Source organism: Watersipora subatra, chromosome 2, assembly GCF_963576615.1.
Source record: "Watersipora subatra chromosome 2, tzWatSuba1.1, whole genome shotgun sequence".
NCBI lineage: Eukaryota > Metazoa > Bryozoa > Gymnolaemata > Cheilostomatida > Watersiporidae > Watersipora > Watersipora subatra.
This window is the reverse complement of record NC_088709.1, coordinates 31153760-31225848: the sequence shown is the minus strand read 5'-3', so window position 1 is coordinate 31225848 and position 72089 is coordinate 31153760. Positions and strand designations below refer to the sequence as shown.

The 72089-nt window shown below is 36.5% G+C and overlaps 2 protein-coding genes across 2 annotated transcripts; both read right to left on the bottom strand.

The window, feature by feature from the left end:
• Window positions 1–13680: 13680 nt before the first annotated feature.
• On the bottom strand, window positions 13681–26027 carry LOC137388123 (non-structural maintenance of chromosomes element 3 homolog). Its single transcript, XM_068074635.1, has 6 exons — window positions 26016–26027; window positions 23796–24004; window positions 19683–19765; window positions 17506–17548; window positions 16108–16288; window positions 13681–13821 (listed from the first exon to the last, which is right to left on the bottom strand). Exons 1-6 carry the CDS (start codon window positions 26025–26027, stop codon window positions 13687–13689), a joined length of 663 nt encoding a protein of 220 aa, XP_067930736.1. The 3' UTR covers window positions 13681–13686.
• A 28184-nt stretch (window positions 26028–54211) lies between these two features.
• Window positions 54212–60317, bottom strand: LOC137388122 (non-structural maintenance of chromosomes element 3 homolog). Its single transcript, XM_068074634.1, has 5 exons — window positions 60313–60317; window positions 60062–60144; window positions 57524–57566; window positions 56129–56309; window positions 54212–54426 (listed from the first exon to the last, which is right to left on the bottom strand). The coding sequence occupies exons 1-5, from the start codon at window positions 60315–60317 to the stop codon at window positions 54292–54294; spliced, it is 447 nt and encodes a 148-aa protein (XP_067930735.1). The 3' UTR covers window positions 54212–54291.
• Window positions 60318–72089: the final 11772 nt, after the last annotated feature.

The window sequence follows — 72089 nt, the reverse complement described above, 5'->3', positions numbered from 1 at the left end:
TCAATAGACCTATATCTATATATTTTTCAATAGACCCTATATCTATATATTTTTCAATAGACCTATATCTATATATTTTTCAATAGACCTATATCTATATATTTTTCAATAGACCTATATCTATATATTTTTCAATAGACCTATATCTATATATTTTTCAATAGACCTATATCTATATATTTTTCAATAGACCTATATCTATATATTTTTCAATAGACCTATATCTATATATTTTTCAATAGACCTATATCTATATATTTTCCAATAGACCTATATCTATATATTTTTCAATAGACCTATATCTATATATTTTTCAATAGACCTATATCTATATATTTTTCAATAGACCTATATCTATATATTTTTCAATAGACCTATATCTATATATTTTTCAATAGACCTATATCTATATATTTTTCAATAGACCTATATCTATATATTTTCAATAGACCTATATCTATATATTTTTCAATAGACCTATATCTATATATTTTTCAATAGACCTATATCTATATATTTTTCAATAGACCTATATCTATATATTTTTCAATAGACCTATATCTATATATTTTTCAATAGACCTATATCTATATATTTTTCAATAGACCTATATCTATATATTTTTCAATAGACCTATATCTATATATTTTTCAATAGACCTATATCTATATATTTTCAATAGACCTATATCTATATATTTTCAATAGACCTATATCTATATATTTTTCAATAGACCTATATCTATATATTTTTCCAATAGACCTATATCTATATATTTTCCAATAGACCTATATCTATATATTTTCCAATAGACCTATATCTATATATTTTTCAATAGACCTATATCTATATATTTTCAATAGACCTATATCTATATATTTTCAATAGACCTATATCTATATATTTTTCAATAGACCTATATCTATATATTTTTCAATAGACCTATATCTATATATTTTTCAATAGACCTATATCTATATATTTTCCAATAGACCTATATCTATATATTTTTCAATAGACCTATATCTATATATTTTTCAATAGACCTATATCTATATATTTTTCAATAGACCTATATCTATATATTTTTCAATAGACCTATATCTATATATTTTTCAATAGACCTATATCTATATATTTTTCAATAGACCTATATCTATATATTTTTCAATAGACCTATATCTATATATTTTTCAATAGACCTATATCTATATATTTTTCAATAGACCTATATCTATATATTTTTCAATAGACCTATATCTATATATTTTTCAATAGACCTATATCTATATATTTTTCAATAGACCTATATCTATATATTTTTCAATAGACCTATATCTATATATTTTTCAATAGACCTATATCTATATATTTTTCAATAGACCTATATCTATATATTTTTCAATAGACCTATATCTATATATTTTTCAATAGACCTATATCTATATATTTTTCAATAGACCTATATCTATATATTTTTCAATAGACCTATATCTATATATTTTTCAATAGACCTATATCTATATATTTTTCAATAGACCTATATCTATATATTTTTCAATAGACCTATATCTATATATTTTTCAATAGACCTATATCTATATATTTTTCAATAGACCTATATCTATATATTTTTCAATAGACCTATATCTATATATTTTTCAATAGACCTATATCTATATATTTTCCAATAGACCTATATCTATATATTTTTCAATAGACCTATATCTACATATTTTTCAATAGACCTATATCTATATATTTTTCAATAGACCTATATCTATATATTTTTCAATAGACCTATATCTATATATTTTTCAATAGACCTATATCTATATATTTTTCAATAGACCTATATCTATATATTTTCCAATAGACCTATATCTATATATTTTTCAATAGACCTATATCTATATATTTTATCTATCTATATAAATCCCAGTCTCAATCTGTCCACTTACAGTTATTAAAAACTACCAATGAAAAATCCAGTTCACCGAAGATTTGAATTCAGAACTTCCAGCTCTGGAGGCATCACACTTATCCATTAGACTGTGGCATTTTACTGCACCTATAGCAATCAGTAATAGTGAAGATATTTATTACATTGATTAAAAGACTTAGTGAAGTTGTGTCACATGTAATGATTAGCAGCTGGTTTCACTAGGCTAATGCCAGTCATTACACAGGTAATGAGATAGTTGCAGCTTATAAATAGGTAATGCAGGTGATGTAGTGTAAAGGTAATGCATAAGCTAAGCTGGTGTATTGTTTATAAACAGTTTGTTTTCCTTGCTAAACGCAAGGTTTTCATCTAGTATAGCTATGATAATGTATATTTAAATTTTTATATTATTGCTAGAAATGATAGTTTCACAAAGAATGAAAAAGAAAAACACTCCATTCATGATGTGCAGAGTGAACTCCAGTATAATTTATAATATGGACAGTACTTAGCTGTTGGTTAGTCGCGCCAGATCTGTTTTAACCAGACATAGGCATCATCTCATCAGGTGAGAAAAGTGGATTACCATATAGATGCTAGTGAGTGTGAGAATGGCTCGTCAAACACATTGATTGCTCAATGCCATCAACTTTTGAGAACTGCGGAAGCAGTTCCCTCCTTGAAATGGCTGAGCAGATTACTTGTAGCAAGCCTGCATGATAATGCAAATTCATTTCTCTCATTTAATCTGCATTGGTCTGGTTGTAAAAAACCATGAAAATTTAAAGTTGTCAAATTTGGCATTTTTGCTTGTATTTGAGTAGACATTAGATTGTCTAACTTTCTTCTATTTAACAGTGTTCGCTAACACTTAGTTTTTCAATTTCTCAACATATTTGCTATAATCAGTCTGGTTATTTATTTGCTTGGTTAGATGATGCTTTGTAGTAGTTGCGCTTAGCTTTAAAGTCAGTTGCACAAAATCCTACCCACGTTCTATTTGTGTCTTTGTCTGTTCTAGTTACTGTGGCTTAGTACACTTTGCTCTTTGCCTTGCCATTGTCATTAAGCAGGCATCTATTTGTCTACCATTGCAAGTTTTCCCGGTTGCAGTTGTCTTGTGTTTGCATTATTTGAGAATGCTTTCACTGGGTGCATCGATCTTGGCTTTCATGTTTGGCATGCAAAATTTGCTGTTTTAAAGTGTGTTTGGTGTGTGATGTTTTGTTTGTGGTTTGCGGTGCGTGGGGTGCAGCGTGCGGCATGCAGTATACAGCTTACCATGCACAGCGTGCGGCATGTAGTGTGTGGTCTGAGGTTTAAGTTGTGGGATATGTGGTGTAAGTTGTGGGATGTATGCTGTCTGGTGCATGGTGCCTGGTGCATGATGTGCGGCGTGTGGTGTGGGATTTGTCGTGTGTGATGTGTGGTGTGTACTGTGTGGAGTGTGTGTGGGGTGTATGGTGTGCATGTGTAGTGTGCGGTGTATGGTGTGGGGTGTGTGATTTGTGTGGTGTGTGATTCGTGTGGTGCGTGATTTGTGTGGTGTGTGTGTGTGGTGGTGGTGTGCGTGTGTGTGCGTGTGTGTGTGTGTGTGCATGCATGCATGCGTGGGTGTGTGTATGTGCGGTGTGTGTGGTGTGTGTGGTGTGTGTGGTGTGTGTGGTGTGTGTGGTGTGTGTGGTGTGTGTAGTGTGTGTGGTGTGTGTGGTGTGTGTGGTGTGTGTGGTGTGCGTGGTGTGCGTGGTGTGTGTGGTGTGTGGGGTGTGTGGGGTGTGTAGTGTGTGTGAAGTTTTGTTGCTTAAATGTTTTTTAGGTGTTGTGGTTCTTAGCAAATCACTGTTTAATAGTGTTGATAAATCTCCTGCCAACATTGGTTTTCACTTTTGCACTGCAGGGCTGATATCACCAAATTCTCTGTCTGTGTTTGTTTGGCTTTTTAGTTTGTAGTCAAGTTGATAATTGCAGCCACTATCTTTAGTACTTTTTGATATAGTTATTTTGCCTGCTCATTTTGCTCTTTATTGGAAATTGTGCCCTCAGTCTTTTGTTTAGATTTTTGGGTATGTTTTCAGTGTTTTGGATTGGTGGTTGCTTTTGTTATGAACATATAGTATGCTGTTGTCCGGCTTCTTATATGGTTGGTAGTCACCAGTTTTGAGGTCAAAGGTTACATCTAACAAAAGAATAGTTTTTTTGTATTCTTCATTGGTCACCTTTGTAATTTGCTTTATAAATAATGAGCATATTTATTTTTCAGTTTTTTCCAATTACTTTTGGCCTTGCTTTGTATGCTGCTATTTTATCATCTCTGTAAAGTCCAGTGATGTGTTTAAATTTTTGGCGTGTATATTTTTATATGTTTTACGGCAGACCATCATGGCCAGAGCATGAGGGGCCAATCTGACAAGCGCACCCCACAGTGGAGCCGAGTCTCCCTAGCACGACCAAAAACTCAGCCACTGGTGAGCAGGGTCTGGTAAGCCAAGAAGAAAAATACATGCATCGCGGATAAAAATAATAAAGAGGTGGAGGCTCTGAACTGATGAACTGATGAACTGAAATGAAATGAACTGATGTCATTATGGCAGTGTAGTATGCGCGCACTCTCTGCATGCTTGTGAATGGATTTTTGCTATTGTATTCATGTAACTTGAGATATAGTTGAGAAAATAATTACGTTATAGTGGCTAAACATACGGTGTGTTTATTTCTGTCGTGTGGAGAGTAAAGTAGCGGACAGATTTCTTTACACATATATATATATATATTTATATATAACATTCAATGTAACTGTTTATTGTAACAAATTGTAACCACAATCGTTCCTTATAATATTTTACAAAACATCACAAAAACGTATGAAATGATACTTACTCTTCAAGAGAATGAATCTGATTTTTACATTTTAAACTAAATATTAATTTCTTTGCTTTTTTTACATAATCAGGATTAAGAAATGCATAGAGCCCAATGTTACCAACACTGTAGAGTGACTGTAGCCAGAGCATGACTTGTACAAACGCATATTTCATTGTTTCCTGATTATAAGAGGAAAGAAAGTAAACAAGCGTTCCAATGCAAATAGGAATCACAGTGATGTAAAACATTGCAATGGTTCCAATAACATAATGAGATGTTGTTATCAGAATTTTGTCTTCCGGGAGCACGGATCTTTCTTTCATTCTTTTAAGTTCTTTGAACACTGCAGTGAGACACAGTGTAGTTACAAGTAAAGATCCACAAACATTCAGAATTGCAAAAACTATTGCAGCAATTCCTTCAGATGTTGGAGAGCCGGGATAATTTTTGCCATTTACAAAACATACCATACCTGGAGACAATGAAAGCGCTAATGAAAAAAACACTTCAGCCATCCAAATAATCCCTGAGACTATCTCAATGTTGCCTAGCAGCTTTGAATCACCGTACTGAAATGGTTTGCAAAGAGCATAGTACCTGTCAAAGCTAGCAAGCGCCAGCAAGTTGTAGCGACACTGGGCAGCTGCAAATCCAATTTCTTGCGTAAAAATAAAAATGATATCAAACGCTAACATATGTAAACTTGGTAGAAGTGGGCTGTAGTAAATTATGTAATGAAAATTGACAATGATATCACTTATGGTAAGGTTTAAAAGAACAATAAAGTAACTTCGTTTAAGTTGTTTTGAAGTAGTACTCAGGATGTACAGGTGTAATAGATTTAATAGGATGAATATGGCATTGGTCCAAATTGTTATGAAACCATATACAATGTTATGCTCCGCAACACACGATCTCAACAATGTAAATGCATTGTCTAGAGAATTGTTGTTTTGAGGGTTCATGTTTTGGGTTGGTCTTCCAGAATGTAGATTGAAACAGAAGTAAGCCTTGTTGAAACTTTCTGAAAAGCATAATATAGAAAAATAAAACATTTCCTAAGTATATACAATAAGAAAAGCAACCCAAATTAAATTCACAAAATAATTTTCTGTCTAATCATACTATTTTAAAATTGTCATACTGAAAGACCAGTTTGAATAAAGTAAGACGACACTAGTATTGTGGTAAAAGCTAGCCAGATAAACCGAGTGGGTTCACCTACAATTAGTAAGCCAGATAAACTATTACTAATAAGTTGCATGTACAACTAGCCCAGTGAGAAACAATTAACCAGGTGAACACAGCTATTTAGGCTAACTCACAGTTATCATGTAAGCCTAATCAGCCCAGTTTGAAAAAAATCAAAGCTTATCTCTGGGCCAAAGACATAAAAAGAATGCGCACTGATCATCAAATTCAAAATAGCAATGCTTTTGGCTTACACTTGCACTGCTTTATAATATATTTGTGTCCGAGTGTATGTGACCTATTTATGTTATGACCAATTTTTTATTTCAAGCACTTATAGAGCAAGCGGCAATAAATAAAGTGCTTAGATATCTGACTAGAGTAAATTGGAAAGTACCTGTATGGTTTGTTTTTTACACCGATGGTCGCAGTGGGATCACAGAGCCTTGCTCTCACACCACTGCAAACGGCACTTTGGACGAATCTTTTTTTCTCCTGTAAAATTAGCAGCAGGAAGAAAACTCAAAGTGCTGAAGATATGAATCACTTAAGTAAATCACTCAAAATAAATAATAGGATTTTGGTTTTGTGTCATGTCTAACCCTAACTCTAAAAGAGCCATGTTCTACCCTTTAAATGAAATCGCTCGCCACTTTTCAATTCTTGTTTCGTAGCTAATCAAACAGTTTTATTTGCTGAAGAGCAAGCGGCTCAAGCCTAAGAAGGCCACATCAGCCAAGCCTAATTTGTGTTGAGGCTATGGAAGTCAAGAGAGTGTTTGCCTAAACCAGATTAATGAAGACTGACCAAAACACTATTGTTGACTTTCGGTTACACTGAGGCCTCCACCAGTCCTAACCTCAACCAAAGATTTTTCGGCTAGATGACCCAGCCGATAGAGTCAGGAGGAACTCCAGCATAAAAAGCTTCTAGGGACAATGGAGAGGTAAAGTGCAGGCCATCTACTATAGCCAAACACAATAAAAAGTAAAAAGGAGACCATCCACCATAGTCAACTAGGACGAGGAGATGATGTGTAGACCTTCTACCAAAGCCACCTAAAACTTTTGGGCACCTTTTAAAAAGTTGGAGTTCAAATCCCTAGACCCTACCACGAATGAGAAAAAAGATGAGCAGCTGAAGCAAGGACAAAGAGACCATCTGCTCCCATCACAATATCAAGCAGACACACCAGAAGTCTAACATAGCAATAGCACGCTAAAGAGTATGCAAGCCAGCTTCCACTTTTTTTTTAAACAAAGATGAAGCCAAGCCAATCAGGGCATAGGCGCTGGATCAACCTCATTTAATTAACTATTCTCTCGAGTAAGATAAAGGGGCAATCCAGTCAGTTTTAGATTGACACCAGATGCACCAAAAGTTTGCTGAGTTAGAACATGTTTGACAAGCTTATCCATGATGTAGGACTTGTTCTGAGAGAGTGACAGCTATGACTTAATGGCCGACAGGACACCGCTGCTAAGCTACAGAGTCATATAGTTGCCAATACGGCTTCGGGAATTGAGGCTGAGGAGCTTTTTGTGGTGACACACATCAGCAAAGATTATATTTTGGGGATGCTATTTCTGGTAGCCTGCCAGTGTGCTAGGAAGCTCTATTAACCAATAGCTTATTTGAAGGAACTGTGGACAAGTACGAACAGCAACTTGGTCTGTTACTGAGCAAGATGCAAGTTGTGAGAGACATAGCTATACAGGCTCGGACCCAGATGGCTGGTCTTTGCCGAGTCACCACCAAAAAATTCCTGCTTGTTGAGATTGTTAGAGAGGTTTTCAGAAGTTTTCTTTTTTGGGTATGACTTTGAACTGGCTTGGGCTGATGGAAAGCATAGTTATGTGCTGTCTGAACTTCACCAAGCAACTTTTGACACACCGAGTCAGCCCCTCGGGTTCAAAAGGAATAAAAAAAAAAATTTGCTGTAATTATAATGCTAAACACACTATGTGTATAGCAGATATAGTATACTAGAAAATAAAAAGAACACTTCGCTGTAAGTCAACCGTTACAGCTTTTTACACAGATAGATATCTACTGTTATTAACTGATGACCTCAGAAATTGTGATTGTTGTAACTCATTATTTTCACTGCTTAAAGACAGTTGTAATCTGAAAACACAGCAGTTGGTTCCCTCAAGTGAGGAAAATTAAAGGGTTAAATCAGATACTTTACACAGCTAACACTTGCTTTAGTCTAGTACACTTTTAGGCGGAACCATTTTTATGGCAGTCCGACTAGAGGGCTGTGATGGACGCCGAGCCATGACGTTACATTTCTTATTTCATTGTATGTCTTGTCCTTTTTATTTTATCATTTTTTTACTCGTTATGCTATCGCTTATCATCACTTAAATTGTTGTCATACTAACGCACTAGCGATCCTGTTTATTCACCTTGTTAGCCGGTATTCTTACCGTTTGCCGTTTGCCGTTTGCCGGAACGAGTGATGTTATTACATAAAAAAGAGCGCGCTCACTTAGTTAAGCAGAGCAAATGGCCGTAGGCTCCTCAGCTCGTGGATTTCCTTTGCTAATAAAACATTGAACGAAACCACGCGCAATTTATTTTTGTATGAAATAGTCTAGATCATGCCAAGTAAAGGCCGGCAAATTCCCTTACATGGCTTCTCTGTAGCTTCTAAACATGAGTATGATGTTTGTCTAGCACTTTAACTTGTCATAACTCTAGCCCGCACAGCTGAACTTATTTCATAAACCACACCAATCTGAATATAACCATCAGATATGCAATTACATTTTTAAAAGTTGATTTTATCATATAAAGTTAGGTGAAATATAACTTCAAATCATTTTTTTTAAACGAAACTTACCTAAAAAACACAGTCTAAAAGCTTGTTGAAAACAATTTTGCTGGCATCAGAAGAAGGCGCAGAATCTCAGTTCAACTCTAAAAGGCAAAGAAATCAAAATAGTCAGCTCTCCTGCTTCACATTGTTGTTCAGTAAATGTGGATAGCGTTGGTTGTTGTGGCAAAAATCAATTTTTGTTATTAGTTGTCCAGTGTCTTAAAAGATGAACTGCATTGGGTGTCAGGAAATAATTGAACTTTTAAGTTATTCTTTCAATAAGATCTTACATAGTAATAGCATCATAGAGCGATTTCAGGCTTTTCAATAAATGATTGGTGCAGTATTAAGATAGTTTCAATGCAGAAGGCAACATGAAGGATAACTATTTCAGCTTGATTGAAAGATTTTAATAGTTTGATAATGCTCTAGCTGGTTCATCCAACAGTTTTGAGTTTTCTTAGAAGTAGAATCAATGTGGCTGATGAGATTTTAGACATGAGAAGTTTTTTGACAGTTTTACATGCAAATGATGAGAGGAAATATTAGATTAGTCCTGAAAATTACATTATTTAATTTGAACATTATAAGTTAGCCTTAGCCATCAACTGTTAGTAACAACATAGCACATGCTTTCTGATGGCTATTTAAAAAGCCTTGTTCAAACTACACATTAGGACCTCCGACCGTTATACAAATTTGAAAATTATCATGCAAGTTAATATGATTCACCTACCTAAGTTTGGATAAGTAAATTTGAATGCCTCTAAAATTGTTATTTAGGTTTATATGATTCACCTACCTAAATTTGGATAAGTAATTTTGTAGGGCTTTTAAATGTTTAATTGTTTAAAATAAGTGTTGGTAAAATATTGAAGACCACTTAAGCTAAAGCGAAGTAATTGATCCTTTTAATATCATGCTAAAACACTATAATAGTGAGATATTGCTATACTGTGTAGTTGTAAAGTGACAAAGTCAAACTGTGAGGCACGAAAAACGTTTTTGGAGAATCAATGAAAAACTATCCCACTGTGTGTTATAACAAAATGCATGAAATGTGGCAAAGATGAGGATAAGTGAAAAACATATTTAATTTAAATATTTCAAGTAGACACGCTAAACAAAACACTTATAAATTACTTGCAAAAAGAGCATCAAGTACATGCAATAATACTACTAGAGGAAAAAACAACACTAAAAGAACATTAGTGAAATATTATGAGTTAAGTGGAAAACAAGGGAAATCTACGAGCCTAACAAGGCAAAGACAACTTGATCATAACAATAACAATAATTTATTTGATAACATAATAGCTACAAAAAAGCACAAGTTAACATTGAATATCTATATACACTGTTAATATGTACAAGTTTGTTTATACACTACATATAAATATAAACTCTGTATAGATATACCATGTATATAAATATAATATAATGCATAATAATATAATAATGTATATAGACTGTATATAAATATCACCTGTATATATATACATATATATATATATATATATATATATATATATATATATATATACAGTGAAACATGGATAACTCGCGCTCGGATATTGCGAACACATGGTTAACTCGACTGGATTTGCTTGGTCCGTTCCCACGCAATGATAAATGGCTCTATATAACTCGAACTCAACACTGTTAATTCGAACTGTTTTTTGCCCAACGGCTACCGAAACGGTTGCTATTGCTTTGGAATATCACTTTATTCCAAGCCATAGGGGTAAACCTCAACTTTTCGTAATCCATAAGCATCGTTACTACCTCCATCGGCAAAATATTTTTGTCAACGACTGTTCTAAAGGTTTGGTGAAATTTGATTTAAACTGCTATACGATGAATAGCACGGGCTAGCCGGGTCACGGGCGCAAGGATTTTCGCCACGCACATACAAAACAAAAACAGCATGTTGTTTTTGTTTTGTATTTGCGTGGCGAAAATCCTTGAGTGCGTGACCCAGCTAGCCCGTGATGAATAGTTTTCCGACGTTGATTCCGTGTTGAATCAACGTCGGAATGTTGAATGTTTAAAACGTCTTAAAAATTGTTGTAATTAAACGTATACGTTGTCTTAGCTAAAAAAAACTATTCATCGTTTGACTTAAACACAGAATATGTGTGTACATTCAATAAGTATCCATTCAAAAAACGTCAGTGATATACAATGTACCGTAAAACCTCGTAAAACTTTTAATTGAACTGCCTCGGAGTGTTGCTCTTAACGAATGCCAGGTAAAGTAAGGTAATCTTTGCATAAACTTCAAGAAATATTGGCAAAATTGATCGTGGGTAAAACGCTCAAAAGAAAAAAGATGTCTTTTCTTTTGAGCATTTCAGCAACGATCAAGTTTTGCCAATGTCAATGTAAAAAACGTCCTGGCAATAACATCACCTCAAACAACAAACCAATCTCAAGTGATAGAAAAATCTCTATACTTTTTGATAAAAACGTTTTAAACTTTACATTAGAAGCATTTAATTTGAAACAAGCCATTTGTGCTTTTGATTTATATTATAGTTTGTATATGTTCATGTATCTACTAATAAATAAGTAAATACATGAACTTGTGACAGTGCTCTGATAACTTGAACACTCTGATAATTCGAACACTTTTGCTCGGTAACTTGAAGTTTGAGTTATCCGAGTTTCACTGTATATATATATACCTACAAGTGTACACTGTATTTAAATATACACTGTATATGAAGATACACTGTATATAAATATATGGTGTATATAAATATACAATATATATAAATATATACTGTTAATATATATAATCTGTGTGCATATATGGATTGTTGTAGCATATATTTATATTTTAGTAGATGTACATGTATAAGTCTCAATGTATGTCTGTCATCGTTTGTTGTCTGTTCAGTTAAACTGGTTAACATCTAGAAATTTTAACTCACGAAGATTGCAACAGCAAGTTTGTAAATAAGCGCACCTAACCACAACTGGCTAACCCGATATGAAGTTTGAAAATTACAGTTGTTTGACAAAGTTTGAATACTTTTACAGGTTTTTTTATTTTCTCTGTTAGTTTATTTTGACTACACAAAACACTTCCATCATGATGGGTAGTTTGAAAGTTAGAATGGCAAATTTTGTTATATTATATATTGAATGCAAGTAAATTTTCTGTCCAAAGACTTTGTTATTACCTGGACAACACAGCTAGTCTAAGCATAATTGCCCACATAGTTACTGTAAATAAACATGATGACCTCTCAAGATGCTCAAGATTGCCAGTGTACATATAAAAATGGAACAAAGCTAGTCATGGTTAGTTGCTCTGCAATTGATTGTAGGCTGCAATTGTTAACGGTGAAGCAATATGCTAAGCAAGTTGTGCAGCTAAAAGGGCAGCGATGTGCTCAGTAAATAATAGCAATTGTCAACTGGCATATTGTTAGGCCATTGTATGCTTAGTTAGAAACGCCATTCAGTCAAGTCCCAACATAACAATAATAGTTAATTTTATCCCATAGTTCTTCATTCAAACAACACTTTCTGTTAATCCAAATGCATGTTTACAAATAAATGCCCCACATTTGAGCATATCCCAAACAATCGACGATGCATTTCCCTACCAAATAAATGATTAAATTGACAAGAACTGTCTACTCTTTGAAGCTGAGACTCAGAAATTTCTGTACATTTAAATTTCTCTTAAAGATAAAGAAACGATTACAAATACATGTGGTGGCTGACATTCACTGTAAATTAGAAGGCTGGTTTGACCAAGGCGCAGCTATTTTTGCAAATCGTATTTTCAGTCTGTGTCAAATTCTTTATATGAAAATGGTTGATAAACTGCCATGAAGCACGTGCTAAATAATTACTTTTTATAAAATACTATAAACGTAGCACACAAATCTATAAATCTATGTATAAGACCTTCAAAGGTCGCCGACTGAACCAGCAAGCTACTGATATTGTTCTCTTACAGTAAACTGGCAGAATAAAAACTAGGACTAAAGCAACAATTTCAATCACTCCAATGGCTGTACCAACACCAACATGCCAAGAACAATCAGGCTGTTTTCATTTTCCACAACAGTGAGACAACTTCTGATACCAATGTTAAATGCCACCAGAATCAATGCTTATATCATTATAATAGTCATTCCTTTCCAATTATCACAGCAGTTAGATGATTAGAATGCTAAACCATGAAAGTATCAATATTTGCCTTTGCAGAAAGTTTTCTCAGATTGCTAGTAACCTATTATGCAGCAATACTTTATATTATATACTCTTGTCCATAATACTCGATTGAGTCACATGTAACGATTTGACAATAGCCATCTGAAGAATTCCAGTAAAGGAAATTTGCAAAAAACTAAACTGCCAAATATAGATCATCTTCAGCTCGACATGAATAATTCTTTTAAAAAAGCTTTAAAAAAACTACCTATTTATGAACGTTTTGAAAGCACAATACAAGTTCAATCTAAAACCTCTTTAGATGACTATAACGGAATAAGAAGCAGAACAAGGGGAGAACAAGCAACAGACCACAAGAATCTCCACACATTAGCTATGCATCCTCAACCTTTGTAGATGCTGAAAAAACTCAAGGAATGAGGTATACCAATAAGATACGCTGATGCACAGTGATAATGAAATTAAAGCAATTTCAGATATTGAAAAACTTAACTGTATTAATCTAGCTGTAATGCACATACATGTATTTACAGATACATATACACTATTTACAGTAGATAATATACAAGACTGATAATAACTAGCAGTTGGATGAAAAAATTGAAGTTTGTAACAAAAAATAGAGTCAGCAGGATATGGTGGGACAAAGTAGAGCATTGCATCATTAAACCTAGTCTGTCTCCATAGATGATTCTTGTGACTGTGAAGCACTAGGATAGGCTGCCTTAGCTGCGGCAGCAGCACCCTCCCCGTGTATTGCGTCATATTGTATCGGCCATTCAAACATCTCCATTTGATCGTATATCTGAATGATCAAAGGCGACGATTATTACCTATGGAATTAATAATGAGGTCATACATACGCCACTGTGACCAGTAATAATTCCTATCAAATGAATAAAATATTTCCTTTCGTAAATTCGGATGCGACATAGAGCAAAAGATAGAAGGAGTGACAGATAAAACGGGTGGGAGGGAGAAAGGGAGAGAGAGAAATAAAAAAGACCTAAAAGGAGAGAGGTAGAAAAGAAGAGAGAAAGAAAGGAACAGAGAGAAATGGAAAAAAGAGAAAGGGAGGGATAGAAAGGGAGGAGGGAGAGAAAGGGAAGGAGAGAGAGAGAAAAAAAGGGGGAGAAAGAAAGGGAGAGAAAATGGGGAGAGAAAGAAAGGGGGTGAAAGAGGGGAGAGAAAGAGATAGAGAGGGGTAGAAAAAGGGGGGAAAGAGAGAGGGGGAAGAGAGAAGGGGAGAGAGAGTAGGGATAAGAGAATGGAAGAGAAAGTGGGGGAAGGGAGAGTAGGGAAAAGAGAGGGAGAGAGATAGAGAGGGAGAGAGCCAGAGAGAAGGGGAAAGAAAAGGGGGAGAGAAAGGGGAGAGAGAGAGAGGGGAAAAGGAGAGAAAGGGAGAAAAGATAGAGAAAGAGAGGAGGAGAGAGGAGGAGAGAAAAGGGAGAGCAATAGGGGGAGAGAGATAGGGGCAGAAATATAAGGGCAGAGAGAGAGGGAGAGAGAGAGGGGAAAAGAGAAGAGGAGGGAGAGAAAGGGGGAAAGAGAGAGAGAGGGGGAGAGAGAGGAAGGGGAGAGAGAGGAGGGCGAAAAGAGAGAGAAAAAGAGGAGGAGAGAACGGGGAGAGATAAAGAGAGCGAGAGAGAGGGGAGAGAGAGAGAAGGGGAGAGAGAGGAGAGAGGGGGAGAGAGAGAGAGAGGGGGAGAGAAAGAGCAGGGAGAAAGATAGGGGCAGAGAGAGACATGAGGAGAGAAACATGGGCAGAGAGGGGGGAGAGAGAGAGTGGAGAGAGAGGGGACAGAGAGAGAGGAGGAAAGAGGGAAGGAAAGAGAGGGGAAAAGGGGAAGAGAGGGGGAGAGAGAAGGGGAGAGAGAGGGAGATAAAGAGAGGGGGAGAGAGAGAGGGGGAGAGAGAGAGATGGGAGAAAGAGAGGGGGAGAAAGAGAGGTTGAGAGAGGGGGAGAGAGAGAAATGGGGAGAAAGAGAGGGGTAGAAAGAGAGGGGGAGAAAGAGAGGGGGAGAAAGAGAGAGGGAGAAAGAGAGGGGGAGAAAGAGAGGGAGAGAAAACAGTGAGTTAGGAATGAGATAATGCTCTCCAGACCTTGTTCATACACAAACATCCAAATACGTCACTTGCTACATCTGCAATGGGGTATGGGGTACATTTATCTCATATAGAATAAGAACGGCTGACATAAAATATCTGAGACAGCAAAGTTTTTACTGGCAGCATAGGTGACAGGAAAATTCGCAGCTGGGTAATAGCAACAGCCATATTAATAAAATGAATCATCCCTCCAACATTTCCAGTTTATAGGAAACACAAAATCTTGGCTTTTATTGAAAATTAACTTGTCATTCAAAAGTCATATATAGCAATTACAGGCAATATTTATATTTATGAAGATGCAATTATTTTCAGACCAATATATATGTATGTGTAGAATTCATATGTGTTCATAGGCTGAATTATAAATTCTGACTGCTGAAAATGATTTAACAATATGCATGGTTAAAAACATCATGTTCGAAAATATTAACACCCTTTTTGTTTTATAATTAAAAATTGTGCAAAATATGCTCCTCCTTTGTAATAGTTCATGACTACTTAGCGCTCATTAAAGGCTTTTAATTTCTTTTGTTCTCTTGCACAATGTTGAAAATTTGTTTAAAGATCAAAATTTCTCTCTCAGGTGGTTTGGAATAAAATTGTGGCTAAAAGATCAAATAAGAAGATTTAGTGAAATTTACTAAAAACTAACTCGACAATGAAAATGAGAGAAGTACTTAAAATTTTTATGAAATTATCATATTGAAAAGAATAGAGTCTCAGCTTCAATTTGATACATGAAGTGTTGGGTTCATCAAAAATATTAGACTTATGATTTAGTAATAATCCTCTTATTTGAACTATTCAATTATACCAAGACTTTTAATATTTATGAATACGACTGTAATTTGTAATGATGGTGTTTTGTGTATCAGCAACTATGGCCTAGCAGCGAAAGAAGTTTGCTTGATTACTAGATCACACTAAAACAAATAAGTTTGCTCTAAATCTACCTCAAACAATTTCTAAATATATTTACCTGACAGACGAAGCTAAGCACATCATCCTTAGTGGTGAGAAGCTGGGCACGGGTGCCCCACTTGAATTCATATTTGGCGGGGTCAGTTTCAGGCAGCTTGCTATAAACAATGTAGCCTTGCTGCACGAACTCCTGCGTCACCAGCTTCTTCACATCTCCGAACACCTCATTGTCTGGTTTTCTAAAAAATATTTTCCAATATCGCATTGATGCCGTGATCAATGGGATTTGAAAGATGAAAGGAGAACAAGTATAAACATCTCACAAACAAAATGTGAAAATACCGGTAAAGAGGGTGCTGCTACAAAATGCAGCATTGTGTGTCCATCACAATCACAGGGCCAGCTTCTTTCTGATCCAGCCTCATGCTGAAGCACAGAGCTGGACCAGACAGACACTCATACAGTAGACCCCTTACAAAATTAATCTGTCTTGAAAGCCGTTTTGTGAGTAGAGAGTTTTGTAGGTAGGAATGAATGTCACCATGTAAAAGCTCCAATCCATTCCAAAACCCTCACATAACATGGAGATAACATTTGTATAAATTATAAATAGTAGTTAAAACCTGTAACAAATACATGTTAGAATTATATTACTACATAATACACAGAAAAAGTAAGCATGCAAAAAAGAACAGAGAAGTAACGAATGGAAACTACAGATAGGTTGGTTGTTTATCTTTGACGTTGGCCGTCTGAACGTGGCTAAGCAAAAACCGTGAGATGTCGGAGGACGGCAATCAAAGGTGTGAGTTGCATCACTGTCTTCATTCTGTCCAGAATAAATGTTTCAAGAACTGAAGTAGAAAGATTTACTTACAGCGGCACGGATTAAAAAATTATGTCATCATTCAGAAAACACAGACCTTGATTAACTAGAAACTAAAGTCGTCCTACTCTTTCTGTGATACACGATGTGATAACTCCAAATAATAAACAATGGGAAGAGCTACCAGACGGTTGACAGCTCAGAGAATACATAATGTAGAAAAATAACCGTTTAAAACAAAAGAACCAACACACATTTCTTTCTTTGATACCTACAATCATCTTTTGTATGTTGGAGCAATATTTCTACAAAAAGACATCTCGTAACTCAGAAATTTCGAATGTAAAGTTTTTCATTACGCAGAAGTTTTACTGTGTATACAAATGAAACCTCATCAATAAAGTACTACTCAAAGGGGTTATAGAAATGGTTGCTACTAATGGCTGCAGGTATAGAATATGTCAACAGATGGATTTTTATCAAAAACCCTAGGACAAAAACAAAAAAAGGCAACTGAAACCTTTATACATAATTTTGTTCTACTTGTGTGGACTACCGATATATAAAAGGAAGAGCTTTCTGAAGTCTGATTGCTCAGCAGGAAGTAGACTAGAGGTTTTGCTTACTTACTCATAGTCGAGTCCTAAATGCTTGAGAGCTTTCCACAAATCATCTACAACAATAAATGGTAAGTTTATTACAAAACACGGTTTTAAATCTTCTATTAGCAGAAGTGAAAATAGATAAAGGATGTACAGTCAAACCTCAACATATAAATTCTCTATAGTTTGATGTAAAATTTGAGCAAAGAGATGATAACTCCATACCAGAAGAAGTTTCTATCAAAGAACTTCCAAATTTTCTTGAAACATTACATTTTCGTAAGTGAGAGTGAAAAGGCTGGTAAAATTGAAAGTAAATAATAAAACAAAACAAATAATATTTATATTAAAAAATCCAACTCTGCCACCGTGTGTCTGTCTGTTAGTCTGCACAAACATCGTGTTTCCACTTTTTTGGCTGGTTTTATTCATACTTCACACGCACTTGCTCCATGCCTACCTCCAAGTCTCAAAAATATTTATTTTCAAAACTCCATTTGCTTCCTGAGACCTAGTATCTTAACACCTATCCAATCAGAAACTCAAATATGCCCCTTTGCATGCATTTAAAAAATTGCCCTCAATGAATGTGTTTATAGATTGTTGTCATGAAAGTAGTGTAGCAATTTGGATTGAAAATCTGCACGCAAGCTGTGATCTATCTGATTAAAAACAAGAAAAACCCGGACAGCGTCGGGCTTCATGACAGTAGAAATTACGTTAGTTCAGACATGATAAAGTTTAGGTTTTAGTAGACTACACTGGACTCCCTTATCCCCATCTCTACCTCCGAGCTGCTTATCACTAAGGTTGCACTTCCTTCCCCCTACCTCAGGTAGAGTAATAAAAACCCTTTTATAGATTATTACTTTTTTAGCTTAAATGTAATAATACATATAGTTTAATATAATTTACTCGCCTTATTGCTAATTATAATCACCGATGAGAGATGATGATGAGATAGAACTGGTGCAATACATTAGAAGGGAGAACTAGTGCAATGCATTAGTTAGAGAAAAGAACTCGTGCAATACATTAGTTAGAGGAGATAACTAGTGCAATACATTAGTTAGAGAAGAGAACCAGTGCAATACATTAGTAGGAGGAGAAAAATCATGCAATAAATTAGTTAGAGGATATAAATAGTGCAATACATCAGTTAGAGGATATAACTAGTGCAATACATTAGTTAGAGGAAATAACTAGTGCAATACATTAGTTAGAAATGAGAACTAGTGCAATACATTAGTTAGAGAAGAGAACTAGTGCAATACATTTGTTAGAGGAGATAACTAATGCAATACGTTAGTTAGAGAGGAGAACTAGTGCAATACATCAGTTAGAGGATATAACTAGTGCAATACATTAGTTAGAGGAGATAACTAGTGCAATATATTAGTTAAAAATGGGAACTAGTGCAATACATTAGTTAGAAAAGAGAACTCGTGCAATACATTAGCTAAAGGAGATAAATAGTGCAATACATTAGTTGGAGAGGAGAACTAGTGCAATACATTAGTTAGAGGAGAGAACTAGTGCAATACATTAGTTAGAGGAGATAACTAGTGCAATACATTAGTTAAAGAAGAGAAATCATGCAATACATCAGATAGGATCGAGAACTTGTGCAATACATTAGTTAGAGGAGATAACTAGTGCAATATATTAGTTAAAAATGGGAACTAGTGCAATACATTAGTTAGAAAAGAGAACTCGTGCAATACATTAGCTAAAGGAGATAAATAGTGCAATACATTAGTTGGAGAGGAGAACTAGTGCAATACATTAGTTAGAGGAGAGAACTAGTGCAATACATTAGTTAGAGGAGATAACTAGTGCAATACATTAGTTAAAGAAGAGAAATCATGCAATACATCAGATAGGATCGAGAACTTGTGCAATACATTAGTTAGAGGAAAGAACTAGTGCAATACATTAGGTACGGGACCCATGCAATATATTAGTTAGAGGAGAGAACTAGTGCAATACATTAGAAGATGCAATACATTAGTTAAAAAGAGAATTATGCCAAATGAAAACTGTTTGCAAGTAAATGCTGACTTATATTTTACTTGAGATGCTGTTGATAAATTTCTAAACAGCAGTGTTAACCCGCTAACACTCATCATTTTATGTGTTACTGGTTGTTTGAAGAAAAAACAGCAATAACTAAAGTATTTATGTATTATTGGGTGGTCAACTCACCATCCCCTATTACATCCCCAGCCATCAGTATAATACTGAGTATGATCATGAGAAGGGCTGCATGCTGATTATCGGTGTCACCCCTGTAATGCGAATCATCTTAGTCTGAGATATGCCTTCGCATGCGCATTTAGTCTACTACTAGCTAATCGATGTACAAAGAAACTTTGACCTATAAAACATATAACACTTTCTTCGTATGGCAAAACTGTCACAGTAAGAACTATTATTTTAAAAAAGAACACACCGTATGTCATATTATATATTTCAAACAATTATAAATAGCATTGAAACTGATAGATTATACAAACAATGAAAAAAACTGGAGACAGAATATTTCATTATACTAACTAGAGATTTCCCTGTCATAGTTGTTACACAGTTTTTGAAAATCAGAACAATCTAAAGGCTGAAAATGAGAAATTTGATGGAGGGGGCAGCATTGGGAGGAGCAATACTGTTGTGTGCATTATTTGGTGCAATATTTTCATGGTCAATAATGTCCATAAAATCATGTTCATTATCTAGAAACAAAGAGGCTGCCTAGTCCATGTCATTTACATCGCCTACAACATCTACTAAACAATTCTCTGAAACAATTCAAAAGGTCAATTATGCAAAACAAAATGTTGTATAAAAATCAGACCTAATATACTACTATCTCAAACCTACGTTTTACAACAATACAATAAATATTAATTATAGCTGTAGGCCTAACCTACTGCAATGTATATAAGTTAACTAACAACAGGAATAATGAAATGTGTTTATTATATCTCTGCACTGCAATAGGAGAACTGCAACCCAACTGCAATGATAGCTGTAGGCCTACTCTACTGGATGTTATGTAACAAACAGCAATAATGAAAGGAAAAGAGGATTTGTTTATATCTCTCCACTGCAATAGGAGAAATGCAATATTAGCAGTCAAATGGCACTGCAGTGCAATAGGAGAATTGCAATGGTAGCTGTAATGTACTGAGTATTATTATGTAAAACAAACAGCAACAATGAAAGGAAAAAATTATATGTTTATATCTCTCCCATGCAATAGTAGAAATGCAATATTACAAGTAAAATGGCAAACTGCTGTGTAATATACAGTTTAAAAGTTGGTTGTGCTGAATGTAGAATGATTTTGACAGCGATCTGTAACAGAAAGCAAGCATTAGCATTCACGTGTGTCTGGATGTTTTCTGCAAACTGGAACAAATTAAAGAAATGTTCTTGTCATGAAGGGATATTGTAGTTTGGCTCTAGCTTGAACATAAGATAGAACTAAATTTGGCTGATGCTCTAGATAATTTAATAAAAACTTTGGTAATTGGACAAAAAAGCGTAGGCTGATAAACTGTGAACCACATTTTCGTACCTGTAAATCGGTCTTTGGTCTACACCTCAAACGGTCTACGTTTATTACAGAAACATTCGGCAATTGGAAAATGCCATAGACTGGTAAAAGTTGCACGTTTTTATCGTGAAATGCGCACGGCTTAATGGTTCTACTATCTGTGGCACAGCTCTATGGGCAGTTTTTTGGCCGGTCTTAATTTTGATTAAACAGGCTTGTCAGGTTTTAAGGGCGAATTTAGACCAAACTAATCTTTCTAGTTATGTATCATCCGATCAGATGGGTAAGTTTTAGGATATTGTCAAGAAAGTTCAAAGACTAGGTAACATATTTAAATAGGTTTATATGTTTTGTATCATTATTATACTTAAATGACTCCACAGAAAAATTATTAAACTTTTTGGTGGGACTTGGGTACAAGGGTTTGGGTATGGCCATTGGTGGATACTTTTTGGGAGTTGTGTGCACATATTTATCATAAAGCTCCTAAACACTCGCTTTGCTCGTGTTTGGTCGTTGGATTAAATTTTTTCTGTGTTTTATACTGTTACTTTATAGAGCAGCAATATGTAGGTTCAGAGGTAAGTGGGTTGATGTAGATACGTGAAATGGGAATCTAAACTAACAACTAATATAAATATATATTATTAAGTGTTAGGTAAAATATTAGAAAAACCAAGGTGAGATATTACTTGCTTTAGTTTAATTTTTAAATCTTACCAGCGTTTTTAAATGCAAACCTACAATAATTTAATAGGCTTTGAATGAAGAATGCTGGAAACTACTAAGGATGTAGAAGCAAATAGTTGTTCAATTTTATGTCAAACATCTAAAATCTTGCATGTTAAGATAATCATAGATCAATGCTTGGCTGTATTTTAAGACTCGCTGAACGATTAATTAACAACAAAGGCCATAGCCTAAAGACAGGTTTACAGCGATTTGCCTTCTGCCTTTATATTCTTTTACCTTCATCATTGGAATGATACAATGGTGAACAGAACATTGTACATAGCAAGCTATACGCTGAAAGCTTAGAGGAGCAATTACACAAATATTTAGGCAGATAACATGTTTGTATTTATACATGGCTACAATCCTCCATTTCAGTGTAGATAGCATAAAATCATAAGGCAAAGTGAAACAAACGTAGAAAAGCTGAACAAGCTCATAAAAGAGGCAGGGTCAGACTGTGACCTCAAATACAGTCTGATCTGCAACTGTATCTAAGTCAGACTGTGACCTCAAATACAGTCTGATCTGCAAGTGTATCCAAGTCAGACTGTGACCTCAAATACATTCTGATCTAATATCTCACACTATGAAGGTCATTTATGTCAACAAAAAACATTTACAAATCATTTCTAACTTTTTAATTTGTCAATTAAAAATAAAAACATTTTAGGTTTTAATGCGCAATTTTTTCTAGTTTTTGATAGTAACTAAAGATTCTTGGTACAGAAGTAAAGCAACAGAATATTTTTAAACAATCAGGTGAGCACTACTATCAAGGAGAATGAAGAGAATCCATGATACTATGGCAACATTAGAAGAAGAGGCTAAACAGACACATAAAATAACATTTTATGTGTCTGTTTACGTTTGAGTTTGAGTGAGCCTAAACAAACTTAACTACAGACAACAAAATAAAACTCAAAAAAATAACACAATATTATTTGACTCTTCCTTTTTATTGAAATGGCTCTCACTGGTTAAAACCGTTCCTTCTACAAAACTGTTTTTACCATTTGGAATGCTCTAAGAAATGATTTTAAATGTGATAGATCATTAAGCTATTGCTCAATTAGCAGTTGTCGGCACTCTCTCATAGGTAGCACAATTCCTTTTTTCCACACCGTTCAGCTATGAGTTGTCAAGGTCTCCACTTCAGAGCAATTACAACACATTCAAATTAAATATATAACAAAAAGCAGCTGTGTTTATCGATGGGGACTATTGAGTAAGTTACACGTGTTTGACTCTATGTAAGCAATTATAATGTAGTTACCTGTTAGAGATCATTGCTGATATACATGCATGACAATAAATAACATGTTACACATTTTTGTTTATGTCTATTTGACAGCAGACATTTAATTCTGGATTAAAAATAAAAAAATCAATCAATTTCTACTTATAACAATAATACTGACAACAATTGACAGTTTTCCTACTGTTTTTAACATAAACGTGCATTCAGTCCACGTTTCTTACAAGAATTTTTTTGGTACATATTATTAGCAACTGAACATATTAGTAGAACGGAATAATTGAATTGAACAGATTAATGAGTCCAAAATAAACAGTTAATTTTGTGAGCAAAAATAGAAATAGTGTGAAAGTAAAAGAGACTAATAATGATGAGAAACAAAGCATACTCTTACACACACATGCACACACAGACGCGTGCACGCACACTCACATACTGTCACAAACACACACTGTCACACACTGTCACACTCACACATGCACGAGCGCGCACACACACGCACACACGCACGCACACACACGCACGCACATACACACATACACACACGCACAACGTCTTGTAAACGCATGCAATAACACACACTGTCACACTCACACATGCACGAGCGCGCACACACACGCACACACGCATGCACACACACGCACGCACATACACACATACACACACGCACGCACACACGCGCGCACGCACACGCATTGACACACACTGTCTCACACACACGCATGCAAACACACACACTGTCAGACACACACTGTCAGACACACACACACACTGTCGCACACTGTCGCACACTGTCGCACAATGTCGCACACTGTCACACACTGTCGCACACTGGCGCACACTGTCGCACACTGTCACACACTGTCGCACACTGTCGCACACTGTCGCACAATGTCGCACAATGTCGCACAATGTCGCACACTGTCGCACACTGTCGCACACTGGCGCACACTGTCGCACACTGTCGCACACGTTCGGACACTGTGGCACACTGTCACACTATGTCGCACACTGTCGCACACTGTTGCACACTGTCACACACCGTCGCACGCTGTCGCACACTGCCGCACACTGTCGCACACTGTCACACACTGTCACACACTGTTACACACTGTTACACACACGCACGCATGTGTGCGTGCAACATGTTGCAACATATTGCACCATGTTGCACATGTTGCAATCATGTTGAATTTTTGTTGGGCATACATGCAATATATTTTGTGTTGAAATAATGGATTTGGTATTATGATACATAAGAAAATTTTTGTCATTTTACTTATAACAGTATTATTATTGTTATTGTTACTAGTGCATTAACGGAAAAGATCATTGCTATAATCTTTAAACACGTGTAACAAATTTTGATGTGGTTTAATAACCCAGCACACAAACACTGACTAACTCTTTTTAATATTATGGTGAGGCACTCAGCGTAAAATTGCAGCCCCTCAAAAACTATGTTCATTCTATAGCAGTTACGAGGAAATGAAACTTTATAGCAAGTTTTGTTCAAATTATTTTGTGTATTTGTTTATTGTCGTATAAGCAGATTTTTGGTAATCAAAAACCAGAGGCGATTGTGTAGCTCAAAACTTGTCTATAGTTTTTATTATCTCGTTCATGTTTAATTTCCGCTCTCATAAAACTGTTTACACCGATTTATGTTAGCCTACATTTTTGATCACAGCAAATGTATTTATTTGTAGCATTATATTTTGGTTGGTCCATACCTTTGAGCGTCTTAAAAAATTATTGTTTTTTTCAAATTTGTCTCATGATTTTTTTTAACACTGATGTGTTTAATATGTTGAAAACATGCTGTAAAATATTTCTGAAGATCGTCCAGATATACATTTGGTTTCCTCACACCACTCCACAAATGTTCTTATCTTTGGGAATAGAGTATACTGAAAGATGGGTGCATTGCAGTATTACAAACATCTAAAATGGCCTTTGATTATAATTTTCTCTCTCAGTTTAAGTTACTAGTCTATATGACATTCAGCTTGTACTGTTTTGCTGTGCAAAAGAAAAATATAAAAATGAAAACACCAAACCATTCAGCCTTTATATAAATTTGGCAAAATAATGTGTAGCTTGCCAGAGCAATGTTTCCAAAATTTAAACTCAAATATATCTGCACTGTGAGAGACCTTCATTGGATATATTGGACAATGTCAAACACCAAACCACTATTAGCCTTTGTGCAAAGCTCATCACTTTTGTGATTTGAGCACTCTGGTGCCAGCACATTGACTTTCTTAAAGTCTGTGAGGCAACCTAGTTGTTTCATGGCAGGAAGTCAACTCTCATTGGTAATGGGATTTGTTTCCCTTGCCTAAGCTCTGAGCTGCACTGATGAGGCTTCAATAGTCGAAACAGTACTGTCTGTAGCATGAGTATATATATATATATATATATATATATATATATATATATATATATATATATATAATCTATCCATATAAATTTAAGTCTCAATCTGTTCACTTACAGTGATTTAAATCTACCTATGAAAAATCCAGTTCACAGAAGATTTGAATTCAGAACTTCCATTATCCATTAGCCTATAGCATTCAACTGCGCTTAGCAATCAGTAATTGTGAAGATCATAGATATAGTAAATCCTAGATTGGCGAATAGTTATCATTGCAATGGAGCAAAAGTGAGGCCTATAATTGGCTGTTATTCTCAAGACATTAAGTCGCAGCGATGTGCATTACAGCAACAGACCTTTCTATTCAGCTGAGCAATGAGTTTAGTAGTGAAAGCATGCTTGTCCTACTAGTTTGTAAGTCATAAACATTACGATAAAACCAAATTCTTGGTGAAATGTCATCAGAGGAAACTACAACACCCAAGGAATGTGAACCCACAATAAAAATTCTAAATACATGGTAAACCTAACCTTTGCACGTGTACTGTATCATTGGTTCACGTTGTAAGAAACTACTGGAAACAAACTGAATACCAACTTAACTGAACTTACTTGTCTTATCATGGTCTCATAACAACGAACATACCTTTCTATGATTATTCTGAATTGAAAGTGAAGTGAATGAATGCTTGGGGCTATCAAAAGAAAGAGTGTCTAGACTGATTACAACAACACATATTACCAACTTGTGTCTCAGCTGATAGGGTTGTAATCTAGCTTGGCATGATTGATTAAATGCCTCTTTTGTCTCATCCCAAGTAATGTAATGATATTCATTCTACTACATGTATGTATTGTTAATGTTTAGGCTAAGAAAAAGGCAAGCCGCAGCGGGCGCTGTGGTATGGATGTTCAAGCGATCCTGAGAAATGCCAAGATCTGGTGTTTCACTGTTTTCCAAATGAGAAATGAGCTGAAACCCGTAATGCTTGGGTGAAGGCGGTGCGAAGACAGGATTGGACTTCAACATCAAGCTCTGTATTATGCAGTGGACATTTTCAGAAAGACTGCTACAAGGCTCCACAAGGTATTGGAAGAAAACTAATGCTAAAATCTGACGCAATACCTACAATATTTACAGCTTATTCAACCTACCTTCAACCAAAAACTGGGAAAAAACGGACACCAACCATAAGAACAGAAAGCTTGCCGAAACGTCGAAGAACATCTCAGGCAGCAGCCAGCACCATAATACCTGACCCATATCTGTCTCGAAAACAACACATTCGGCAGAACAAGCTCCGCCCATAGATATGTCACGTCTACTAGTTTTGTAGGAACAGAAATTGGAGATGTTTAGTCCAATTTAGAATGATAAAGATAGGTGTCTTAAAACCTATTATTATCTAAATTCAGCCTTGAAAATAATCTTAGCCTTTTATGAAAGGTAAACTATTAAAAATGGCTAATGGCTTGTTACAGGATGTTTAATTGGCTGGACGCCAAAAAAATGAGCTCAAAAAAGGGCAATACCAACACTAGTTTGTGCTTTTCTCGGCATTCAGCCTATAAACATCCTGTAACAAGTTACAAGCAACTTTAAATGACCTTTCCTGAATTTAAATTGTCCTGAGATGATATTTCAAATGTTAAATGTCTTCTCAGTCCTTTCATAAAGGACTGAGAAGATTTTGATGGCTGAATTTAGATAATAATGGGTTTTGAGACACCCATCTCTATCATTCTGAATTGGACTAAACATCCCCAACTTCTGCTCCTAAACTGCAGCTAGCATACGTCACATATCTATATGGGCGGAGCTTGCTGCACCGATTGAGTTGTTTTCGAGACCGAAATTAAAACCCTGTAAAAAGCTTTCATAACTTTGAAAGTTAGTGAACCAATTTTTGTTTTGAGTATAAAATCGGAATCAGCAAGCCTGATTTATCAGGAAAATACAATAAAAGTTGTATGTGACAGTTATGGTTCAATACAGTGGTCCAACCTAACTGCTGCTAAATCTTATTTGATTCATTAGTTTGCAACTAGTTTAATTTTTATTTGGCCACTTTTAGTATTATCAATGCTATAGAAGCTTCTAAATCATTGGTATTATCTATTACCGTGTGTCTAAGATCTCTGCCTTTCTCATCCAAAGTCAGTTTTACCACGACCAAAAACGAGCGAAGTGATTGGTTGAGAGATTTATGATAAATGAATATGTGCACACAACTCATAAAAATTATTCATTAACGGCCGTTACAAACCCTTGTACCGAAATCTCATCAACAAACTTAACCATTTTTCGATAGAGTTGTGTAAGTATAATGTTGATAAAAAAACACAAATAAACTTATTTACTGTAAATATGTTACCAAGTCTTTGAAAGGTTACCGCAATATCATAAAACTAACCTATCTGATCGAATGACCCTACAGAATGAATTTATTCGCGGAGTTAATTTTCGTGAAAATAGCCTTTTCATGCATATTCGCGGATTAATTTATTCGCAGCTGAACACTGTCACTCTCTATGAAGAGTTAATTCTATTGCAGCTAGCAATAGAGTTAACCCTATGCATGCGCACACCGCGTGTTACGGTGTGCGCATTCTCCAAAACGCGATGTACACCACAGCTTGCAACTACGAGTCGATCATGCTAAGCTATAAATTTTTTGCTGAGTTCAGAGGTTTTCACGGATATTCATAGATTTGGAGGCCTTTGATGAACCAGCAACTTGTGGTAAGTAATGAGTTCTTTCAAAAACATTTACTAAATTAGTTGAATTTTATTTTGTTTCTTCGGTAAAACGCAATATTTATTTTTTCCATCCCTACCGCTTCGCTATCTGTTTTGGTGTGAGAGACAGATTTTTCATCATTCACGTATGCACAATGACTGCAAGGGTGGTGGATGTCATTTTTAGAAGATCACCAATCATTCAGGAAGATCTCGAAATTGAAGTAGAAGTGACTGCAGCTGCTAACATGAAGAATATATGTTTCAAAAAAGGAAAAAACGCCTTTAGCGAGCACAAATTTTTGGCCAACCGGCAGAACTTTGCAATAATAAGCCACAAAGAGAGTTCTGATGAAAACTTCCTTACCAGTCATGTAGTAGCGAGAGAATCACTTTTAACATTTACCCAAGACAGTGACAGCGACAGAGCTGCTATTACCAATATAACTAGTCAGCACCATTACACGCTAGTATTCACTTATCAAGAGTACCAGTTTAATTTTATTGCTAGACAACCGCCATATGGACTAAACTGTTTATATTTACTCCATTCATTGTTTGTAAAATTTTATTTGTATTTGGAATATTTTATTTGTACTCTTAAGTTTGAAAGTTTGTAATAAAGTATTATATATCTATACATGTAATAAAATATATAATATACTCACGTTTGCTGCAGCGATATCAAGGAGTTGTTGTCGATGAAGGTGTCTAGGTTGACTGGTAATATCCCTGCCTTGATGAATATTACTACTTGTTTCTAGTTTTCGTGATCGAAGTAGTTTGTTTCATTCTCAATCTGAAGTAAACACAAAAAAGAAAACATATTAATAAGTGCAAAAACGTGCGGTGGTGCAGAAGTGCAAAAACAATAGCTGAAGTATTTAATGAAAGCGATCAGTTTTTAAACAAAAGAATTAACTAATGCAGTGAATTATGGAAAAATGTATCTGCACTGCAGATCAAATACGTACCATAATGTCTAGATAAGGATCATGATCGTCCTCAACTTCGGTATTAGAGATTGATGGAGTTGATTTCAACGTAAAAAGACTAGGAGAGATTTTTTGCGATGACGAAGCCATGCAGAATAACTTGTGAAAACTTTGAATAATTTTGTAAAGTTTCATGCAATGGCTATAAAACTCGAAGCCCTGGTGATGATTTTAAAGAAGTTTTGGAACTTGGCTACAATTAGTACTTCTGCCTTGCGGCTATTTTTGCGATGACGCCGTTCTGCATCTCTTGTGACAACGTTGAATAATTTTGTAAAGAAATGTGATGCATTGGCAATGGTGTTAGCTCAGAGCCCAGAATATGATTTTAAAGATGTTTTGGAACTCAGCTACGTTTAGTATTTATGCCTAGTGGCTAGTTTTTAATTTGATGCAGTAGTTATTCTCTCTTGTGATTAAAATAGAACTAATTATTCACGGAATTTAACTCGTAGATTTGATTGTTCGCGAAATCGCGAATTTTTATAACCAACGAGTATTTTCATCCTGTAGGGTATACATAAATAGACAGATTAATTTGGCCAAAAACTGTGATAAAAACTTGAAAAGCTTTGTCTAATCCAAATTAAGACCAGCCAACGAAACGCCAATAAGGCTGTGCGACAAATAGTAGAACTATTAATTTGTGCGCGTTTCATGAGAAAAACGTGCACATTTCACTAGTCTATAGCATTGTCTAATTGCCGAAGGTTTCTGTAATTAAGGTAAAAGTACTGAAAAGTTATCATTTTTGGCGATTCTACGGGGCTCTGATATTTTGGATACTTATAACGAGTACTTTTGGTATTCCAACTGATGTTCAAAGCAGTGAAAGTAAAGGAAATGACGATATTTTTTTGACGATTCTTACAAGTTAAAAATTCTTACCTATAAAATTATTACAATATTCAATTGTAAGAATAATCATTCAAATTTACAAGATCGCAATATACACTATATACTATATAGTGATCGATGGTGTGAAATATGTTACTGTTATTATTTTATATATATATATACACATATATATATATATATATATAAGAATGCCAAATGGTACCATCAAAGATATAGAAGAAGGGTACAAGTACTTGGAGATTATGCAAAGCAACATCAACCACGAAGCCGAGGTACGTCACAAAGCCATTACCGAATACAAGAAACGCCTTCGGTCTTACGGAGCCAGCTCAATGCCAAGAACCAAATCATGGCAATAAATACCTACGCACTGCCAGTAATAAGATATCTAGCAGGCATAATAAAGTGGACTGAGGAAGCCCTCAAAGAAACAGATAGAGCAACTCGTAAACTGCTGACCATGCATGGAGCACTCCACCCAAAATCTGATACTATTAGATTGTATCTTGATAGGAAAGATGGCGGTAGGGGACTCAAAAGTGTACAGCAGACAGTGAAAGAGGAGGAGCAAAGCATCAAAACATATGCAGCCTCCATGGCCATTTCAGATAAATTGCTAGCTGAATTTCAATCGGCTGCTCTCACAACGGACCTACGCCCTGATGATGAGGAAACTGACTGGCATACGAAACCTCTTCATGGTGCTTACCACCAACAAATATCTAAGGTTGGCGATCTTCACCAGACATATATGTGGCTGAACAAAGGAAACCTAACGGCCAATACAGAGTCGCTAATCATGGCAGCCCAGGAGCAAGTGCTCCCAACAAGGCAACTCCAAACGAAAATCTATCACACTAGAGACGATCCTAGATGCAGACTGAGCAAAGATGCACCTGAGACCATCCAACACATCATCAGTGGATGCAGACAGCTAGCAGGGAACGCATACACTGAGCGGCATAATCATGTCGCAGGTATTGTGTATAGAAGTCTATGTGATGAGTATGGCCTTAATAAACCACAACACTGGTGGGAAGCTCCTGGTAAGGTCAATGAAAATGACCGCGCTAAGATCCTCTGGGACTTCTACATCCAAACTGACAAGCATGTCCTAGCAAACCAACCAGATATAGTGGTGGTAGACAAGGAGAACAAGAGGGCTACTATAATAGATATAGCAGTACCCAATGACTACAATATAGCCAGCAAAGAAAAAGAAAAGGTAGAAAAATATCTCCCTCTTGGAGAAGAAATTGAAAAATGCTGGAATGTAAGAACAACCGTAATCCCAGTAGTGATTGGGGCACTGGGCGCAATAACACCGGCGCATAAAATGTGGCTTGCCCAAATACCAACAACAATCAACTCAGGTGAGTTGCAGAAAAGTGCGCTATTGGGAACAGCTAAGATCTTGAGACGAGTGCTCAAACTCCCAGGTCTCTGGTAGGAGACCCGAGTTAGAGCAGAATTTACCACCCATACGGGGTATCCGGGGTGAGGAAACAATTTTTATATATATATATAACTATGTGTACTAAAAAAACTACAAGTTTAATTAAAACATTTTATTACTTAAAGTTTGGCCAAGTTTCGAGTGGTAGGCTTGCACTCACTGGTATAACCCGCCATATAGTATGAATGTTGCCTCCAACATAGGAAAGCAATTTCTGAACATCTTAAGAACAGAATTTCCACCTGGTCATAAACTGCATAAAGTATTTAATGCCAACACTATCAAACTTAGCTACAGGTGCATGTCTAATATTAAAAGCCATATCAACGCTCACAATAAAGCTTTGTTATTGCCCACTCGTGGTGATAACTCAAGGACATGTAACTGTAGAAATAGAGCCAGCTGCCCTATGGATGGCAAGTGCCTAACAGAGAACGCTGTTTACCAAGCATCAGTCACCACCAACAACGGAACAGAGGAGACATATGTCGGCTTGACTCAAAATACTTTCAAAACTAGATACACCAACCATAAGGCTTCATTCAACCATACATCAAAAAGGAATGCCACTGAGCTAAGCAAATATATATGGCAACTAAAGGATAGCGGATTAGACTACAACATCAAATGGTCAATCTTAAAAACTGCTAGACCTTATAGCCCTATCACTAAGAGATGCGAGCTCTGTATATGGGAGAAGTATTATATAATATGCAAGCCTCAATTAGCCACCTTGAATAAGCGCAACGAAATTTTATCCAGTTGCCGTCATGCCAATTAATTTCTGCTAAGAAACAGTGTCACTTTAGACTCTAGCTTTTAGCGCTTATACAGCTTTACTGCTAGTAGAATATTTTCTTTGACATTTTATCTGAAGAGTGCAAGCCTACCGCACGAAACTTTAAGTAATAAAATGTTTTAATTAAACTTGTAGTTTTTTAGTACACATAGTTATATATATATATATGTAAAAAAAAACTTTATATATATATATATAAAGTTTTTTAAATAATATATTAATACCTTTTTATAATATTAATATATATTAATACCTTTTTAAATATAAAGGTATTAATATATATATATATGTATATATATATTAATACCTGACAAGCATATATATATATATATATATATATATATATATATATATATATATATATATATATATATATTAATTACCTTATATATATATATATATATATATATATATATATATATATATTAATTACCTTTATATATATATATATATATATATATATATATATAGGTATACATATCATAGGTATATATATCTATGGGTTTACTATATCTATGGTGAAGATACTCATTACATTGATAAAAATATATAGTGACATTGCACCACATGTAATGATTAGCAGCTGGTTTCACTAGGCTAATGCCAGTCATTACACAGGGAATAAGATAGTTGCAGCTTATAAATAGTTGCAGGTGATGTAGCGTAAATGTAATGCAATAGCTAAGATGATGTATTGTTTATAAACAGTTTGTTTTTTTGCTAAATGCAATGTCTTCATCTGGTATAGCTATGATAATGAATATTTAAATTTTTTATATTGTTGCTAGAAATGATAGTTTCACAAAGAATAAAAAAGAAAAGAGCTCCATACATGATGTTCAGAGTGAACTGTAGTATAACGTATAGTATGGAGAGTACTTAGCTGTTGGTTAGTCCCACCAGATCTGTTTTAACCGGACATAAGCATACTCACATCAGGTGAGAAAGGTGATGTCACTAGCATCCAACCAGATAGATGCTAGTGTGAGAATGGCTCGTCAAACACATCTGATTGATCAATGCCATCACCCTTTGAGAACCGCGAAAGCGGTTCCCTCTTTGAAAAGGCTGAGAAGATTACATGTAGCAAGCCTGCATGATGATGCGAATTTATTTCTCTCATTTAATCTGCATTGGTCTGGTTGTAGATAACCATGAAACTTTAAAATTGTCAAATGTGGCATTTTTGCTTGTATTTGAGTAGACATTAGATTGTCTAACTTTCTTCTATTTAACAGTGTCCACTACTACATAGTTTGTCAGTTTTTCAACATATTTGCTATAATCAGTCTGGCTTTTTATTTGCATGGTTAGATGATGCTTTGTAGTACTTGCACTTAGCTACTTAGCTTTATAGTCAGTGGCACAAAATGTGCATGTGCGTGTGTATGTGTATGTGGTGTGTGCGGTGTGTGTGGTGTTTGTGGTGAGTAAGGTGTGTGGGGTGTGTGTGGTGAGTAAGGTGTGTGTGGTGTGTGTGGTGAGTAAGGTGTGTGTGGTGTGTGTGGTGAGTAAGGTGTGTGGGGTATGTTGTCTGTGTGAAGTTTTGTTGCTTAAATGTTTTGTAGATTTTGTGGCGCTTAGCAAATCATTGTTTAATGGTGCTGATAAAGCTCCTGCCAACATTGGTGTTCACTTTTGCACTGAAGGGCTGATATCACCAATTTCTCTGTCTGTGTTTGTTTGGTTTTTTAGTTTCTAGTCAAGTTGATAATTGCAGCCACTATCTTTAGTACTTTTTGATAATGTTGTTTTGCCTTCTCATTTTGCTCTTTATTGTAAATTGTGCTCTCAGTCTTTTGTTTAGATTTTGAAGTATGGTTTTCAGTATTTTGGATTGGTGGTTGATTTTGTTATGAACATATAGCATGATGTTATCCGGCTTCTTATATGGTTGTTAGTCACCAGTCCTGAGGTCAAAGGTTACATCTAACAAAAGAATAGTTTTTTTTGTTTTCTTCGATGGTCACCTTTATACTTTGCTTTTTAAATAATGAGCATATTTATTTTTCAGTTTTTTTATAATTACTTTTGGCCTTGCATTGTATGCTGCTAATTTATCATCTCTGTAAAGTCCAATGATGTGTTCAAATTTTTTTGGCATATCCATTTTTATAGGTGTTACGGCAAACCATCATGGCCAGAGCATGAGTGGCCAATCTGACAAGCGCCTCCCAGTGGAGCCGACTCTCCCTAGCACAACCAATGACTCAGCCACTGGTGAGCAGGGTCAGCAAGCCAAGATGAAAAAAACATGCATAGCGGGTGAAAATGATAAAGAGGTGGAGGCTATCACAAGGGAATGATACAGAAAAAATGAACTGATATCATTTTGGCAGTGTAGTATGCGCGCACTCTCTGCATGCTGGTGAATTGATTTTTGCTATTTTATTGATGTAACTTGATAAATATCTGAGAAAATAATTAAATTTTAGTTGCTAAACATACGATGTGTTCATTTACCTTGTGTGGAGAGTAAAGTAACGGACAAATTTCTTTACATATATATATTTATATACAACATTTAATGTAACTGTTTATTATGACAAATTGTAACCACAATCGTTCTCTATAATATTTTACAAAACATCACAAAAATGTATGATATAATACTTACTCTTCAAGAGAATGAATCTGATTTTTACATTTTAATCTAAATATTAATTTCTTTATTTTTTTTACATAATCAGGATTGAGAAATGCATACAGACCAATATTACCAACACTGTAGAGTGACTGTAGCCAGAGCATGACTTGTACAAACGCATATTTCATTGTTTCCTGATTATAAGGGAAAAAAAAGTAGACAACCATTCCAATGCAAATAGGAATCACAGTGATGTAAAACATTGCAATGGTTCCAATAACATAGTGAGATGTTTTTATCAGAACTTTGTCTTCCGGTAGCACAGATCTTTCTTTCATTTTTTTAAGTTCTTTGAACACTGCAGTGAGGCACAGCGTAGTTATAAGTAAAGATCCACAAACATTCAGAATTCCAATAACTATTGCAGCAATTCCTTGAGAGTTCAGAGAGTCAGGATGCTCTTTACCATTTATAAAACATACTATATCTGGGGAAAATGATAGAGCTAATGAAAAAAACAGTTCAGCTACACAAATAATCACAGATACTTTACCGATGTTGTTTAGCAGCTTTGAATCATCGTACTGAAATGGTTTACGAAGAGCGTAGTACCTGTCAAAACTAGCAAGTGCCAGCAAGTTGTAGCGACACTGGGCAGCTGCAAATCCAATTTCTTGCGTAAAAATAAAAATGATGTCAAACGCTAACATACGTAAACTTGGTAGCAGTGGGCTGTAGTAAATTATGTAATGAGAATTGACAATAATATCACATATGGTAAAGTTTAAAAGAACAATAAAGTAACTCTGTTTAAGTTGTTTAGCAGTAGTACTCAGGATGTACAGGTGTAATAGATTTAACAGGATAAATATGGCATTGGTTAAAATTGCCATAGAACTATATACAACGTTGTGTTCTGCAACACACCATCTCAGCCATGTAAGTGTATTATCTAGAGAGTGGTTATTTTGATGGTTCATGTATCGGGTTAGTCTTCCAGAATGCTGATTGAAACAGAGGTAAACCTTGTTGAAACTGTTCTGAAAAACATAATATAGAAAAATCAAACATTGCTTAAGTATATAAAATAAGAAAAGCAAACCAAATTAAATTTACTGAATAGTTTTCTGTTCAATCCTATTATTTCGAAATTGTCATACTAAAAGACGAGTTTGAATAAAGTAAGACGACACTAGTATTTTGATGAAAGCTAGCCAGATAAACCAAGTGGGCTCACCTACAATTAGTAAGCCAGATAAACTATTACTAACCAGTTGCATGCAGCCAGCTCCAGCCCAGCAAGAATCAATCAACCAGATGAGCGCATCTATTTAGGCTAACTCACAGTTTTTACGTATGCCCAGTCAGCCCTGTTTGAAGAAGAGCAAAGCTTATCTTAGGGCCAAAGACATAAAAAGAGTGCGCACTGATCATCAAATTCAAAATAGCAATGATTTTGGCTTACACTTGCTTTGTGTTATAATATATTTGTGTGCAAAAGCATGTGTACTATTGATGGTATGACCAAGTTTTATTGCTAGAGCTAGCTCTTAGAGCTATTTAGAGCTATTGTTAGCTCTTAGAGCTAGCGGCAATAAATAAAGTGCTTAGATATCTGACTTGACTAAGTTGGAAATTATATGTACATTTGTTTTACACTTATGGCCGCAGTGGGATTACAGAGTCTGGCTCTCACACCACTGTAAACGGCACTTTGAATGTATCTTCTTTTTCTCCTTTAAAACTAGCACCAGGTAGAAAACCCAGAGAGCTAAAAATAAGAATCCCTTAAGTAACGGCATTAATTTAGAGACTCAAAGTAAATAATAGGATTTTGGTTTTGTGTCACATCTAACACTAATATTTGTGAAAAGTCTAGTTTTTGGGAACATTGAAGAAATAAAGGGAATCTGAATTTGTGTCATGTTGAATCCTAACTATTTGGAAAAACCAAACATTAAGGAAACGAAGTAACCCGAGGCAAGTCAAGATGCAGACATGTAGAAGCAAAGCTGCCTTATAAGTGGCTGCCCAACTCTAAACATGATAAAGGTCCTTTTCTAAGCCAAAGGTGGTGCAATGAGATAACGATCCTTTTGCTGACATGTTTGAAAAGCTGCTAATAGTTCACACTAGTGCTGGGCACAAGTACTTCTGGGTCAACGGGTTTAAACCCGCCCCCTTCTGTTCGGGTTTTTCAAGTATCGGGTAGCTAGTAGTGCTAGGCTCGGGTATTTCTTTGCCTACAGGTTTTTCGGGTATTGAGTTTGATGATATGAATTATATGTTTAGATTTTCTAAGCAGATATCTTCAAATTTACAAAGCAATTATATTTCTGTTCAATTTATTTATCATTTTTCACGGTTTTTATCGACTGAAATTCGTCATCGCAGCGTTAACAGGCGGATTGTTAAACAGTCTTGATAGTCTAGGCCACAGGGAATTTTTGTGTCAACAGGTGGCAGAAGATAGGTCTATGGTAGCTTAATACTTAAGCATGTTCTATGGACCTCTCTGATTTTTTGTAGATGGTGCTCCAAATCTCATAAAAACTTTACATTATCGGCTTTTTCCGTTAGTAAGGCTTGTTGGCTTTAGTAGAGCAAGAGGGCATCAAAAAGCTGTCAAAAAAGTGATTTATTCCTTTTGGAGGTGGGCTATGTGATAAGAGTGGCATCTAGATCAGAATTTTGAGCTGATTTCAAATATCTGGTTTCTACACCTCTCAGATTGTTCATATTTGAGCAATATAATTAATATATTATTTTAATTAAATAAATGTATGTAATGTTTCATGTGTTTCTATCAACAATGTAATAATGAAAATGGCATATAGATACTAAATAATTAGCAATAACCTAAGTTGGAATTAATTCTGATAACATTCAAATATTTATTCTTCAAATATTATAATATTAGAATTGTATTATATAATATTATGTATTCCCAGTTTGGTTGATATTGTGGCAGCTTTACAGTTTGTCCTTGTTATTGCGCAACTCATATATCATTACAGATCTGCAAAACAAAATGAAAAGTATTTTTAAAGACTCAGACCATGTATATATAATATTTTAGTATACATATATTCATCCTTAATGCTTATTATGTTGAGCCATTTACTTTATTAAGCAAGTGAAATCGCAATTAGTCAATCTTTTATACGGTGTGACACATAATTATGTATTCTAATCAAACATGAAGTGCACCTTTGGTTACAATACCACTCGAATATTAACCTTCTAATTCACAGTCATCTGAGTCTTCATCACTACTTTCATCTCCATCCTCTTTATTTCTATTGCTACAGCAGCTGCTTCTGCACATGTCCGTACACTTGAGATCTGTATTGTTGCACTGACAGCGACGAGACTGGCACCCAGTATTGCATTGACAAAACATGTCCACGAGCACATCAGGAGGTGCTGGTTGTTGTGTTATCCATCTAGCTTTAAACTCTTCATCTTCCATAAACCTTCCATGTTGCTGGGGGATGGGGCATTGATGATGATTTGCTTGGCTCTTCTCTATATCGCGGCCTGGTAGGCAGCCTTAGATATATGAAGATTTAACTCATCTAGTGTGGGTGGTAGGTTTGGTTGTGATGTGCGAGACGGTGAGCAGAAGATCTTATACCTTGCTTCATTGATGGAATTCGTCTTTTCACCATATAACCTTCATATGAATGTCTCAATAGATTATCTTATTGCACCATCAACTTCAAAATCTGTTCCCAATGACTTCAGTGTATTACAGAATTTAAGATTGTTCTTTAGCAGCTTGAAGAAAGTTATCTTCCCATTAAAATAGAATGCACTTACACTGTCGCATCCACTTAGAGCATGGAGCCCGAGCAGTGCTTTGCATCGTTCGGGTGTGAGGACAGTAGACAGACAGCTTGTTTACATATCTCAACGGCTTCTTACCACAGCAGTAAATGAGTTTTTGTGATGGCAGCTCATCCACTAGAGATAGACAGCTAAGGAAAACATCTGTGTCCTGGCACTTGACTAGAACTTTTGAGCTGGGTTTGTCTTCCATTATCTTTGCGATATGTGATAACACGCACGTATCTGCTTCCTCGTGGTCTGGTGTCAAACTATCTATTTGGCTTACAGCGATTGATCCATCAAGGTCATAGCTGATCATGTAGCATTTTTGAGAAAAAGCTGCTACAAGATCTAGTTTCTGCTTCACAGTTGACTTCATCCATGTATCCTTTAAAAATTTTACTAAAGCAGTCTTGTTTGAGCCATCTGCTAAACATTCAAATCTTTTTAGCACTGATTAGTTCAGACTAAACACAGCAACCATCTGCCTTCCTTTCACACTTTCTGACTTCTCTTACCTCCTTTAATGCTGATATCAGGGTATGTGTCACAAACAGAATCCACACAACATGAGTGATATACGTTTGCAGTACTAACTATTCGTTGCAAAAGCTGACTTGCAGCCATGCCAAAAGTTGGAGGAGCTTTCAGTGTCTGAATTTCGGCCATAGCATCAACCACAACAGCGTCAAGACTGGTAGCTGTTCCTGGTTAACATAAATTGATGGTTGATCATCAACATCTTCCTAAACAGCAGCCATCAGAGCTGACTGGCAGTCTTCAATATAGAGCCATCAGAGTTAGCAAGAGACCAGCTGATGTTGCCAGGAAAGAATGATAACATTTTTCTCAAATCCAAGTTACGCTGTTGGCTGATCACTAACAAATTTTCAAACAGTCTGTGCGAACACTCTAAGACTTTTTCTTTTGATTTTTTCTTAACTGATGGTAATGTGGGGAAGGTTTTGAGCTTGTCTGACTTGATGGATGCATTGAGATTATTCTCTTGGGTGCTTAACCTTCTCTGGACAAATTCTGAAAGCTGTTTCTCTCCTATCGCATTTGCCATTTCAAGATCCTGCTTTACTTCAATGGAGGCTTTTGCACCACTGGTAATATGTACTAGCTTGGTGGTTTGAAACGCAAACAGATTTATTCTTGCTGTTATGAGTATTTCATGACTTCCCTGATTTCCTCATCAGCCTTCCATGCCTTTTCACGCATCTTATAACTTGCTGCATCCGAATCACCAGGCACTAGCATCTTCTTCATCTCTGTATGTACAGCTGTTCGTTCTGGGTGAGATAAAGTCCAGCATTGAGAGGCCGATGATCCCTGGTAAACCCTATGATTCCACCATGAGACTTTGAGTCTCTTTTAACTGTTTGCTCAATAGATTGATCACAAGCAATAGAGCTGAATGAACAGTATGTCGTGATTAATAAGTAAAATACCCCTTCTTCATAAGAGCCAACCTCATACACCTTGCTACGCTATACTTTAAGATTAGTCATCTCTGCATAGTACAGCATGCCATATCTAGTGTAGTTTGTGTGGTCATATGCAAAAGACCAAGGAAGGATCATACATGTAATTTATCTAAAAATTTATGTCCAAATTGTAGGCTATAACACGTCATGTAAACTGCAAAGAGTTAGTTTTGCTGCTCACAAAATGTGCAAACAAAAATGAAAATGTTTTCTTTTTCTCCCACCAAAGTACCATCATTATGGAGTAATCATCATAAATTTGTAAAGTTATAAATATCTAATCTCTCCTCTTCTGCTGTATCACATTCTTTCTGTCTCTTCTCATGTTTTTTCTCAGCTCTTTCCATAATGAGTTTGTTACAATACTTTTTATAACAGGCATAATGACAACAAGTCTGAACTCTCATCGAAGTTCTCAATGCTTAGCACTTTTTGAGCAATTTCACATTGAATGCTCTCTTCTTCTAATATGAACCTTCTGTTTGAATACTGTTTGGCGGTCTCATATTGAAGTCAAGTCACTCTGACTAGGGTTTCATTCACAGACTAATCAAGACAGTGAAACAAGCGGTCTTGGCACATCCTTGGCATGGGTTAAGGAATGCTGAGAATTGACTCACTTAATCTCAAATAAAAGCATTTATTAATTTTTGAGATTATAAAATAGTTTTCTTTGTCCGATATGTAAGGTTTTCCAAACAAACTTGGAGTTGCCCCCTCCCATTTTGAAAGTGCTCAGAAATGTGCTCTAGCTCAGAAATGTGCTAACACATAGGTGTAGAAACATTATAATTGAATTCAGCATAAATTTCTGACTATAAAACATTTTAGTTTGAGTAGCCCACCCTCCGAAGGAAAAGGCTGAAACATAAGTTTATGTTCCTGCTCTACTACTTAGTTAAACTTGGTTATAATGAATTATGCAATCCAAAAACCGTAGCTGTGGTAATCAATTTAAATAGAGTTATTAAATTTTCACTGCTACTACCAACGCTGATAGCAGTTTCTAACAAGGCAATAACGAAAACAGACTAAGGACCTATGTGTTATCGGTGAAAGCAAACACCGCCGTATTAAAAAAGGCATATAGACTTGTTTACGAAGCCGATTTGGCTAATTGCGCAAATAAAATTTGATTTAAGTATTTCTACTCACTTTTTAATGACAAGTAATCACTGCTTGACTACAAGATCTCCGATAGGTATGGTAAATAAAGTATGAAATGCTTTATTCAATCTATTAAATTAAACACTCGTATAATTATACTCCCCATTGTCGTGCCTTCTTAGCAAAATGACACAGAAATGCCCTGTGGCCCCAGACTAAGAGCGCAGGATGCAATAGACCAAGTTTTTGTTTACATTACCTGATGGATCCGTGTACCAAAACCCAAACTCGAAAGTCAAAACCCGAACCCGAAGGACCGGAATACCCGAAATCTCTATTACCCGATACTCGAGAGAAGATAAACCCGCGAGTTCAACGAGTATTACTACCCGTGCCCAGCACTAGTTCACACATAGTTACATATGAACTGGGTACACAGAATATTTTATAAATTTCTTGCAAGAGATAGGTGGGAACCAACTTGTAGACGGAGACTGTTTAAGTGGTCTCTAACAATCTGTCGATTGCCTTCCAAGTCAACGTAGCAACCGAAAGGTTTGGAAACCTGCTGATCAAACCGGAACATGAACGAACCCACGTGCTGTTTATTTTCTCACGTTGATTGACTCAGTATCTATTTACTATTTACTTAATATCTATCAACTAGCTATCAGGAAGAGCCATATTCTACCCTTTAACTGAAACCGTTCGCCACTTTGCAATTTTGTGTCGTAGCTAATCGAGCAGTTTTTTCCACTGAAAAGCAAACAGCTCTAGCCCAAGAAAGCCTAATCAGCCAAGCCAAACTTGTGTTGAGGCTACAAAAGTCAAAGGAATGTTCGCCTAAACCAGATTACCGAAAACCGACCAAAACACAGTAGTTGACTTTCGGTTACACTGAAGCCTCCACTAGTCACCAAGGTTTCTTGGCTAGATGACCAAGCAAATAGAGCCAGAAGGAACTCTAGCAAGAAAATCTTCTAAAGATTATGGAGAGATAAATTGCAGGTCATCTACGATAGCCAAACGCAAGAAAAAGTGACAAGGAGGCCATCTACCATAGCCAACTACGATGAGGAGATGATGTGTAGACCTTCCACCAAAGCCACATAGAACCTTTGTTCGGCTTTTAAAAAGTTGGAATTTAAATCTCTAGACCCCCACTACGAATGACAAAAATGAGCAGCTGAAGCAAAGACTAGGAGATCAGCTGCTCCCATCTCAATATCAAACAGACACCCCAAACGTCTAACATGGCAATAACAGGCTCAAGAGTGTCCAAGCCAGCCTCCATAGCTTTTCGAAACAAAGATGATGCCAGGCCAATCAGGGCATAGGCCCTGGATCAACCTCATTTGATTAATTATTCTTTCAAAGTAAGCTAGAGGGGCAATCCAACCAATTTTAGATTGACACCAGATGCACCAAAAGATTTCTAAGTTAGCAAGCGTTTGAAGGGCTTAGCCATTGTGTAGGACTTGTTCTGAGACAGTGACAGCTCTGGCTTGATGGCCGAAAGGACACAGCTGCTAATCAACAGAGTCATATGGTTACCGATACGGCTCACGGAATTAAATCCGAAGAGCTTTTAGTGATGACACACATAAGCAAAGATTACATTTTAGGGATACTATTGTGGTGGTCGCCCGGCCGATACTTTAAACTTCTTGTAAATATTTTATTATATGTTTGTATATATTTTATATGTCTGTAAATATTTTATTATTTGTGTTGACTTTTTTTATTATAGCCTTGTTACTCGTTATGCTATCAATTATCGTCGTATATGTTATCACATCAACGAACTAGAGGACCTAATTAATCACATTGTTAGCCAGTGTTTTTACTCGGTCCAGTTAGTTGGAACAGGCAATTTTATTGTATATAAGGGAGCAACGCTCACTTAGTAGAGCAGAGCAAATGGTCGTACGCTCCTCAGCTAGTGAGTTTCCTTTGCTAATGAAACATTGAACGAATTCACACGCAATTTATTTCTATAGAAAATAGACTAGATCGTGCCAAGTAAAGGCCGACAAATTCCTTTACACTGGTGGCAACAGTGGATTTGCGCCGAACCCGGCAGGCACCATCTAAAAATTTGGAAGTCAAACTCCGGTATACCTCCTGCCCTGCTTGCAAAAGCAGCCTCAGTAGAGGAAACCGGAGTGATTCGGCAAACAACGAGGGTTTTAAATCTGGCCAAAATAGCTGTACGGCTATCCCCCACATTTTTAGAGTAACCTGATGTTTTAGAATTAGCAAGTTATCCAGCACTCCAGAGAAGGGTTGATGACTGGCACTACGCCAACCACCCCCACTCTGTAAGGCGCTCGATACTTCCAAAAAAGCTTAAACACTCAAATTCAGGCCACGATCGTTTATAACAGTCCCCCTCACTAAAAGAGAAGCTCAAGTCATGTCTTAAAGCACAACATTGGGCAACATCAAATTAAGTGGAATCCCAGAACCGGCCTCCCAGTTCAAAACACCCGAGTATAATGGCGTCAGAGACCCAGAATATTTTACTACCAGATTTAGAGAAATTACAGCTGCAAATAGTTGGGCCAAGGAGGCCAGCACATTGCACCTCAGAGAGGCTTTGAAAGAAGAGGCAGAGTCCTGCGGAAGGGCGGTCGGAGTGGCAGCCATCTTTGAAGCCATCCAAGCCCGATTTGGACTATCTCCCCAACAAGCCCAGAGCAGAGTTGAGAAGTTTAAAAAAGAAACTCAAACCTCTCTGGAGGAACACTCAACGGAAGTTGAACGGCTAGTCCAAATAGCCTACGCTGAACGGCCCAAACCATTCAGAAGTAACATGGCAAAGGAGCACTTCTCAAACTCCCTAAACCATCCCATCCCACAGCATCACCTTGTAGCAATACCCACGGAGACTCTCGAAGATGCAATATGAGCTGGAGGAGAATTTCTCCAGATCAAGTCTACAGAAACGAGTCTGGGCAGAGCCATCCAAGCTGTAGAAAACTTAGAAGCGAATACATGACAGCGTGCGGTACACAGTGCCAAACAAGACACCTTGAATGTACTGCTATCTACAGTAAAGCAGCTGGCGGAACAAGTCAAACAGCTGCAAAACAAGCCAACAGAGCCTCCAGAAAAGAAGCCTGCCATTTGTTAGCGATGTGGAGGCACGGGACATCTTTGAAAGGGGTGCCCCAATCAGTGGAAAAAGGAGTCGAGAAACAGAAGAAAGCCGCAGCAGTAGCACCCACTACTAGCTGCAATAAGGTCCCTGTGGAAACCAGGAATACCGATTCAGCCAAGGCCTCACTCAGATTTGTCTATCCAAAAAAATCAGGCCGACTCAGAACTCCAACCCAAGCCACCCCCACAGCTACCCAGAACACGCTCCAAACACCACACAAGAAGAGTCAAGCATGAGTCCTTCCGAAGTAATCGCTATGCCTTCCTCTCAAGTACCTTGTTTCTCAGTCTCACAGAAGACAGCCTCCCGCCATCCAAAGAGACTTGCCTAGGCACGTTCTGCATGAACAGAGCAGCCTCAGGCATTCCACTTTGAACACAGGGAACCTGCGCAAGCACGCCTGCTGAGGCACCCACACTCTACCAGTTACTTCCTTCCGGGTAAACTCGAAGGTCGAGCAGTGCACTTCCTGTTTTATACCGGATGCACCACAAACCTGCTAGGGAAACAGGTGTTTGATCGACTTCCTCATTGTAAAAGAGAACGATTGGAGGAGAGTGACACTCATGGGCTGCTCACTGATAGGATAAGGTTACCCTTTTACGGTGTAATCCGGCTCCCAGTAAGGCTCCGCAAAGTGAAGACCGAAGAAGTCTTCATAGTCAGTCAGATTAGTGAAAACGCAATTCTTGGCATACCCTTCTTTATGGCACACCAATGCCCGATGGAGTTTGCACAACCTGTGGTGAAAGTAGATGGGAAGCCATTGACTTGTATCGACCGTGGGAAAGCTATTCCAGAACAAAGTTCAGGTAATTAGGGACTTGGTTGTGCAGGCTAGAAAAGAGGTTGCAGTCAGGTGTATGTTGACCACACAAAATTTCTGTCAAGTCGGAATAATAGAAGGGCATCGTGAAGGCCCGCCTCTAGCTACAAACCTGAACGAGCCCGGAGCAGATGGAAAAGTGTTGGTTAGGTGTCTCAATCCAAATCCCCAATCCCTGACCATTCGTTCGAGAACCACCGTAGGCACTTAGTTTAGTGTGAAAGCATCTCCTCCCATCGCCGGCACCCCTCCCCTCAAGGGAGGCCCTGCTGTGCTGATCACCCGAGTTGAAGCTGAGCAACAGATCCCCCAGCATTTTCAGGAATTGTACCAGGCTGCCAGACTCTTGTGCCAAAATGCAGAACAAGCTAGAAAGTTGACCACTCTACTGACCAAGTATGGGTCAGTGTTTAGCACTGGAGATGACGATATGGGTAGAACGTCGCTCGTTTAGCACTATATACTTGTGAAAGACGGGACCCGACCTATTCGTCATCTTCCTCGCCGCTTAGGGCCTAAAAAGGAAGCGGAGGCCAAAAAACAGATACAAAACCTGCTGTCCAGAGGGCTGATTGAGCTGGCTAGAGAAGCATGGGGCTTACCTATTGTGTTAGTAAAGAATTAGGATGGAAAATGGCGGCTCGGTGTGGATTACCGAAGGCTCAATGCAGTAACAGATCAAGACGCCTATCCCTTTCCCCGAATAAACAAAAGTTTGGATGCCTCGGCAGGAAACAGATATTTTGGTACCCTCGATCTCGTCAGCGGATACTGGCAGGTTCTGCTGGACGAAGATGCCAGGGAGAAGTCAGCCTTCATCACTCGTCAGTATTGTGGAAATGGAGAGTCCTTCCTTTTCGACTGACTTCTACCCCAGCCAACTTCCAGCGATTGATGGAGAGGGTGTTGCATGGGCTCTACTGGCAAACCTTACTATTATACCTGGATGACGTGATTGTTATTGCACCTAATTTTGAGACCCACCTCTGGCGGCTGGAGGAAGTATTCAAGCGGCTGCAGCAAGCCGGACTCAAGCTCAAACCGACAAAATGTGAACTTCTAGAGTTTCAAGTGCGGCACTTGGGCCGCATAGTAAGTAGCGAAAGGGTTGCCACGGACCCAGCCAAAGTGGAGGTAGTGGAACAGTGGCCAATTCCGCGTGGTGTCCGAGAACTGCATGGGTTCCTGGGTACTGTTGAGTACTACCGGCAGTACACCCCTAAGTTTTCCACCTTTGCGAAACCCCTCCACAGGCTAGTGGGGAAGGAAGAGCCCTGGCAATGGACAGGCGAGGAGCAGGCAGCGTTTGACACCCTGCACCACAGCCTCACCACAGCACCGGTGTTGGGGAATCCGGATCAGGAAAATAATTATATCCTGGACACAGATGCCAGCGGGTGTGGTGTAGAAGCTGTGCTGTTACAACAGTATCGCGACCAGGAACGAGTAAATGCTTACTACAGCAAAACACTCACTTCCTGAGAGCGAAATTACTGCATGACACACAGAGAGCTGTTGGCAGTGGTCAAAGCAGTAAAACACTTCCGCCCATACTTATAGGGGCAGGAGTTTCGGCTTCGCACGGACCAAGCCTCCCTGCGATGGCTCTGCTGCGGGAAGGAGCCCTCTCACCAGGTGGCACGGTGGCTAGAGGTGCTAACCGAGTTCAAGTATAAGCTGGAACACTGCGCAGGATTAAAGCCCAGCAACGCTGATGGCTTAAGTGTGCAGACCTGCGAAGACTGCCAACAGTGCGCCAAGTTAGAGTACCGCGAAGGGGGTCCAACCCGACTGGAGTTGGACCAAGAAGACCAAGATGAGGCTAGTGTTATCGGGAAAAACCATGTTCTGTCAGGGATTGCCAGGCCCGCGCGCGAAGCGGTCGGTCTATGGGTGCGACCCCCTGTTTCCACCGAAACAGCAAAGGTCAACCCGGGACCGGTCGAGGTCATCCTGGGATCTCCTGACATAAAGCGGGTGATGATTCGAGGTACTAATATTCGCCACCAGGAACCACATAAGAGCTGGGCAGAGCTGGGCTGGCCAGGACCGCACGCGAAATGGCCGGCCATATGGGCCAAACCTTGCCCCCACGGGAGCACGGGCCAGCTCAAGGTCAGTCGAGGCTACCCTTGAACCTGAGACATTGGCTCAGCTAACTAGCCAGACTCAGTTGGCTCGGCTGCAGAGCGAGGGCAAGAATGCCGTAGCCCTAATGTACCGAGCACTTCGGAGCCACACTAAAGTGCCTTCGGAACAGTTGGAGTTGGAGAGCCAGGAGCTTAGGGTTCTGCATAGCAGAAGAGAATCTCTAAGAATCAGGCAGGATGGCGTGCTGGAAGCCAGAGTGGCCCCTCATGGTCAAATCTGGTGGTGTGCTGTGTGCCCTCCGGCAATGAGGGAGCCAGTTATCTGGCAGACACATACCATAACCCACTCTGAAAGTGGGGAGGATTGTAAGCCGCCTTCAGCTTACATGGTACTGGCACGGGCTGACAGCCGCTCTCCGCAGGTTAGTACAACGCTACGAGGTATGCCAGGCCACCAAGTACGGGGGTACCAAGCTTGCAGGAAGCCGGCAGCGATTATATGCTGGCCGACCCTGGCAGAAGGTCGCCATACACCTGGTAGGCCCCCTTCCCACCATTCCGAGGGGCAATAGGTGGATCTTAGTGCTCTCGGACCACTTTATCCGGCGGCAGGATGCTATTGCCATTCCGGAGGCCACGCCTTCAGTGGTCGCCGGTGCCCTCAATGAAAGAGTGTTCAGCTACATGGGGCTTCCATAGCAAATCCATACAAACCAAGGCGCTCAATTTGAGAGCCAATTGAAGGAGGAGCTCTGCCAGCTCTGAAAGGTGAACAAGACACGGAGTACTCCTTACCAACCCCAGGACAATGGGATTGTAGAGAGGAATAATAAAGGCCTGGGTGACTCTCTGAGGACCATGTTGTTGGAACGAAGCCAAGAGGAATGGGATGAGCTTTTGCCCCAGCTCATGCGGGTGTGTCGAGGCACCCCCACACCGTGACAGGCGAGATGGCCAACTTCGTGATTTTTGGCAGAGATTTGCATCTGCCTGACCATTTAGAATGTCACCCCCTTCCCACAGAGATGCAATCAGCCAGCGACTACATGCTTTGGAGGCAAAAGAGGTTGAAAGAAGCGCATGAAGCCTTCAGGGAGGTGCAGATAGAGACTAGACAGGCAGATCAAGAAGAGCCACTGCTCTTCACACCTCGGGATCGGGTGTGGTTAGTAAACAGGTGGCGGCGAAGGAGGCAAACGCTAAACTAGAAGCTAAGTTTGTGGGCCCTTAACAAGTTATAACCGCCTGGCCCAACTACCCCTGGGAAACACAGGGCCAAACCTCGACTCAACACGAGTCCAAGTTGAAACCCTATCATGCCTGCCCAGGGAGCTCTGACCGTGCTCCGGCAACGCTTGAGCCTTGAAGGGGGCCAAATCTAAAAGGAGCCAGGAGGACTCGGCCCCCACGAAGAAGTTGCCTGCAACCTGATGAAGAATTAATGGAGTTCCCTTTCCAAATAGGTCCAGCTGGTAAGCTTGACGAAATGGGAAAGCCGACTCTACAGACCAATGCCGAAAGAGAAAACTTACACGAGGGTCCAAACTCCGGACCTCCCGCAGCACCTCCCCAAAACGAAGTTAGAGAGGAGATAAACCCTCCCCTTCTAGAAAGCCCCGATGAGTTAGCTATGGATCTGGACTTCGGAGACCTAGCGATGTCCCCCAGGCAGTGGAAAACTCCAGCACCGCTACAAAAGATCTAAATCATTGTTCGTCCCGTACTAGAAAAAAACCGGAACGGCACGGTGATTGGGTCTATCAGACAACAAGAGGATACAACGACCTAGCCACAGACCAGATGACCTGGGAGTCTACTCCAGACCACTCTATTAGGACAGCCTCCAGCTGGTCATCTTTTAATATTCAGCTTCGTAGACCGACACTCTAACACCTGTGCCAATGAACAACCAACCATAGATTCCTGAATAGTATTTCCGGATAATGGTGCACTCAAGTATTTTCTGTGGTTTATTGGCATACCTGACGATCTTTCATGACAAGCTATACTGCCAGTGTCCTTGTATACATAATAACTAACACGCAATAAAATATATTAAGGTTACTTCAATTGGCCGGAACTACACCTATAATGACAGTTTGAGTATTCAGGCCATGCCGCGATAACTTCAGAAAGAAAAGAGACAGTTTCAAAAGGCCGCCCGCAGTGCCAGAAACGAAATACGCCAGCTGCTGATGACAAACATTTGCTTAATCAAGAAATTAGCCACTTCGAGCATCATGTTAAGCAGCTTGAGACTTGGGCCCGGCTGGTTTCCTCCACCCATGTTGTTTAAATAGATAATGCCTCTAATGGAGGGGAGTGTGTGGGAGACGCCGGACCAATACTTTACACTTCTTGTAAATATTTTATTATGTTTGTATATATTTTATATGTCTGTAAATATTTTTTTATGTGTTGTCCTTTTTTTATTATAACCTTGTTACTCATTGTGCTATCAATTCTCGCTGTTTATGTTCTCATATCATTGCACTAGCACCTATATATTCACTTTGTTAGCCGGTGTTTTTACTTGGTCCCGTTAGCCGGAACGGGCAATTTTATTGTATATAAGGGAGCAACGCTTACTTAGTAGAGCAGAAAAAATGCCGTACGCTCCTTGGCTAGGGAATTTTCTTTGCTAATAAAACATTGAACGAAATAACACAAAATTTATTTCAGTGAGAAACAGACTAGATCGCACCAAGTAAAGGCCGGCAAATTCCTTTACACTATTTCTGGTAGTCTGCCAGTGTACTAGGAAGCTACATTAACCAATAGCTTCTTTGAAAGAACTGTGGGCAAGTATGAATAGCAACTTGGTCTGTTACTGAGCAAGATGCAAGTTTTGAGGTACATAGCCATAAAGGCTCCGACCCAGCTGGCTGTACCTTGCTGAGTCACCACCGAAAACTTCGGCTTGTTGGGATTAATATAGAGGTTTTCAGAAGTTTTCTTTTTAACTATGAATTTGAACTGACTTTGGCTGATAGAAAGCATGGTTATATGGTGTCTAAACCTGATCAAGCAACCTTTGACGCATCGAGTCAGCACTTCGGTTTAAAAAAGAATAAAAACAAAAATAAATATTTGCTAAACACATAATGCTGAACACACTATGTGTATAGCAAATATAGTATACTAGAAAATAAAAATAGCATTTAGTGCAAGTCAACCGGTACAGCTTTTCACACAGATAGATATCCACTCTTATCAGATGATGACCTTAGAATTTGTGATTGTTGTAACTGATTATTTTCACTGCTTAAGTACAGTTGTAATCTGAAAACACAGTAGTTAGTTATCTTAAGTGAGGAGAATTAAAGGGTTAAACTAGAAACTTTACACAGCTAATGCTATCTATAGTCTAGTACACTCTTAGGTGGAACCATTGTTATAGCACTCTGACTAGAGGGCTTCTCTGTAGCTTCTACACTTTAGTTTGATGTTTGTCTAGCACTTTAACTTGTCATAACCCTAGCCTACACTGCTGAAACTTATTTCATAAACCAAACCAATCAGAATATAAACATCACATATGCAGTTAAATTTTAAAGAAATTGATATTATAATAAAGTTAGGTGAAATGTAACATCAAATCAATTTTCTTAAATGAAACTTACCTAAAAACACAGTCGAAAAGCTTGTTGGAAATATTTTTGTTGGCATCAGAAGAAGGCTCAGAAACTCAGTTCAACTCGTAAAGGCAAAGGAATGGAAATCGGCAGCTCTCCTGCTTCACATTGTTGTTCAGTAAATGTGGATAGCGTCGGTTGTTGTGGCAAAAATCAATTTTTGTGATTAGTGGTCAAGTGCCTTAAATGATGAACTGCATTGCATGTCAGGAAATAACCAAACTTTTAATTTCATCTTTCAATAAGATCTAACATAGTAATAGCATCATGAAACAATTTCAGTCTTTTCAATAAATGATTGGTGCAGTATTCATCCAGTTTCGATATAAAACGCAACATGGCGGCTAATTATTTCAGCTTGATTGAAAGATTGAGATAGTTTGATAACGCTCAACTTGTTCATCCGACATTTGTGAGTTTTCGTAGAAGTAGAATCAATGTGACTGGTGAGATTTTTGACACGAAAAGATTTTTGACAGTTTCACATGCAAGTGATGAGAGGAAACATTAAATTAGTCCTAAAAACTACTTGCTTTAGTTTGAGTCTCATAAGTTAGCCTCAGCCATCATCTGCTAGTAACAACATAGCACATGCTTTCTGATGACTATTTTAAACAGCCTAGTTAAAACTACACATTAGTACCTCAAACAGTTGTACAAATTAAAGAATTATTATGCAAGTTTATATGATTCAGCTACCTATTATATATATATATATATATTTATATATATATATATATATAGGCTATATATATGTAGAACTATATTTATATATATATATATAGTTATATATAAATAGTTTATATATATATATATAGTTTATATATATATATATATTAACTAAAAGCAAGTGCAAAAGCATACGAAAAGAGAACTCTACACTAAAAACCCAAAAGATTATTAGTGGAGTATGAAATATTTGAAAAATTATTGCGAAAAAAGTAAACTTTTAGTATTTGCGTTACAAATTTGTTTCGTGCGAAGCACTCCTCAGACGCAATTGTACTAAAAATTTTTTAGTACAAGATTTTTAGTACAATTGCGTCTGAGGAGTGCTTCGAACGAAACAAATTTGTAACGCAAATACTAAAAGTTTACTTTTTTCGCAATAATTTTTCAAATATATATATATATATGTATATATAAACTTACAAGTATACACTGTATTTAAATATACACTGTATATGAAGATACACTGTATATAAATACATGGTGTAAATAAATATACAATATATATAATTACATAATGTTAATAAATATAATCTGTGTGCATATATGGATTGTTATAGTATATATTTATATTTTAGTAGATGTACATGTATAAGTCTCAATGTATGTCTGTCATCATTTGTTGTCTGTCCAGTTAAACCGGTTAAAATCTAGAACTTTCAACTCACGAAGATTGCAACAGCAAGTTTGTAAATTAGCACACCTAAACACAACTGGCTAACCCGATATGAAGTTTGAAAGTTAAAATTGTTTGACAAAGTTTGAATACTTTTACAGGTTTTTTTATTTTCTCTTTTAGTTTATTTTGACTACACAAAACACTTCCATCATGCTATGTAGTTTGAAAGTTAGAATGGCAAATTTTGTTATAATTTATATTGAATGCAAGTAAATTTTCTGTCCAAAGACTTTGTTATTACCTGGACAACACAGCTAGTCTAAGCATAATTGCCCACATAGTTACTGTAAATAAACATGATGACCTCTCAAGATGCTCAAGACTGCCACCGTACATATAAATTTGGAACAAAGCTAATCATAGTTAGTTGCTCTGCAATTGATTGCAGGCTGCAATTGTTAACGGTGAAACAATATGCCAAGCAAGTTGAACAGCTAAAAGGGCAGCGATGTGCTCAGTAAATAATAGTAATTGCCAACTGGCATATTGTTAGGCAATTGTATGCTTAGTTAGAAACGCCATTCAGTCAAGTCCCAACATTACAATAATAGTTAATTTTATCCCATAGTTCTTCATTCGAACAACACTCTCTGTTAGTCCAAATGCATGTTTACAAATAAATCTCCCACATTCGAGCATATCCCAAACAATAGATGATACATTTCCCTACCAAATAAGTGATTAAATTCACAAGAACTGTCTACTCTTTGAAGCTGAGACTCAGAAATTTCTGTACATTTAAAGTTCTCTTAAAGATAAAGAAGCGATTACAAATACATGTGGTGGCTGACATTCACTGTAAAACAGAAGGCTGGTTTGACCGAGGCGCAGCTATTTTTGTAAATCGTATTTTCAGTCTGAGTCAAATGCTTTATATGAAAATAGTTGATAAACTGCCATGAAACACATGCTGAATAGCTACTTCTATAAAATTCTATAAACATAGTATACAAATCTAGAATTTAGAAATCCAGAAGGTCGCCAACTGAACCAGCAAGCTACTGATAGTGTTCTCTTACAGTAAACTGGCAGAATAAAAACTAGGACTAAAGCAACAATTTCAATCACTCCAATGGCTGTACCAACACCAACATGCCAAGAACAATCAGGCTGTTCTCATTTTCCACAACAGTGAGACAACTCCTGATACCAATGTTAAATGCCACCAGAATCAATGCTTATATCATTATAATAGTCATTCCTTTCCAATTAGCACAGCAGTTAGATGATTAGAATGCTAAACCATGAAAGTATCAATATTTGCCTTTGCAGAAAGGTTTCTCAGATTGCTAGTAACCTATTACGCAGCAATAATTTATACTATATACTCTTGTCCATTATACTCGAATGAGTCACATGTAACGATTTGACAATAGCCATCTGAAGAGTTCCAGTAAAGGAAATTTGCAAAAATCTAAACTGCCAAATATAGATCATCTTCAGCTCGACATGAATAATTCTTTTAAAAAACTTTAAAAAAACTACTTATTTATGAACGTTTTGAAAGCACAATAAAAGTTCAATCTAAAACCACTTTAGATGGCTATAACGGAATAAGAAGCAGAACAAGGGGAGAACAAGCAACGGACAACAAGAATCTCCACACATTCGCTATGCATCCTCAACCTTTGTAGATGCTGAAAAAACTCAAGGAATGAGGTACACCAATATGATACGCTGATGCGCAGTGAGAGTGAAAGTAAAACAATTACAGATATTGAAAAACTTAACTGTATTAATCTAGCTGTAATGCATATATTTACAGACACATATACACTATTTACAGTAGATAATATACAAGACTGATAATAACTAGCAGCTGGATGAAAAAATTGAAGTTTGTAACAAAAAAATATAGTCAGCAGGATAAGGTGCGACAAAGTAGAGCATTGCATCATTAAACCTAGTCTGTCTCCATAGATGATTCTTGTGACTGTGAAGCACTAGGATAGGCTGCCTTAGCTGCGGCAGCAGCACCCTCCCCGTGTATTGCGTCATATTGTATCGGCCATTCAAACATCTCCATTTGATCGTATATCTGAATGATCAAAGGTGACGATTATTAACTATGGGATTAATAATGAGGTCATACATACGCCACTGCGACCAGTACTAATTCCTATCAGATGCATAAAATATTTCCTTTCGAAAATTCAGACGCGACATAGAGCAAAAGATAGAAAGAGCGACAGGTAGAAAGGGTGGGAGGGAGCAAAGGGGTGAGAGAAATAAAAAAAGACAGATATAAAAGGAAAGAGATAGAAAAGAAGAGAGAGAAAGAAAGGAAGAGAGAGAAATGGAAAAAGAGAAAGTGAGGGAGAATAAGGGAGGGAAAGAAAGGGAAAGAGAAAGGGAGAGAGAAAAGGAAAGAAAAAAAGGGGGAGAAAAAAAGGGAGAGAATAGGGGGGAGAGAGAGAGAAAGGGGGTGAGAGAGGGGGAGATAAAGAGGGGAAGAGAGAAAGGGGGGAAGAAAAAGGGGGGGGGGAAGAGAGGGGGAAGAGAGAAGGGGAGAGAGGGTAGGGAAAAGAGAGTGGAAGGGAGAGTGGGGGAAGAGAGAGTAGGGAAAAAGAGGGAGAAAGGGGGGAGAGATAAAGGGGAAAGAGACATGGGGAGAGAGAGTGGGGAGAGAGAGGGGGAGAGAGAAAAAGGGGGAGAGAGAGGGGGAGAGAGAGAGAGGGGGAGAGATTGAGAGGGGGAGAGATTGAGAGGGGGAGAGAGAGGGAGAGAAAGCAGTGAGTTAGGAATGAGATAACGCTCTCCAGACCTTGTTCATACACAAACATCCTAAGACGTCACTTGCTACAACTGCAATGGGGTATGGGGTACATTTATCTCATATGGAATGAGAACTGCTGACATAAAATATCTAAGACAGCAAACTTCCTACAGGCACCATAAGTGACAGGAAAATTTGTAGCTTGGCAAAAGCAACAGCCATATTAATAAAATGAATAATCCCTCCAACATTTCCAGTTTATAGGAACACAGTCTTGGCTTTTATTGAAAATTAACTTGTCATTCAAAAGTCATATATAGCAATTACAGACAATATGTAGGAAGATGCAATTATTCTCAGATCAACATACATGTATGTGTAGAATCTACATGTAATCATAGGCTAAACTATAGATTCCGATTGCTGAAAATGACTTAATACGCATGGTTAAAAACCGTCATGTTCGAAAATATTAACACCCTTATTGTTTTATAATTAAAAATTGCAAAATATGCTCCTCCTTTGTAATAGTTCATGACTACTTAACGCTCATTAAAGGCTTTTAATTTCTTTTGCTCTCTTGCACAATGCTGAAAATTTGTTTGAAGATCAAAATTTCTCTCTCAGGTGGTTTGGAATAAAATTGTGGCTAAAAGGTCAAATAAGAAGATTTGGTGAAATTTACTAAAAATTAACTCGACAATGAAAATGAGAGAAGTACTTACAATTTTTATGAAATTAATTATATTGAAAAAAATAGAGTCTCAGCTTCAATTTGATACATAAAGTGTTGGGTTCATCAAAAATATTAGACTTATGATTTAGTAATAATCCTCTTATTTGAACTATTCAATTATACCAAGACTTTTAATATTTATGAATACGACTGTAATTTGTAATGATGGTGTTTTGTGTATCAGCAACTATGGCCTAGCAGCGAAAGAAGTTTGCTCGATTACTAGATCACACTAAAACAAATAAGTTTGCTCTAAATCTACCACAAATAATTTCTAAAAATATTTACCTGACAGACGAAGCTAAGCACATCATCCTTAGTGGTGAGAAGCTGGGCATGGGTGCCCCACTTGAATTCATATTTGGCGGGGTCAGTTTCAGGCAGTTTGCTATAAACAATGTAGCCTTGCTGCACAAACTCCTGCGTCACCAGCTTCTTCACATCTCCGAACACCTCATTGTCTGGTTTTCTAAAAAATATTTTCCAATATCGCATTGATGCCGTGATCAATGGGATTTGAAAGATGAAAGGAGAACAAGTATAAACATCTCACAAACAAAATGTGAAAATACCGGTAAAGAGGGTGCTGCTACAAAATGCTGCATTGTGTGTCCATCACAATCACAGGGCCAGCTTCTTTCTGATCCAGCCTCATGCTGAAGCACAGAGCTGGACCAGACAGACACTCATACAGTAGACCCCTTACAAAATTAATCTGTCTTGAAAGCCGTTTTGTGAGTAGAGAGTTTTGTAGGTAGGAATGAATGTCACCATGTAAAAGCTCCAATCCATTCCAAAACCCTCACATAACATGGAGATAACATTTGTATAAATTATAAATAGTAGTTAAAACCTGTAACAAATACATGTTAGAATTATATTACTACATAATACACAGAAAAAGTAAGCATGCAAAAAAGAACAGAGAAGTAACGAATGGAAACTACAGATAGGTTGTTTGTTTATCTTTGACGTTGGCCGTCTGGACGTGGCTAAGCAAAAACCGTGAAAAGTCGGAGGACGGCAATCAAAGGTGTGAGTTGCATCACTGTCTTCATTCTGTCCAGAATATATGTTTCAAGAACTGAAGTAGAAAGATTTACTTACAGCGGCACGGATTAAAAAATTATGTCATCATTCAGAAAACACAGACCTAGATTAACTAGAAACTAAAGTCGTCCTACTCTTTCTGTGATACACGATGTGATAACTCCAAATAATAAACAATGGGAAGAGCTACCAGACGGTTGACAGCTAAGAGAATACATAATGTAGAAAAATAACCGTTTAAAACAAAAGAACCAACACACATTTCTTTCTTTGATACCTACAATCATCTTTTGTATGTTGGAGCAATATTTCTACAAAAAGACATCTCGTAACTCAGAAATTTCGAATGTAAAATTTTTCATTACGCAGAAGTTTCACTGTGTATACAAATGAAACCTCATCAATAAAATACTACTCAAAGGGGTTATAGAAATGGTTGCTACTAATGGCTGCAGGTATAGAATATGTCAACAGATTGCTTTTTCAAAAAACCTAGGACAAAAACAAAAAAGGCAACTGAAACCTTTATACATAATCTTGTTCTACTTGTGTGGACTACCGATATATAAAAGGAAGAGCTTTCTGAAGTCTGATTGCTCAGCAGGAAGTAGACTAGAGGGTTCGCTTACTTACTCATAGTCGAGTCCTAAATGTTTGAGAGCTTTCCACAAATCATCTACAACAATAAATGGTAAATTTATTAGAAAACACGGTTTTAAATCTTCTATTAGCAGAAGTGAAAATAGATAAAGGATGTACAGTCAAACCTCAACATATAAATTCTCTATAGTTTGATGTAAAATTTGAACAAAGAGATGATAACTCCATACCAGAAGAAGTTTCTATCAAAGAACTTCCAAATTTTCTTGAAACATAACATTTTCGTAAGTGAGAGTGAAAAGGCTGGTAAAATTGAAAGTAAACAATAAAAAAACACAAATAATATTTATATTAAAAAATCCAACTCTGCCACTGTGTGTCTGTCTGTAGTCTGCACAAAAATTGTGTTTCCACATTTTTGGCTGGTTTTATTCATACTTCACACGCACTTGCTCCATGCCTACCTCCAAGTCTCAAAACTATTTATTTTCAAAACTCTATCTGCTTCCTGAGACCTAGTATCTTAACCACCTATCCAATTAGAAACTCAAATATGCCCCTTCGCATGCATTTAAAAAATTGCCCTCAATGAATGTGCTTATAGATTGTTGTCATGAAAGTAGTGTAGCAATTGGGATTGATCATCTGCACGCAAGCTGTGATCTATCTGATTAAAAACAAGAAAAACCCAGACAGCGTCGGGCTTCATGACAGTAGAAATTACGTTAGTTCAGACATGATAAAGTTTAGGTTTTAGTAGACTACACTGGACTCCCTTATCCCCATCTCTACCTCCGAGCTGCTTATCACTAAGGTTGCACTTCCTTCCCCCTACCTCAGGTAGAGTAATAAAAACCCTTTTATGGATTATTACTTTTTTAGCTTAAATGTAATAATACATATAGTTTAATATAATTTACTCGCCTTATTGCTAATTATAATCACCGATGAGAGATGATGATGAGATAGAACTGGTGCAATACATTAGAAGGGAGAACTAGTGCAATGCATTAGTTAGAGAAGAGAACTCGTGCAATACATTAGTTAGAAATGAGAACTAGTGCAATACATTAGTTAGAAATGAGAACTAGTGCAATACATTAATTAAAGGAGAGAACTAGTGCAATACATTAGTTAGAAACGAGAACTAGTACAATACATTAGAAATGAGAACTAGTGCAATACATTAGTTAGAAACGAGAACTAGTACAATACATTAGTTAGAAACGAGAACTAGTACAATACATTAGCTAAAGGAGATAAATAGTGCAATACATCAGTTATAGGATATAACTAGTGCAATACATTAGTTAGAAGAGATAACTAGTGCAATACATTAGTTAAAGACGAGAAATCATGCAATATATCAGATAGGATCGAGAACTCGTGCAATACATTAGTTAGAGGAAAGAACTAGTGCAATACATAAGATACGGGACCCATGCACTATATTAGTTAGAGGAGAGAACTAGTGCAATACATTAATTAAAGGAGAGAACTAGTGCAATACATTAGTTAGAAACGAGAACTAGTACAATACATTAGAAATGAGAACTAGTGCAATACATTAGTTAAAAACAAGAACTAGTACATTACATTAGAAATGAGAACTAGTGCAATACATTAGTTAGAAACGAGAACTAGTACAATACATTAGTTAGAAACGAGAACTAGTACAATACATTAGCTAAAGGAGATAAATAGTGCAATACATCAGTTATAGGATATAACTAGTGCAATACATTAGTTAGAAGAGATAACTAGTGCAATACATTAGTTAAAGACGAGAAATCATGCAATATATCAGATAGGATCGAGAACTCGTGCAATACATTAGTTAGAGGAAAGAACTAGTGCAATACATAAGATACGGGACCCATGCACTATATTAGTTAGAGGAGAGAACTAGTGCAATACATTAATTAAAGGAGAGAACTAGTGCAATACATTAGTTAGAAACGAGAACTAGTACAATACATTAGAAATGAGAACTAGTGCAATACATTAGTTAAAAACAAGAACTAGTACATTACATTAGAAATGAGAACTAGTGCAATACATTAGTTAGAAACGAGAACTAGTACAATACATTAGTTAGAAACGAGAACTAGTACAATACATTAGCTAAAGGAGATAAATAGTGCAATACATCAGTTATAGGATATAACTAGTGCAATACATTAGTTAGAAGAGATAACTAGTGCAATACATTAGTTAAAGACGAGAAATCATGCAATATATCAGATTGGATCGAGAACTCGTGCAATACATTAGTTAGAGGAAAAAACTAGTGCAATACATAAGATACGGGACCCATGCACTATATTAGTTAGAGGAGAGAACTAGTGCAATACATTAGAAGATGCAATACATTGGTTAAAAAGAGAATTACGCCAAATGAAAACTGTTTGCAAGTAAATGCTGACATATATTTTACTTGAGATGCTGTTGATAAATATCTAAACAGTTGTGTTAACCCCGCTAACACTCATCATTTTATGTGTTACTGGTTGTTTGAAGAAAAAACAGCAATAACTTAAGTATTTATGTATTATTGGGTGGTCAACTCACCGTCCCCTATTACATCCCCAGCCATCAGTATAATACTGAGTATGATCATGAGAAGGGCTGCATGCTGATTATCGGTGTCACCCCTGTAATGCGAATCATCTTAGTCTGAGATATGCCTACACATGCGCATTTAGTCTACTAATAGCTATTCGATGTACAAAGAAACTTTGACCTATAAAACATATAACACTTTCTTCATATGGCAAAACTGTCACAGTAAGAACTAGTATTTTAAAAAGAACACACCATACGTCATGTTATATATTTCAAAGAATTATAAATAGCATTGAAACTGATAGATTATACAAACAATGAAATAACTGGAGACAGAATATTTCATTATACTAACTAGAAATTTCCCTGTCATACATGTAGTTGTTACACAGTTTTTGAAAATCAGAACAATCTAAAGGCTGAAAATGAGAAATTTGATGGAGGGGGCAGCATTGGGAGGAGCAATACTGTTGTGTGCATTATTTGGTGCAATATTTCCATGGTCAATGATGTCCATAAAATCATGTTCATTATCTAGAAACAAAAAGGCTGCCTAGTCCATGTCATTTACATCGCCTACAACATCTACTAAACAATTCTCTGAAACAATTCAAAAGGTCAATTATGCAAAACAAAATGTTGTATAAAAAACAGACCTAATATACTACTATCTCAAACCTACGTTTTACAACAATACAATAAATAATAATTATAGCTGTAGGCCTAACCTACTGCAATGTATATAATTTAACTAACAACAGGAATAATGAAATGTGTTTATTATATCTCTGCACTGCAATAGGAGAACTGCAACCCAACTGCAATGATAGCTGTAGGCCTACTCTACTGGATGTTATGTAACAAACAGCAATAATGAAAGGAAAAGAGGATTTTTTTTATATCTCTCCACTGCAATAGAAGAAATGCAATATTAGCAGTCAAATGGCACTGCAGTGCAATAGGAGAATTGCAATGGTAGCTGTAATGTACTGAGTATTATTATGTAAAACAAACAGCAACAATGAAAGGAAAAAATTATATGTTTATATCTCTCCCATGCAATAGTAGAAATGCAATATTACAAGTAAAATGGCAAACTGCTGTGTAATATACAGTTTAAAAGTTGGTTGTGCTGAATGTAGAACGATTTTGACAGCGATCTGTAACAGAAAGCAAGCATTAGCATTCACGTGTGTCTGGATGTTTTCTGCAAACTTGAACAAATTAAAGAAATGTTCTTGTCATGAAGGGATATTGTAGTTTGGCTCTAGCTTGAACATAAGATAGAACTAAATTTGGCTGATGCTCTAGATGATTTAATGAAAACTTTGGTAATTGGACAAAAAAGCGTAGGCTGATAAACTGTGAACCACATTTTCGTACCTGTAAATCGGTCTACGGTCTACGCCTCAAACGGTCTACGTTTATTACAGAAACATTCGGCAATTGGAAAATGCCATAGACTGGTAAAAGTTGCACGTTTTTATCGTGAAATGCGCACGGCTTAATGGTTCTACTATCTGTGGCACAGCTCTATGGGCAGTTTGTTGGCCGGTCTTAATTTTGATTAAACAGGCTTGTCAGGTTTTAAGGGCGATTTTAGACCAAACTAATCTTTCTAGTTATGTATCATCCGATCAGATGGGTAAGTTTTAGGATATTGTCAAGAAAGTTCAAAGACTAGGTAACATATTTAAATAGGTTTATATGTTTTGTATCATTATTATACTTAAATGACTCCACAGAAAAATTATTAAACTTTTTGGTGGGACTTGGGTACAAGGGTTTGGGTATGGCCATTGGTGGATACTTTTTGGGAGTTGTGTGCACATATTTATCATAAAGCTCCTAAACACTCGCTTTGCTCGTGTTTGGTCGTTGGATTAAATTTTTTCTGTGTTTTATACTGTTACTTTATAGAGCAGCAATATGTAGGTTCAGAGGTAAGTGGGTTGATGTAGATACGTGAAATGGGAATCTAAACTAACAACTAATATAAATATATATTATTAAGTGTTAGGTAAAATATTAGAAAAACCAAGGTGAGATATTACTTGCTTTAGTTTAATTTTTAAATCTTACCAGCGTTTTTAAATGCAAACCTACAATAATTTAATAGGCTTTGGATGAAGAATGCTGGAAACTACTAAGGATGTAGAAGCAAATAGTTGTTCAATTTTATGTCAAACATCTAAAATCTTGCATGTTAAGATAATCATAGATCAATGCTTGGCTGTATTTTAAGACTCGCTGAACGATTAATTAACAACAAAGGCCATAGCCTAAAGACAGGTTTACAGCGATTTGCCTTCTGCCTTTACATTCTTTTACCTTCATCATTGGAATGATACAATGGTGAACAGAACATTGTACATAGCAAGCTATACTCTGAAAGCTTAGAGGAGCAATTACACAAATATTTAGGCAGATAACATGTTTGTATTTATACATGGCTACAATCCTCCATTTCAGTATAGATAGCATAAAATCATAAGGCAAAGTGAACCAAACGTAGAAAAGCTGAACAAGCTCATAAAAGAGGCAGGGTCAGACTGTGACCTCAAATACAGTCTGATCTGCAACTGTATCTAAGTCAGACTGTGACCTCAAATACAGTCTGATCTGCAAGTGTATCCAGGTCAGACTGTGACCTCAAATACATTCTGATCTAATATCTCACACTATGAAGGTCATTTATGTCAACAAAAAACGTTTACAAATCATTTCTAACTTTTTAATTTGTCAATTAAAAATAAAAACTTTTTAGGTTTTAATGCGCAATTTTTTCTAGTTTATGATAGTAACTAAAGATTCTTGGTACAGAAGTAAAGCAACAGAATATTTTTAGACAATCAGGTTATTACAGAGTGAGCACTACTATCAAGGAGAATGAAGAGAATCCATGATACTATGGCAACATTAGAAGAAGAGGCTAAACAGACACATAAAATAACATTTTATGTGTCTGTTTACGTTTGAGTTTCGTAACTACAGACAACAAAATAAAACTCAAAAAAATAACACAATATTATTTGACTCTTCCTTTTTATTGAAATGGCTCTCACTGGTTAAAACCGTCCCTTCTACAAAACTGTTTTTACCATTTGGAATGCTCTAAGAAATGATTTTAAATGTGATAGATCATTAAGCTATTGCTCAATTAGCAGTTGTCGGCACTCTCTCATAGGTAGCACAATTCCTTTTTTCCACACCGTTCAGCTATGAGTTGTCAAGGTCTCCACTTCAGAGCAATTACAACACATTCAAATTAAATATATAACAAAAAGCAGCTGTGTTTATCGATGGGGACTATTGAGTAAGTTACACGTGTTTGACTCTATGTAAGCAATTATAATGTAGTTACCTGTTAGAGATCATTGCTGATATACATGCATGACAATAAATAACATGTTACACATTTTTGTTTATGTCTATTTGACAGCAGACATTTAATTCTGGATTAAAAATAAAAAAATCAATCAATTTCTACTTATAACAATAATACTGACAACAATTGACAGTTTTCCTACTGTTTTTAACATAAACCTGCATTCAGTCCACATTTCTTACAAGAATTATTTTGGTACATATTATTAGCAACTGAACATATTAGTAGAACGGAATAATTGAATTGAACAGATTAATGAGTCCAAAATAAACAGTTAATTTTGTGAGCAAAAATAGAAATAATGTGAAAGTAAAAGAGACTAATAATGATGAGAAACAAAGCATACTCTTACACACACATGCACACACAGACGCGTGCACGCACACTCACATACTGTCACAAACACACACTGTCACACACTGTCACACTCACACATGCACGAGCGCGCACACACACGCACACACGCACGCACACGCACGCACATACACACATACACACACGCACAACGTCTTGTAAACGCATGCAATTGGGGACGCGATATTTTTACCATCACTTTGAGGACAATTTTCATCTATCAATAAAGATGTAGTTGCGTCAAAAATGAAATTAGGACCCATAAAAGGCTAAAACATCAGCTACAATTCGATGCCATTTTTGTCTTTGTAGACCAACCCTGTCCAGAGATATATGCGTTTGAATGAGGCCCTCTTTTAAAAAGCTCACGTTCCAGCGGGTGCCAATTTCGTGACGTCACAAGCTTGTTATCTGTAACGAAACCACAAGCGATAAATATGAGGTCGCTTCGTTAGCCAATCACGAGCGCGAAATTTTTATATAGGCCGTAATAAATGTTATCACTCGTAAAACGCGTTGTCTGTGATCTCGAAGATTCTCATCGCTAGAGAACTCATTATCATCGTTACTGATTCAACGCGTTTCAACAATTACTAAGTTATACATAGTTTTAAAATGGCTTCAAGTTCGAGCGATCGCTACTCAGAGTTATCTGAGCAACTTTTAGTAAAAGATTAGAGTAGACAGCCTATGGCCAAAGCTGACAGGCGTCAGCAGCGTTTTGCTGCAGAAGAATACAGAATGGAGGTAAATTAACATAGAGTCTTCTATACTTTAGTAAATGTAATATTTTTTATAGTCATAAATACATATACTAATTAATAAAATGATAATTCTTTGCTATCTCCAATCATCGTTTCATAGCTTATCTGCCGTTTTACCTAGCAGTAATATTTTTTTCGAATTTTCTTTGGTAAATTAGAGTCATGATTACAAATTATTTTCACTCGTAGGAAGTGGGTAAAATCGATTGATCATTGCAAATCTTTAATTTCCAGAACCAAAGCTTCCAATCATTGGCTTGGCGTACTTGTGCCTTTATTAAATGTTTATTCGTTTTTAAAATTACACTCGCAATCTATTTAACTCCCAATTTTGAAGCTGTCAATAGATACGCTTTAGAATGACATATATTTATTGCATTTTTTTTTACTGATTACAGAATGTTTATGTCGTCCCACCAGCCGAAGAAGCTTTGTCAGTATGGAAACTGCCATAAAGTGGAAAGAGAGACTTGAATGCGTGCTGCATAAGCCATGATGTTTTGTTTGAGTTTGTTGCAGTAGATGAATTTGTCTTATTGTATCAGCTAATACTATCTGAGTGGCCACGACTTGATGAATATTTTTAATAAAAGTTTTATGCCGAGATGAAAATATTTTTGCTTGTAAAAATTATATAATAAAATAATATTGTTGAAGATAATGCAAAACATGATTTGCAGAATATTGTAGTGTATCGGATATGGTATATGGGTGTCCGCAGAACTGGAGAATGTGAGTTCAAATCCAGTTTGCAGCAGACTTCTCATTCTTAAAACTCTATCCCTGTCTATATTCTTTTCAAAGAGGTGGCTTGCTTATTTCTAGTATTCGGTAAGAATACTACTAGCAAGAAACGAGTACGTAGGTAATAGGCGACATAATGTGGGCGGGGCTCATGGGAGGCTGTATATCGTTTGTATGGGTAGATGCAGAACTGTGCTGATACAAAGACCGCGTTCTACAAAAGTGACTTGACAGAATTATCGTAAACCGGTAGAGTTGGTAGTCGGTACCCAAATGTTTACACAACATTTGGAGAAAGTGAGTAGAACAAATTTTCAATTTTCGTTATTTGAGGCCTTTTAAACATTCATAATAATGCATCTGTAGCAGGATTTAAAATTTTATTCTAGCCAACATGAGCAAATACAAAATAAGATATATGCCAATAGAGCCGCGTAAGACTAGACTTTTATCGCAAATAGCCGATGTGATTACGAGAGATAGAGACAGGTTGCCAAACGCGTGACATCATTTTTGGCGAGGCTGGGCACGTTTTTGTGACCTGAGCGTTTTTACGGCGATCAGATTTTTTCGGTTTTAATCTTCAAATATCTTGGCAATGCGATCGCGTAACACAACAAACAACATATCAACTGATAGAGAAAAAAAATGCTTTCTTTTAAGATCAACTTAAATTTTGACGCAACTACATCTTTAAGAGCTTTAAAAAATAACATATTAAAACATTTTTTGTTGGGTTTACAAATGCACTGATTTTTGGAGCTGTCATCTTATCCGTTTTTTTTTAGTTATAGCTCATGAGAATTTAACACTAACTTTGGGGACATCACATCACACACATGTATGACTTTTTTATCTAATAAACGGGGACTTTTGCGTAGAGAAGATAACTCTGGTTTTTTTTGGTTTTTTTTCAACCATTTTAGTTGTCGGTATGTGATACTTTTCCCACACTTTCGTAAATGTGCTTGTAAAAGTTATCCATCACTTAATTTTTCCCCAAATGTCATTTTAGAAGTTTAATAGTTCTTTATTAAACCTATTTAAAGTACTAATTCTACACATGTATGGTGCGCAAAGGTTGAATCGACCTTAGACTTTTATGTTTAGTAATAAATTCAGTGTAATCAATTGCTTCACAGAATTTACGGTAATCTGTTCAAGTTAAGGTTTTGAATTTCAAACAGCCAGGCCTGGGTTGCAGGCTCATGTCTATCTAGATTTAAGACTTTTCAACATTTAACGCGAGTATGTTCAAGGTAAACATTTTAACATAGTTTTCATAGAACTCTTAAGCCTTGAATAGGCAACAAATTTAATTACTATAATCGATAAAGTATTTTGCTACATCTCATTTTATCACTACCAAGAGCAGCCATCAGAAAATTTACATTGCGCGATTATGAGTTAACTTTTTTAAACAAAAGTAAAAACAACAAGGCCAACAAATGTGAGTAATTTTTTTAAAATCAAAAAGCCAAATAAATTTGGATATAGTTAATTTTAGTCGTACTTTTCTGTTTGGTTGCACACAATGATTACCACTTTTAATTTAAATTTTTGCTCAATTCCTTTGTTTGTTAGCCATGCATGAAAAGCCAAGCACAGGCGGAGACATATTAGAATCAAGCTTTGGAAATGAAGCATCGGCATCTCCAACATGCCTAATGTAAGCCCAAAAACATTTACCTTATAAAAATATCATTATGTTTAATAAAACGTGTTATCCGTACCAAAAATTTACCTTCTATTACATTTTCTTAAAAATATATTGGGTTGCCCATCTTTGAAAAAACCATACATTTAATTGTAATCTATTCAAATGTTTAAAAACAAGATTGACTCAATTTTTAGTGCAGATATGACCAAAAGTATGCAAAATATTTTAACCATTAGCTTGGGAGTGTTAAATAAATACTATCACTGCACACACTGATTTGAGCTATCTCGGTACTATAATTGAAGTAAACTTTGTTCTATTTGAAGGCGTGTACGTCATCCAAATTATGTATGATACTACAGTCAATGTTTTTTGAAGTAATTGGCCAGTTATTGTAACTGCAAACCGTCAAAAATAGTCTCAAATATGTTGTCATACAATTTTTCTGATGTATGATGTAAACATAAAAGAAAAGTGTGTTTGTATTAGTATACAAGTATATTCGTTATTTAGGTACAATTGACAAACTATTACAAGTGCACACGATATCATAAATTCGCTCAATGCTAGTCTAATAGGGAGTCTGTACTTTTCACCATCAACTATTTAGAGGGCAATATGAACACAAGGGAATGTTTGGTATTTTAATCAGCAAGTTTGTAACCATTAGTTTAACAAATTAGTAGAAATATTATCATGAAAAGATATCCCCATATTGGTTGTAGAAAAATTATCGCATGTGTGTATGATATTTTTACCATTGATTTGGGGACACTGACTGATTATTTTATTTGATATCACAGTCATCATCATTCCTAATACCATTGCTGCTCGATGTTCCAAATTTAATGCCAAAATATTAACCCTAATGAATATACTTCTTAAACAGTTTCCTGATCACATTGACCAATTATAACAAAAGAACACAGTCAGTCATAGAATATGTCAACACCATTGCAACAATATGTCCCCAATTTGATGGTAAAATTATTCTCACAGGTGTGTATGATATTTTAACCATTATTTTGGGGACATTGACTGATTATTTTATTTGAAATCACAGTCATCATCATTCCTAATACCATTGCTGCTCGATGTTCCAAAATTAATGCTAAAATATCAATCCCAATAAATATGCTTCTTAAGCAGTTTCCTGAGCGCATTGACCAATTACAACAAAATAACTCAGTCAGCCATAGAATATGTCAACACCATTGCAACAATATGCCCCCAATTTGATGGTAAAATTATTCTCACAGGTGTGTGCGATATTTTAACCATTGATTTGGGGACATTGTCTGATTATTTTATTTGAGATAACAGTCATGATCATTCTTAATACCATTGCCGCTAGATGTTCCAAATTTAATGCCAAAATATCAACTCCGATGAATATGCTTTTTAAGAAGTTTTCTGAGCACATTGACCAATTAGAACAGAAGAACACAGTCAGTCATAGACAATGTCAACACCATTGCAACAATATGTCCCCAATTTGATGGTAAAATTATTCTCACAGGTGTGTATGACATTTTAACCATTGATTTGGGGACATTGACTGATTATTTTATTTGAGATAACAGTCATGATCATTCTTAATACCATTGCTGCTCGCTGTTCCAAATTTAACCCCAAAATATCAATCCCAATAATTATGCTTCTTAAGCAGTTTCCTGAGCACATCGATCAATTATAACAAAAGAACACAGTCATTCATAAAATATGTCAACACCATTGCAACAATATGTCCCCAATTTGATGGTAAAATTATTCTCACAGGTGTGTATGATATTTTAACCATTGATTTGGGGACATTGACTGATTATTTTATTTGAGATAACAGTCATGATCATTCTTAATACCATTGCTGCAAGATGTTCCAAATTTAATGCCGCAATACCAACTTCAATGAATATGCTTTTTAAGCAGTTTTCTGAGCATATTGACCAATTACAACAAAGTAACTCAGTCAGTCATAGACAATGTCAACACCATTGCAACAATATGTCCCCAATTTGATGGTAAAATTATTCTCACAGGTGTGTGTGATATTTTAATCATTGATTTAGGGACATAGAACAATTATCATGTGCGAACTCACAGTCATGAACAATCTAAAAACCATTGCTGTAAAATGGCCGTTATTTGACAGCCAAATATCTCAGACATGTTTACGATATTTTAAACATTTGTATGGTCGCATTAACCAATTATGATAAAATAATGTGCAGTTTTAAGCCATGTAAATTCATCATGCCAAGATGTCTCAATTTGATCACAGAAATATTATCGCATATGCATATGACTTTACAAATTTTTCTTAGTTCACTTACAGTCACTAATCATTTCAAAGCATCTGGGCTGTGGGAAAATCTCTCTAATTTAATGGCACCAATATCACAGCAAGTTTTAGTTATATTTGAACCATTAGCTTGAAAAAATTGATCTATAATTGTAAGTGCACACTTATTCGCCAACCATCTTAAAGCGAATGTGTGAGAAGACTTCACCAATTTCGTGCTAAAACTATTATTGCAACTGTGAATGATATTGCTTCCATTAGTTTGAAACATTGATCAATTATTACCAATCTACACGCAGTGATCAAGCATCTCATAGCTATTGTGACAAGATGTCCCCAAATAGATGCTAAAATACCATCACCAGTGTTTATAATGATGTAACTATTCTGGGAAGTTGGCCAATATGCAACTCCGCTCGCAGTCATACAACAGCTCAAAGTATCTGTAATAAAATGTCCCTATTGCTCGCTTCATTATCTCCACAAAGCTTGTATGATTTTTTAACCATTTGTTCGGGATATTGAGCAATTATTACAAAAGCAGTTTGAGTGATATAGCATCTCAACGCCATTGTGCTATGTTGTTGCTAATTTGAGGCTTCAAATATAACCACGAGTTTGCATGATCTTTTAACCATTGGTTTGAAATAATTGTCAAAATTTACTGGTGCATACATAGTATTAATTCATATTAAGGATGTTACAAAAAGTTTCCTTCAGTTTGTTGTTACATTTGATGACAAAGAATAAAATATCTCTAATTTGGAAAGATGAATACCACAACAAATACTTATTATATTACAACCATTAGTTTGGAACATTACACAATGATTATAAGAGCATAATTAGTCGCCACCAATCTCAAAACATTTGTAATAAGATGTTCCCAAATTGATGGTAAAAATGTCAGTGCATGAACATTTGCTTGTATGGCCATTGGTTTGAAAACAGAAAGCAAATATCATAACTGCACATACAGTCATAAAATTTCTCAATGCTGTTTCAATAACTACGAATATTATCAAAACCATTAATTAAAATACAACCATTGTTTTTAGAATATTAATGAATTAATTAAGTATACTTTCATTCATAAAAAATTCATGGAACTTTGAGAAATCGGAGGTGTGTTTGTTGTTTCAACGATTAATTTTGCAAACATTAGTTTAACCAAATAATAGAAATAGCATTGCGATAATATATCCTCATTTCGGTTTTGGAATTATTATCATGGGTGTGTATGACATTTAACCTATTAGTTTGGAATTTTTACCAATTCTTGTACAAAAATTATTAGGTGTATTAAAATATATTTATTTTCTTTCAACTATTTGCATGATAGAAACTATTGAGCCTATAATTGGCACACATATACAAGACAACAACACTAATGCAATACAAATATAATATAATTTGGGTACAGCTAAAAGACAATATTGCAACTAAAGGTGATTTGCTGTCAGCTAAGTAGGTATTTGCCAGATTATCTTCAGAATCTGTGAAACAGAATACAACCTTTCAAACACGTTTCACTTGCTATGCCTGTTTGGCTTTTAATTCATATTGAAGTTTTTAAAAATAGAAATAGACAGGAACTATCAAATTCTTTAAGTATTTAATAATTTTTTTCAAGTATAACATTTCAACGTGAAACCTTCGGCAATATTTTACTAAGTCAGTATTGTTTATGATAATAATCATCTATGTGAGCAACATCCAATAATATGAAATATTTTGAAAGGTGATTCGTCTTTACCGTTAACTGTTGTTCACTTTACTTTTTCGGTTCAAAACGCATGGCATAACTCTTTGGCAACTGTGCAGTAAGTTGATGGATTGTGAAAGCTGTTTAGATTGGCAAATATGTACGCATGTCTTTAAAAAAATGGGCATAGTGGAAACCATGTGATATAAAATAAAAGTGAGCATGACTATCTGATGTTGCAAATAAAGTTTAAAATCTTGTGCCTAGGTAGATTTTCGACAAATTATTTGCAGTGTCTGTGAGGTTTACAAGCTACCATTTCATTAACAACATGTCTCACTCACTGAATCTGCTTGGTTTTTAGCTAACCAAAAAGCCGCGCACAGAATAGAATATTATAGAACTGTGTAGACAGAAAATTTTAAGTTCATTTAATATTTGTAAAGCGTATATGCTATTGAGCACAAACTTTATAAGAGTTTAGGATCTTATTTGTCTTTGATTTAGTGTACAAGCAGAAAAAGTTATAATCTTGTCATTGTGCATGAGCAGCGCTGAATTTTACTGACTGCAGTATTGAATAAGTCTCTTTGTTCCCTAAGTTTAATTGATCCTTCTTCAATATTACATAATCATAAGCAGAACAAGACATGTTCAATGTATGACAGGCAAAGTTTCAACAGTGATAAACACATAGATATAGTAAACCCTAGATATGCGAATAATCAAAACAAGTGAGGCCTATAATTAGCATGACGCAACGTCATGGTGATGTGCAAAGCGAATCAGCTGATCTATTAACTCCTATTGACTTAGCACTAAAAACTGCTCAATTTTTCCATAGTTTGTGCATCAGAGACTGCATATTTTATTGAAAATATGTAAAACTTATATGCGGTAATACTTCAACTTACGAGTGCCCTAACGTACGAGAAACTTGAGGTACGAGCCAGCTTTTAAGCAAGTTTTAGCACTAAAATACGAGCCATGTTTGAAATACGAGCACATGAGACAGTTGCCAAGTATGTCGGAGGTGTTTTATGAGAACAGCATCACTCTGTATTTTTCAACTGCTCAGATTATAATTTTGTACCATGTTTTTTGTGCGCGATTTTCA

Bases quoted from the DNA above. Each gene is read 5' to 3' on its own strand.
- LOC137388123 (XM_068074635.1), bottom strand. The intron at 19,766-23,795 runs GTGTGTGTGTGT...TTCGCATTACAG, and splicing joins GTGTGCGACAGTGTGCGACA to GGGTGACACCGATAATCAGC. The intron at 16,289-17,505 runs GTAAGTAAGCAA...AATATTTTTTAG, and splicing joins CATTTAGGACTCGACTATGA to AAAACCAGACAATGAGGTGT.
- LOC137388122 (XM_068074634.1), bottom strand. The intron at 56,310-57,523 runs GTAAGTAAGCGA...AATATTTTTTAG, and splicing joins CATTTAGGACTCGACTATGA to AAAACCAGACAATGAGGTGT. The intron at 54,427-56,128 runs GTAAATATTTTT...TTGATCATTCAG, and splicing joins TGCTTAGCTTCGTCTGTCAG to ATATACGATCAAATGGAGAT.